The sequence below is a fragment of the Camellia sinensis genome, chromosome 5 (genome assembly GCF_055761805.1).
Source record: "Camellia sinensis isolate YWXY chromosome 5, ASM5576180v1, whole genome shotgun sequence".
Lineage (NCBI taxonomy): Eukaryota > Viridiplantae > Streptophyta > Magnoliopsida > Ericales > Theaceae > Camellia > Camellia sinensis.
In genome coordinates, this window is record NC_138965.1 from 15,663,669 (window position 1) to 15,735,757 (window position 72,089).

At 37.7% G+C, this 72,089-nt stretch overlaps 3 protein-coding genes and 2 long non-coding RNA genes across 5 annotated transcripts; 4 read left to right on the top strand and 1 right to left on the bottom strand.

Moving 5' to 3' along the window:
• The first annotated feature begins 20,795 nt into the window (after positions 1–20,795).
• Positions 20,796–22,675, top strand: LOC114302804 (uncharacterized). Its single transcript, XR_014329162.1, has 2 exons — positions 20,796–21,175; positions 22,291–22,675. It is a non-coding gene; the product is annotated as an uncharacterized LOC114302804 (long non-coding RNA).
• A 3,577-nt stretch (positions 22,676–26,252) lies between these two features.
• On the top strand, positions 26,253–26,558 carry LOC114302935 (auxin-induced protein 15A). The gene has a single exon (XM_028248083.2). It carries the CDS (start codon positions 26,253–26,255, stop codon positions 26,556–26,558), a length of 306 nt encoding a protein of 101 aa, XP_028103884.2.
• A 1,827-nt stretch (positions 26,559–28,385) lies between these two features.
• Positions 28,386–33,161, bottom strand: LOC114303094 (uncharacterized). The gene is made up of 3 exons (XR_014329163.1): positions 33,012–33,161; positions 32,055–32,108; positions 28,386–29,955 (listed from the first exon to the last, which is right to left on the bottom strand). It is a non-coding gene; the product is annotated as an uncharacterized LOC114303094 (long non-coding RNA).
• A 4,538-nt stretch (positions 33,162–37,699) lies between these two features.
• On the top strand, positions 37,700–38,008 carry LOC145791241 (auxin-responsive protein SAUR21-like). The gene has a single exon (XM_082871569.1). It carries the CDS (start codon positions 37,700–37,702, stop codon positions 38,006–38,008), a length of 309 nt encoding a protein of 102 aa, XP_082727695.1.
• A 1,321-nt stretch (positions 38,009–39,329) lies between these two features.
• LOC114302862 (pentatricopeptide repeat-containing protein At2g03880, mitochondrial) lies at positions 39,330–41,490 on the top strand. The gene has a single exon (XM_028247970.2). The coding sequence runs from the start codon at positions 39,444–39,446 to the stop codon at positions 40,887–40,889; it is 1,446 nt and encodes a 481-aa protein (XP_028103771.2). The 5' UTR covers positions 39,330–39,443; the 3' UTR covers positions 40,890–41,490.
• The last annotated feature ends 30,599 nt before the right edge of the window (positions 41,491–72,089 follow it).

The window sequence follows — 72,089 nt, forward strand, 5'->3', positions numbered from 1 at the left end:
TGAATGGTGCAAGCATGCAAGCATAAGTATGCTAATTGAAACATGCCCTAATCTAACCATCATAAGCTGGTAAATAAAAGGGAGAAAGACGTGGGGTTGGAAGACATACATCACACTCACGCACACTTATTACAACATTGCCCTCGCTCGGAGGGTCCGAAAGAATAATACAGTCTGAATAAATAATTACAGTCCAGAATGAATAATTAAATATTACAAAATCCTAATTAATTAACAAATTAACTAGGAAAGTGATAAACTAGCATGTAAGCCTATGGACTGCCTCAGCTCTGTTTCGAATAGTGGAATGATGCATGAAAGCCTGACGTGGAAATCCATTGCGATGCCCCGATTCGCCTCTGTTTGCAATTGTTTTCGGAATATTGCGCAACGCTCCAGAAGGCCGCTGATTTTTGATTTACTGCAACAGAGAGCAACAAAGGGGCATGGCAAAGTACTTCACATATGTGTGCATGACTACTCTTCAAGGAGTGTAGTCCTCGATTCTCGTGCCACCAATCACGCATATCGATGCATGATAGCCGAGGAGTCGAATTGCACGACTCAATATGAGATGAATGCACATGAAAACACAACAAGGCCTAAACTCCATCATGGGTAATCTGGAGTGTCGGCGACAGGGAATTGAGACACGTTCCGTCACTCGGAGTACGAAACGTCTCTCGTTTCCCGTGCTTGGGCTAACTCCTATCCCAAACACAATGAAAATGAGATGGCATACACAATGCGACTAACATACAACCTAGCATACGCAATGCTATGAGATGGCATACACAATGCTCGATGTAACATGGCATACACAATGCACTAACACGCAACCTAGCATACGCAATACTATGAATTGAAAAGGCATACACAATGCATAATGGACTTACACCAACATGAGTGGACCTCAGCCACACTCACATCAGTGGCCATAAGATGAAAATGAGATGACCGAAATGTGTGCACACATGCATGCAAATCGAGGACCGAACCTAAGGCATTAAATGCCACTCTACCAAAACATGGCAAGGATGAAGCATGGCATTCAAACATGTAATTTTTAGCACTGAAACATAATTCTAAATGGTCCCGAAACATGGAAATATGGCGCCCGATGCATGGAATAACCCCCAAAATTCAAAACTAGTCCAATGCATTGAACCACAAGTATACAAAGCAAGCATTATTTGATCATGAAGTCTAAAGACAGAGCCAAGGCAGTCCCAAAACATGCACATTTCCAGTTTAAAGCATGGCCAAAAGATGCTAACATGATGGACTAAAATAGCATGCAACATTGGCTAGTAAGTATGGGTTGTATTACAACTATATGATGCGCATGAGATCTCATCAAACCAGCCAAAAACAGTGAACAAAACATGCCAAAATATGCCTAAATAATCATCGAAATGCAGCCAACGCATGCAAAAATAAGGGGCTTCTTTGGAGGGCCATGCAAGGGGTTGTTAAGCATATACAAGATAGACATGAAGCATAGCAAAACCACCTCTGGAAATGGACTATGACAGCCCTAAAACTCACCAAATTGGCCCTGAAATGGGTCTAGGAAACATGCAAAGAAAGGCCCCTTTGAAAGGCCTTGGATGGGATTGCTCTACACATGCATTGTAGACATAAAACATGGCCAAAAGGGCCTTGGACAGAGCCAAGGCAGACCCTAAAACTCACAGAATAAGGCCTGAAACATGACTTCGAAGCATGAAAAATAGGGTCCCTTTGGAAGGCCCAAAAGACCACCAAACAAGACAAGGAAAGAGGGGGTCACCCCCCTCTAATTTTGGCCCTCAAAAATTAGAGGCCAAACCATGGTCAATGCAAGTGCTCTGATGCATGACCCTAATCATGAAGGAATGAAGCATGCATAGGGGAGGATGACCCCAAATAGAAAAATTCCCTTAATAAAACTTTAAGAGGGGCTCAAAATAAGAACTTTTTCAGCTTATGACAACTCTCGAAAATGTTCACAAGTAGGGCTAAAATATGATGCAAAAATAGCCCTAAAAGAGAGATAGAGGGTAAGGGGAAGTAGATGACCTTAAATAGCAAAGTGTCCTTAAAAAAAGTTGAAGAGGGGCTCAAAATAAGAACTTTTTCAGTTTATGTCGAAGCCCAGAAATACTTTCAAGTAGGGCTAATCAATGGAGCAAAAAAATGCAAGTTTGAGGGAAATAGGCACTTACCCTTGAAGAGCAGCAAAGCTGGAGCTTTTGGACCAAGTTGGTGGACCTTCAACCCTTGAAAATCAGTCCCAAATTGATGTAATGGATGATGGAGGTGTGGTGCTAAGGGTTGTAGTGCAAATGGGCCAAGAAAATTAGGGTTTTGGAGCTTGGAATAGTGAAAATGGAGGATGGAGGGTGTATGCCTTAAGCAAAAATGTTCAACCCCTAGCAATGGAAGAGGAGAGAGAGGTGTAGAGAGAGAGGCTCTAAAACCTTGCTCAAGAAGTCCCTCAAAAATGAGAGATATAACTCATATATAGCCCAAAATTAGAGTTGGCTCGAAAATATCTGATTATAGGACAGCTGGAGGTTGTGGAAGACAACTAGAGGGAAAATATCTATCAATTCTAAGCTTTCTGGGCATAAGTGGTCGGCCGACCACTTTTTATGGTCGGCCAGCCACCTTTCTTGGTCAGCCGACCACTTTTTTAGGAGAGGGTGGTCGGCCAGCTACCTTTTCGGGTCGGCCAGCTAGTTTAGGAAAATTCTACTTTCTAGGTCCAACTTTAAATGGACATAAATCCTTCATATGAACTCCTTTTTAGGTCATTCTTTTTTCCAAATTGAAGCCCCGGAAGTTATCTTTCCAATGGAGCCAGCCTTGCATTAAAATTCCTCCTATGAAAAAAGTTATGCCTATTTTGGTGAAGCCGCGCAGATTCGGTCCAACCGGATTCATGCCGAACTTCTCCCAAACTAGTTTTCTTCTCTTCTTTCCTCTTTTATTCAAATCCAAACCCCTAAACAAAGTGTTTTGAAATATTTTTCAAAGATTTCATCTCTCTTTCATTCATTTCTACTTTGTCCTTGCTCGGTTTACCGAAAAGCGCAACATTTGACAAAATGCGAGCCTCGAAACATCGTAAAAACTTTATTTCAAAAACGTTTTGAAAGAGAGGGTTTGAGGTCTAAAATATTTTGATCAAGATTGTTTTGGTCCAAAAAGGGGTATGAAGTTGAGATTTGACTCTCTCCTTGCCGAAGAAACTGAACCTTTCCCCTGCACACCTTTCTCCACCATGTAAACCATCAGTGGCGTCCAAGTCTTAAGGGTGGTCAAAAATGGGGTGTCTACACCTCCATCTTTCTTTTGATTTGTTAAAAACATTCTACTTGTTGAAGCTCCTTTATTTGTCCTTGTTTTCTGTTTAGTGTCACACCTTTTCCGGTTAGGGCAATTAGCTATCATGTGCCCCTGTTGTCTGTAGGAGAAGCATGCCCCAGTATTCCAACAACACTTACTATCCTGATGAAACTCATTACATCGAGTGCACTGTACCCAATCATTCTGCTTGTCAATACTACCACCCATAATTCGACTTCTCTAACTCCCAACCGAAAAAGTTTTCTGTCTCTTAGCATTGTCCTTTGAATTGCTATTAGTTTGGAAGTTGAATGAACTAGGTCTTTTCTTATAATTCTCTTATTTCTCCTCTTGGTCTTCAATGAGGCCACTTTCAATCAATAACACCTTATTCAACACGACTCCAAAAGTAAGCAACTCGAAAGGCACCACCTATTGCTTAATTTTCGTCCTTAGCCCACTGTAGACACCACATTTTGATTGTCCCTCTACGTTACACGGACTCTTTAAAAATTTGGAGGTACCCGTGTCGACACAACACGACACGGGGTCACGGGTACAAGTGTAGGATATAGCTAGGATACAGCTCTTTACAAATGGATATGGTTATATTTTTCCCTAAATACAGAAGAAACGAAAGAGGAGAGAGAAATGAGAGAACATGTCTTCCTGGTCGATCTGGTCTTCTTCGATCTAGTCTCCTATGTCTTCTTTGATCTCGTCTCTCGTCTTCTTCTCTATTGATCTCATCTCCTCTCTCTCAATTGATCTATCTTCTCTTCTTCTTCTTCCTCCTCTTCTCTTTTCTCTCTCTCTCTCTCTCTCTCTCTCTCTCTCTCTTAACATATAATAAATAAAATAAACCACCTAATTGTTTAAAAGAAATCTAATTAAATTAGTGCTTTGCATAGGCTACTGTCCTCACGTGACCTAGTTCTTTTATATTCTGGTAAGTGGCCCACAGTTACAATTATTGTTAGTAATATTGAAAGTTTTTCCATTGGGCTCACCACTTATACTGAAGTTGGAATATGCATGTAAAGTGCCCTAACATGTTGTGTATAACATAGTAGGCCCACTATGTACCATTGTGGGCTGCAGATGTTAGCTTGGTGTGGGCCATCCTTATGGGTTGTTTGTTATCTTAAGAGATCTATAAAATAAAACATCTAATTTTTATTTTTATTTATTCTAACATAATTTGTTATTCCTTATTTGTTATAATTTTTTTATTTATAATATATATGTCAATTAAAAATAAAAATAAATTATGTAGATAAATTAAAAATATTATCAATAAAAATAATACATAGGATAAGAAAATAATAAATATATTTAAAAAATAACGATTTAACTCATCTTTATATAATAAATATATTTTTAAAATAACTATTTAACATATCCCCATACCCATATCCACATTTGGATCCATACCCATGTATTATGAATTTTTAGTTTTGAAGTGTCCAGTCGCAAGATACGCACCCGCACCCGATACCCACACCCAAGTCTATGTAATGTAGCCAGCCCTATGACTTGGGCTCTTTCTTCAGAACACCTAATGATGAAAATTGGAATGTATTATTTTATGAATTTCTTAGCAAAAAAATCGGATTTAAGTTTTAATCTCAACCTTCATCCGTTTTGGCTAAATTATTTTAGACCCGTTCGAAAACTTATTTTGTCCACCTATCCATTTTTCAGATATTTCTTCATACCAAATTTCATACACAGGAATCTCCAGAACCAAAAGGATCTTGGCTCTTCAAAAAATAAAGAGATAAAGCAAGGGTCAAGTTATCTCTTTTTATCCTCCATTATACATTGTCTTTCACCTCCATTATACATTGTCTTCCACCATTGTCTTCCACCTTCTCCGCTAAGAGTTCCTACTTCACTAAGAGTTCCTTCTTCAATTACCTATATAAGAAGACCATTAGAGCTATGAAAGGGTGTGAAATTTTTGGATTATAGAGAGGTCTAAGCTTTGATCAAAGAAAGAGTTTGTTTTGTCAAAATTAAGAGAAAATACAAAGTGAGATATAAACCTCCACTTTCCTACCTTTTTCACTGATATCCATTGATATATACAACCCAAAACTTTACCAAAGCTAAAACGTGCTGAGATTTCAAAAACATACTCCATAACCTGAGGATGTAAATCAGAAAGTTTGGTAATAAAAAAATTCATCTTTTTCTCCAAAGGTGAATTTTTGCAAATCTTCTCATTTATTTTCTTTATATTTCTCCTATTTTAAATATGTGATATAGCTTGTAGGAATGGATAGCCGAGCCACCTAATATTTATTTTCTTGCATTTTCTTTACTATTTTAAATATGTGATTTAGTTTGTTATCTTTCTCTACTTTTCCTTTGAAGCTATAAAGGCTTCCTCATTAAAAAATGTTAAAAAAACTATTTTCTCAACCAATTTTGAACATGAAAATAGATTTCACATTCATATTCCATGAGTAAAAAGATGAGTCTTTAATTACTTTTAATGAGTTATTTGTGTTTCCCCCATTTCTTTCCTATTTTCTTCCCCCCCCACCTCCCTTTCTTCCCTATTTTTCTTAGAAGTCCCATAGAGTTTTCATAAGCTTTGCAAGACTTTCCCTTTGAAATGGTGGCAATCTACTCTTTCCAATTCATAGCATGGATTTAGGTATTAATTTACTCTTATTCATAAATAAATGAATGTAGGTTTTCATCTATTTCTTTGGTTTGATGTTTCCTAGCTTCAGTTCCCATACTTGTTAGATTTTCCATGTGACACCCCGAATAATACCTATTATGAAAATTATACTATGATCTATTTTTGAAATACTTGAAGTTAAATTAGTTATCATATACTATCAAATAGTTATATTGATACTTGAAAACTTATATTTACTTTTATGATTGTATGTGCTAAAATGTAATTTAATTTAATTAGGAGTCATTGTGTTTTACCAAATAATGTAATTATAACATGTTTTGGGCCATAGTGGAAATATGGGGGAATTGGTGCAAATTGTTTCAAGAAAGCTCGTGGCTTGCATGGTGTGCCATGTGGTTTCGCCACATGGTTGCACAGTGTTGAATAGTGCAGCATAGTGCCACATAGTAAGGGTATTCTCACCTATAAATAGGTGAGTTGTATAGTAATGAAATCATAAGAATAATAAACAGAGGGTATCTGAGAGAGTGAACCGAAGTCAGAAGTGAAAGTAAAGGATCAAGTTTGATGTGAGTTATATTATATTTTGAGTTACCACAAACTACTTTATGTAAAATCTGTTTTGCCAATCATATTAGTTTTTAAAAGTATATTATTTGTTACATGAACCCTATTTGCTTAAAATAGGAAACCCATGGATATAATTGTTTATTAAATGTGCTTGTACAATGATTTTGAAAGTGCCACCATGGAGGTCCCATGCCTTGGGGGACTTAAATAAGTATTGGCTCTTTGTATTGTCACTTTATGTGACCCTTTGTTTTATCATGGATCCATTGACTCTCTAATTTCTGGTGTAGGGCAAAGTGCTGTGCGGAACTAAGTGTTACAATACTGTAGGAGCCACCTCTAGAATTCGTATGATCCACCTCTTGAGTCCATACAACTATTCTGTTCTGTTCTGTTCTGTACCGTAGTTATGATTATTTGCTTATATGATTTCCGTATTATGCTTCTGTTATTTAAAATTATTTATGTATTTTTGTTATCGAACAAATCTTTATTTAGCCTAAATAATTATCCATGGTGATTTTTATACCCTTATGCTCTCAGTATAATATTTCTCACTTTGCCATGTATTTATAGTTGTTAACCATTTTCAAGTGACATGTTAGGACCAGTGCGTGGGGTAAACACAAGCACTCTGTAGTCATAGTTTAGCTCTGGCAATGTAAATGAATAGAAGTTCAAATGTATTTGTTTTTGTTATAATTAAATTAAGATTTGGGTACCCTTTTATTTTACTCCGCTGTACTATTAATTTATTATGACTTCAGTTATTGTCTTGTTGCGACGCCGAACCTCCGGGTATCGGGTTTGGGTCGTGACATTTCATTTGATAGCTTTTTGTATATATGATATAGCATCTCTTAGAAAGGTTTTGTTTGCTTTGTTTTGGTTTTGCTACATGAAAAACAGGAATTCCTAGATGAGCAAAACAAAGTAGTTCCCGAGCAATAGATAAGGCAATTTTTGACAGATGATTGAAGTTTCCTATTAATTTGTTTTTTTGTACATTTTCATGATTTATTGGATTCAGTTTGTGTTGTAATAATTTCCAACTACATTTCTTTTATTTTTTTTCCTTTTATTCGGTGCTGTAATAATTCCCCATCCCTGTTTTTTTCTATCCCTTTCATTTACTCGCTTTCCATATTTGTAAATAGTATCATAATTTTCAACTACATTTCTTTTATTTTTTTTTCTTTTTATTCGATGATGTGATAATTCCCCGTTCCTATTTTTTCTATCCCTTTCATTTACTGGCTTTCCATATCTGTAAATAGCATCATATTTTCTTTTTCATCATATCCATACTTTGCATTCATATTCCATGCATTCAAATTCGGCTCATTTGTATCTAAGGGTTTAATCAATTTCTATGTGATTTTATGCACTACCCCATGACTTGAGATGATTCACATGTCATGTATTAGTAGCCAAATTTTTAGTTGCATTTTTGTGTATGTATTGCAGTATAATCTTGAATCTAGGATCACGCATATTTTGCTAATTTTGTTTTGCAGCTTTCCACGGGACATCAATAAATACTATGCGAGTGTTTATACTTTAGCATCCCGCGTGTATGTGTTTGTTTTACTATGTCTAAGCATTCTACCATGCGGCTTCTTGCTTAAGTGATATATCTCTATGAATAGCAGTGGATGGAGCTTGTGTCGTTCAATTTGGAATAATATTGATTTTCATGTTTGTAAGCTTAATTTCTTTTGAGTTGTGCATTATTCAAAACTCTTTCAAAAATACATGAAATCAAACTTTCCAAAGGAATGACATAGTCTATACTTGTTTGCTTCACATAATAAATTTTAGCATTATTAATAATCGAAATATGAATATATAAAGTCAATAAAACTCATATCATGGTTTAGTAGAGGCCGATCTTTTGATTGAGTGAGTGGGGGTGCTCAATTAATGACATTCCCCCTTCATATCTAAGGTTCTGAACTGAGACATTTTTGGTTATAACGAACAGTGGCCTTGACACGAGTCATGGGTTTCCTAATTTTCCCAAAAGATTAAGCAATGACTTTGAATCTAGTGATACAGTCCATTTTTGGCAAAAGTTTTGCAATAAAATAGATTTTCTATAAACGTTGTCGGATCTGGACTCTCATTTATGTTTCATATTGCACTCGTGAGACTAGATCAAATAAATCAAGGGTCTGAACTGTTTAGCACGCTCGGGAACCCCCGGACATGCGACACCCACCTTTAAATTTTTGTGCTCTACTATCCTCACCCGCTACAAATTGCTGATGTAAATTTAGACAACTTTGTAAACTCAGCTTCATATTCTGCAACCGTCTTATTCTTTTGCTCCAACTTCAAGAATTCCCTCTGTTTCCATAGACGAACACTTCTAGGGAAGTATTTCTCATTAAATGCACTCTTAAACCTTTCCCATGTATATGGATTGGCATCATGCTCATGTATGTGTTTCTCTATTTTCCACCAATCATTAGCCATCCCTTGTAGCATAAACGCAGTGTGGGTCACCTTTTAATCATCAATACACTCAAAAACGAGAAACAACTTTTCCATTTCTGTCAACCATTTTTCAGCCTCCAAAGGATCTATGGCTCCCTCAAATGCCAATGTCATCTTCTTAAACTCAGTAATGTTACAACGTGGCCTCAGTTGTGCCCCAATATCCAGCTGCATCCATTGTTGCTCCATAAGTCTAGTCAAGTTATTCCCTATGGCAATTTGTTGTTGCACCACCCCGGGCAAAGTCTAAAGCACTTGAATCATCCCATCTGGATTGGGAACTGCAACTTGTCCTTGTTGTCCTAACTCTTGCCCTTGATTTTCGCAAGCCATTTGAGAACCACTGGCATTATTGGTCACATTCTCTTATCGGTTGTTATTTCCAGTTCGTCAATTCGTTTAATCCTGGCGAGTATTCCTAGCTATATTTGCCAATGACTCCTCATATTCCATTGCAACCTATATGCATCAATAATAAGACAACATCTTATTCTATTCCCAAATCTCCAAAATACAAAGAAGGTTAACAAATATCTAAATTAAGTGTTTATGGTCTACAATCTACCCCATCTCACCACTATTCTATATTAGCCTTTAAAATTACAACCTGGCTCTGATATCACTTGTAACACCCCACTACTTGTTGCCCCAAGTAACCTGTGGGTCTATTAACATGACCCAAAAGCTTAAGTCCAAGTTACTTAATAACAAGGTATTGGTGCTTTATATTCCCACGATCACCCATGCAAATTTCTAATGTGGGACAAGGGTGTACAGTGGCCTTTGGGTACATGTCACACTCCAAACCCAGGCATGACGGGCCGTGGCCCATAGGTCCTTAGCCCAAGGAACATGTAAGCCTAAACACTAATTCATAATCACATCGAATAAATGTAACAATAGTTCAGTAATAAATAAATCAAAACTCAATCTAATGACATGTCACAAGTATAAATAGTAAAACCAATCATAACCAACTTCCAAAAATATATACTAAATGAAACACAAACCGCCCACAAAATAAAATAATTCTAACTAAAACACAACCACAATGTATGCACAAAACCGACATAACAAGCTAAAACAAAATAAATGAATGTCCTAGAGGTCCATAAGATAGAGTCCCTACTAACCATGAGTCAACTCTAAGTCCTTGTCTCACCTGAAAATGTTTAACAATTAAGTCAGCTGATAGCTCAGCAAGTAGAAGCATGGATAGTAAAATACAGTTATGAAAATAGGGTTCCATTCCAAAATATGATGTATATAACAGAAATTAGATTGACATACAGTTTTGATAAAGACAATCTATTTCAAAAACAAGATTCCATAATTTAGATAAAAATATCAATGTCTCTCAAGAACACGACAAATTAGATTCTCCACTTAAAATAGGTAACAACATGATCATCATTATAATCTGGGCACCAAAAATAACAAGTGACATGCCACAAAGTTCTCAAGGCAATAAACATGTTGGATCCAATATCGAACCAATAGTCATCCTCGGGGTAGCAACCCAAGCCTTTTCCCTAAGACGATCCGATTGGAGGTCACCTAGCCTAGCCCAAGTCTTTTCCTTACAATCTTTGAGCACTAGAGTTATCACAACCCAACCTGGATTTGTTCTCTAGTGGCCAAAGTCACCACACACAATGGAATAAATTCTCTAGACTTTTATATATAGATGGTGCCAATAATCAATACAATTTAGTTTCACAAAACATGATAGTTCACCATTATAAACATAAGACCATAACAAATAGGTTACAGTATGCTAAGTTTACACATGTTTCAGAAATAATTTAATTCCATTGATAATATAATAATTTTATCAAAACAATTTAGTCCTGAAACAACAATTTAATTTTCCAACAGTTCAGGGTAGGGGAACATTTACAAAAATATGTAGCACGCAACTACTCACCTAAAAACAGAATAATATAATCCTCAAATAGAGTATGAAAGTCTAACTAGTGCCCTGAACAAAGTATGAAAACTACATGTTACTACTAATTCAAAACTACTAAAAGGAATAATAAACTAAGTAACCCCAAACTAAAGCGCACTAAAACAGCTCAACCCAACTCACTATTACTCTTAAATAATACCTGAGTTCATGTTCTTTAAGGTCTCAAATTACCAAAAGCATGGATTCATATCGAAACTTAGTGACTTTGAGATAAAATAGAATTTTAAACAAGTTTTCCCAATATATTCGCTAACTTTGAAAATTAAAAACCCACTCCACGTTGTTCAAAAATTCCAAAACCCTCCAGATATCAACTAATATATCCTAAGTTTCAATCCCAATTGGTTTTACTTGATTTGCTTATCAAAATAATTATTTACAATTAGTTATATCCAAACAGGTCGCTTTCTGTAGCACTTTAAAGAACTTGACGGTTCACTTAATATACACAAGCAATCAATGCAAGACAAAAATGTAAGAAGCTAGACTCGTAACCGGCTCTAATGACACTAATTTGAAAATTTTCAAATTTATACCCACAAAGAATGACACTTTTGAAGTTACTATTTTGTACCAGTTTTCTGGACAGATTTGAACGCATCAATTTATATGAATTTCGGCTCTCAAAAATTATGAAATAAATCTGGTATAAGATTCAATGTGTAATAAAGCTACAATAAAAATTCAGTTCAAAATTCATCTATTTGATATGATTCCTTGATTTTTAAAGTACATAATTTTATGCAGAATTTTAGAAATATAATTACACCCATTATTTCTCATTACTAACCACTAACTTGGCACCCAAACAACACACCCATTTCTCCTATTCCTTCCCAACAACAAGCAGATTGCACACACGAACCATCACAATATATAAATTTAATAAAATAGGACAATATCTTAGAGTTGTTGAACCACCAATTTGCTGAAAATTTCTCTCTCTCTCTCTCTCTCTCTCTGTGGCAACACTTTTCTTCTGTTATCCTCACAACGCTACGCCTCTCACCACTTAGGGACCAATTTCGATTGCTATAGTATAATACAAAACCCTAAATAATACATTCTCCTAATCGATTTATATTTTACGTTTATCTCTTTATTATTATTGTGGAATTTCATAATGAATTGATTTAGAGGAAATTCTATTTCCACACACCTAAATAGCTTAGGGCATACACTTAATGAAATGTTAATTTAATGATAATTATATCCTAAATAAAAATTACTGTAATAGACGTCCAACAACCCTTATAATATTATGTAGAAAAATTCTTTGTACGCATCTTTTAAGAACAAAAAAATCTTAATATACACCTTTTGAGTTAACAAATAAATAAACCCTACTTTTTTCATTGTTTGCTTTACTCTCTAAGTTTATACTCCATTGATTATATTGTTTTGTCATTAGAATCCACCACAATTCTTGATTTTTGTGATGGAAGAGTTGCAAATCAATGGAAATTCAAATTCAAATAACAATATGCCTGATTACAACAAAAGCAGTTATGAAAATGTAAGTTTTTTTGTGTAAAAAAAAATTTCATGATTTTAATTCGGTAAATCAGTGCTGAAACATGTTACTTTTTTTGAATATTAACTGCCGAAATTATTAATTCTATTCGAAATCAAGTTCCGAATTTGAATTCGGAACTCAACTTTCAAATTTAAGAATTCATTTCGGAAACCAAGTTCTGAATTTTTTTTACATGTTTCGGAAGTTAAAAATTGAATAATATTTTTAATTCTAATAACCAGTACCAACTAAGAAAAATTTCTATTTAAAAAAAAAAGAGTTTATGAAAATAAGAGATAGATAGAGTTGTACGTCTTCGATGGAGTTTGATACAAAATGATACTGTTTCAAGATCTATATTGATACAAGTTGATACCAATTAATGACTTTTTCGATGTTGACTAGATTGTTGATTCAAGGAATCAGTTTGATGATGTAATTAGAAATCAAAGGAGGTAGTTTGTTATATAATCTGAAGATTTATTGAGCGATTTGCTGAGGGATTTCTTGTGAAAGATGTTGTTGTGTTTTCAAGGTGAGTGGAATAAAACATGGGTCTACACCATTGATTCTTTGTGGAACAAATGATTTAAGTTGTGTGTGTACAAGGATGTTAGTTTAGGGTATAATTGGAACATGTGAGGTGTAGACTGAGAACAAAAACATAAAACCAATTTCATAAGGGTGTGCACTGAGAAATTATGTACACAGAGATAAAAGAGTGTGTGGAAATAGAATTTCCCTTGATCTATAGTTTAGAATTAATTAAAACACCCTCCAATAATATTTAATTTACACTTTAATGATCACCATCAAAATATTTGAGACTTGTAAAATATTTGAGTGTTTTTTTTAATCAGAAGAGTGATCTTAGCAACTAATTGATCTCCAAGACTTGTACAGAAAAAGATTGTTAGAATAGAATATATAGAGAGCAAATTCTATATGTCTAGCATTCTCAAATGGAGTGTGTGGTGAAGAGACTATTGCATTGTGGTCCCTTGAAGGCCAAATGACATAAGGTACCACATGGATATGCCTCCCCAACAAAAATACTATGTGATGTTTGTGAATATGCAGCATATTAGGCCGGCTTAAAACGATCTGTCTATGGGTCCGGTTGATGATCAAAACATATATTGACCACAGATTAGATCAAATACGCGTTATGCAAGTCCTATATGGATGCTATAAGATTTTGTTGAGAATTGTGGTAAAGTGAACACAAATGCAACCAGTGTTGAATGTGTCATTGCAACAGCAGACATGGGATTGCATAGTTGAGCTGCTCATGTGCAATGTTCCTTGTCATAAATGAGTGTGAACCAGTGATGATGTAAGCTTAGTCTGAATTGGAAAGGATGGTAGGTTGTGTAGAAGCACTATGCCAAGCCTGAAATATGTTGTTGTCTATAGTGATAACATCTTAATCCCAATTGAGCCATGACACCAAACTAGTAAGGCTTAAATTGGATAAAGGTCAATTCAAATAGTTCAAATGATTGGCTATGAAGCAAGGATACAGAGTATGTTAGTACGGAAAAATTTTAAAAATTTATATATTTATTTGTTTTGAAAATTAGGCAAAAGATGAAAAATAGTGAAGGAACCTCAAGTCTGAGTACAAAGGGATCATCCAGTGGCTGCATAGTGGCTTGGTATGTGGAAATTTGAATGTGGCAAGTGCTCCCTAAAAGACCTATTTAACAATTTTTATTGGTCACTCACTTTAAATGGTAAATTTTGTTGGAACAATATAAGTATGGAACGGATTACTTTGCTTGCTTAGTAAAAATACTAAAGTAAATTGGTTGTTGTATAGGTTGAGTAGCATAGTGAGATGCTCTTTCTAAGACAACCCAATCACTACATTCTTAGGATAGAACAGCCCAAAAGGAGAGAAGATCAATTAAGCAAAATCAGTGCACTAAATCAACACTTGATGCACTAAATCAGTGCACCTGAACATATGAATTATCACCTCCACTGTCTACGGTCAACACTAGCAAGCAGACCATATGAGTTATCAATTCATAAGACAATGTTGCGTAAAAAATAGAAGGGACAAATAGGGATGCTAGCTTGAATAGATACAAGACGAGATATTCAATGATAAGAATGAATGTCAAATGATGAATGCTTAGGATTTAGAGATATTTCAGTTTGAAGAATAAGAATGAATGTTAAATGATGAATGCTTATGATTCAAAGGTCTTTCAGTTTGAAGATGAAAAAAACAATTAGAACTTCTATGCTACCTATCATCCCTCCAAATCCTGGTCCAAGCTACAATCTTCGCATTTTCTTGCTTGTTTGTGTCGAGGGGCATTTTCACATGCAACTAACTTATCTAATCTTGATCTTGGTTTTGTCTTAACACACATGTTACTGATAAACTTCTCACAAATTATCACCAATTTCATACCAATGTTTCATAAGCCCAACCCACACTTCTCTTTAAAACTCAGGTATTAAGGAGAGGAAAACTGGAGCTTTATAAGTAGCACAGATGGGGCAACTCCAGTCGATGTGGAACACATTCCAACATACCCTCATGGATCACAACATATGGGGCAACTCCAGTCAATGTGACCAATCACAAGCCTAACCAACTCGAATACCAAATTGAAAAGCCCAATCCACACTTCTCCTTAAAACCCAAGTATTAAGGAGGGGAAAACTAGAGCTTTATAAACAACACAGATAGGGCAACTCTAGTCGATGTGGAACATTCCAACACATCCTCCTGGACCACAACATACAGTAGTCGGACAAATGACACACCAATCACAAGCCCAACCAAACTCTGATATCAAATTGAAAAGCTCAGCCCACACTTCTCCTTAAAACCTAGGTATTAAAGAGAGGGAAACTGGAGCTTTATAACCAGCACATATGGGGCAACTCCAGTCGATATGGGACACATTCCAACAATTGTCATGTGAGCCAATAACTCATACACTCCAGTGTTTTCTAGTCTAACAGAAACTTTAAATTGCAGACAGGTTTTCTATGGTTACGGCAATGCATTCAAAAGATCCAATCCACATATTATGTCGAACCAAGTAATCTTTGATATGACTTGTCAGTTGTTACTTGCCATAAATCAGCTTACAGTTCTCAAATATAACACAGGTACAACATGTAGGCCTTTGTAGTTTGGAAAAACCATGTGATTCCTTCGTGTGCTAATGTCTCTCATTAGACCCCAGTCAAATGTCCCTTCACCACTCATTCTGTATTTCATAAGATTTCCCACATAATTACGAATATATGTACTCATATCAATGAGCCTATATACCCAACACAAGCTTCACATTCTTCATTGTCAAAGTTGTCACTTGTTCTGCAAGACCTTCATTTCTTTTTTTTACTATTGAGGAAAATATTCCCAATGGAGAACGATGGCTATTCGTATGCCTCGCATTACTCATGCTAAACAAATACTTCAAAGGTCTTTATCATTTAAAACAAACCAAGCAGTAGTAGACGTTCCCAAAGGGCCATTTTGCAGTTTATGTTGGAGAGAGCAAAAGGAGGAGATTTGTCATTCTGATATCATACTTGAACTAACCTTCATTCCAAGACTTGTTAAGCCAAGCAGAAGAAGAATTTGGATTTGATCATCTAATGGGCAGTCTCACCATTCCCTGAAGAGAAGACATCTTCATTGTGCAAGCTTTTTGTATTTCTGTATATTCTAATTATGTAATTGATTACAAGAAGACTCCAGATTATATAGCCCTAATGTTGAAACCAAAAAGGAAAATACAATCATGCCTAATCACACCTATACACAATTACGCCTGTAATATATACAATCGCAATTATGCCAAATATAGAACATACACATATATTCTCACACTCCCGCTCAAACTCAAGGTGTTTTAGCAAAAAACACTAAGAGTTTACCAAGAAGAAACTGAAACCGAGCGGTAGTGTGAGTCTTGGTGAAGAAGTCCGCCGGTTGCAAAGCCGAAGAATAAAAGAAAGTGAGATAGTGCCAGACTGCAGATGCTGGCGAACAAAGTGACAATCAATCTTAATGTGTTTCGTCCGTTCATGGAAGAAAATATCATGGGCAATCTGAATAGCACTACGGTTGTCACAATAGAGAGAGGTCGGAGAAGACTGAGGGACACCCAAATCAAACAGGAGACAGTGAAGCCAAACAATCTTAACAGTGGCATGAGCCATAGCATGATACTCAGCTTTAGCAGTAGAGCAAGCAATAATAGATTGTTTCTTGCTTTTCCAAGAGATTAAGGAACCACCAAGAAACATACTGAAACCAAACATAGACTTACAATCAGTAACATCACGAGCCCAATCAGAATCAGAATCAGCACAGACTACCAAGTCCAAAAAGGACGTAGAGGACAATAGTAAGCCCTAAAAGATGGTACCCCTGAGATAGCGAAGAATGCGAGCCAAAGCAGCCCAATGAGTAGAGCGAGGAGTAGAAATGAACTGACTAACCACATGAACAGCATAAGCAAGATCAGGGTGAGTGACAGTCAGATAAACTAAACAACCCACAAGCTCGTGATATAAAGTGGGATCATCCAGAGGGAGACCATCAATAGAATTGAGCTTCACATTAAGCTCAATAGGTGTCTCAGTAACCTTAGGATCAGTAAGACCAACACGGTGAATGGCTTCATTAGCATACTTACCCTGAGACAGAAAATAGCCTTTTGGAGAAGAAACAACCTCAACACCAAGAAAATACCGCAAGGAACCCAGATCATTCATTTCGAATGTGCAGAAAATATGTTGTTTGACATTAGAGATAGCAGAAGAGTCAGAGCCAGTAATGATCATATCATCCACATATAGTAAGAAAACAACAAAACCAACCGAGGTATGGCGCAGAAACAAAGCAGAGTCGAAAGCAGAAGAATGAAATCCAAGCGCAGTAACAGTAGTCTGAAAGCGATCATACCAAGCAAAAAGAGATTTCTTTAGACCATACAGAGTACGCCGAATAGCGACAAACCTGTCCAAAGGAATAGTGAAGGCTAGGGAGAGGACGCATGTAAACCTCCTCAGTGAGATGACCATTAAGAAAAGCATTCTTAACATCCATCTGAAAGAGAGGCCAATGGCGAACAGCAGCGACAAAAATCAAAGTATGGACAGTAGTCATCTTAGCGACGGGGGCAAAGGTCTCCTCATAATCAATACCATACTCTTGTGAAAAATCCTTGGCAATTAGGCAAGCCTTGTAACGCTCAAGAGAACCATCAGAATGAGTCTTAACTTTGTAGACCCATTTGCAACCAACCAGATTCTTACCGGCAGGCAAATGAACCAACTTTCAAGTACGAGTTTTGTGCAAAGCAGACAGCTTATCCTCTATGGCTCGAACCCAATTGGGATCTGACAGGCCTCCTTGTAAGACTAAGGTTCTGAAAAAGAATGAACAGTAAATAAAAAAAAAAGTACGATGGGAAGGAAAAAAAACATGCATTAGATTAGCCCAACCTGTTTGGAGGATGACGCACTGGAGTAGGATATCGATGTGGAACAAGATCAGAGTCTTCAGAAGCAGAAAAGGCAGTAACCGAGGCAGAGACAACTGGTGGAAGGGGAGTCTGGCGACAAGAATAGACTAACAACAGAGGAGGAGGAGAAACCGAATGAGGGAAAGTAGCCAAAAAGAAAGTAGAAAGAGAAGCAAGTTGAGAGGATGGAACAAGTTCAGAAGGAACAGTGAAAATGTACTCATCAGACGGGACCTCAGAAGGAAATGGGTCAATATGAACCAAATCCACTTTTGAAACTGGAGCAGTGAGAGGGGAAAGCTAAAAGTAAGACAGACGTTCGAGAAAGGCAACATGGCGAGAGACATAAAGGTGACGAGAAACAGGGTCATAACAGTGGTAGTCTTTCTGAGTAAGACTGTAACCAAAAAGACACACAGGACAGACCAGGCACTGAGTTTGGTCCTATCTTTACGGGAAAGAATGACAAAACAAGCAGACCCAAAAACATGCAGGAGGAAATAATTAGGAGGTTGGGAATATAGAGTCTCATAAAGAAAACGTCCAGAGAGGAGAGGAGCCGGTATGTGGTTAAGTAGAAAAGCAGCAGTAAGAACGGCCTCACCCTAGAATGGGACCGAGACAGAAGTGGAAAGAAAGAGAAATCGAGCGGTCTCAAGAAGATGCCGGTGTTTACGCTCAGCACGACCATTTTGGGAAGGTGTATCAGTGCAGGAAGTTTGATGAAGGGTACCTAAATTGGCCAAATACTCACAAAATTTGATTTTAAGTATTCCCCACCGAAGTTAGACTGTAGCATTTTAATTGTAGCCCCAAACTATGCAGTGATCATAGACTAAAAGATACGATAGATCAAGTAAAGGTTAGATTTATGAGCCATAAGATAAACCCAGGTATATCGGGAACAATCATCAACAAAGGACACATAGTATGCAGAACCCTTTTTAGTGAGAATAGGAGAAGGTCTCCAGATATTAGTATGGACAAGAGAAAAAAGGGAAACAGAAATAAAGGAACTTTTATTAAAAGGTAAAACTGTTATTTTAGCAAGTTTACACCCTTGACATTCATTAATTTGACTAGGAGAAACTTTATCCAATAATCCTGACTGAGCTAAAGATCGTAAGCGGCCAACAAACAAATGACCTAAACAAGAATGCCATAAATAAAACTGACTCGATTGAGAATCTAACTGAAAAGATAAAAGTGCAACGGGAGAGGTAGATAGAGGAAGATGTAGGCTTTCCACCACATAGAGATCTCAAACTTTACGGCCGGTCCCAATCTGCTTCTTTGACACCTGATCCTGTACATAACAGATAGAAGACAAAAAGATAACATCAAAACCAGAAGTATTAAGCTAACTAATAGAAAGCAAGCTGATAAACAGTTGAGGAACGTAAAAAATAGAGGGAATAGTAACAGCATATATGGCAGAGGGTGAAACAGACCCAATACATAAGACAGGCATACCAGACCCATTAGCAGTATTAATAACAATAAGAAAAGGAGAGAGATACAATTTTGGAGTAAGGAAGGTGATGAGTCATATGATGAAAGGCACCAGAATCAAAAAGCTAGACAGAAGAAGGAATATCTGAAGAGGACTTAAACAAACCTGAATGAAGAGAGATGAGAGCAGAGGCAGATGAAGATGACTGAAAGATAGACAAGATCTGCTGAAGTTGAGCAAGTTAAGTACTTAAGAAGGCCAAATTAGGACTTCGATTTGGAGTGGATGCAGTATAAGTTGCGAGAGGCCAAAAAGAACTCTGAATAGGAGCTCGGGACTGAGACTGCTGAGAGGATAAACGTCCCTTCTTGAGACAGTTGTACTTCCAATGACCTTTTTGGTGACAGAAAGCACACTCATCGGATGCTAAGGGCCCTTTTTTTGGCTTGGCAGTGGCCTGAACTGGTGGGGTCGATAATAGTAGAGGTTGAGCAGGAGCTAGGAAGACAGATGGAAACAAAGTCTGACTGGTCGTTTTGAGACTGGTTTCCTCAAAGAGAAGCTTACGAACAATCGCATCCACAGAGGGAAGAGGAGACCAGTGAAGAATGCTACCACGAATAGCCTCATACTAAGGGGAGAGAGCCGTTAAGAACTGCACTAAACGACCCTACTCCCGAAACTCAATATAAGCGTCTAGAACCTTGAGATTTGAAGGTTCTATAAAAGCCAACTAATCCCAGAGACCTGTCACTTCAATATAGAAATCTTGAATAAACAGATCCCGCTGACGAACTCCCTAAATAGTTGTTTCCAACTCATATTCTTTGGCAAAGTTGGACTGTTGATAAACCCTTTATAAGTAATCCCACACATGTTTGGCAGTGCTATGTTTAGAAAACATCATCCCAATACGGTCATCCACAGAGTTATGGAATTAGGTCAAAACTTGGGCATTATCACAATCTTAAGTGTCACAGGAAATCAGATATTCTTCTTGTTTGGGATCCGATGGACGAGGAATAGAACCAGAAACATATCCCCATTTTTTTTGGCCGAAAAGAAAATTTCTTATAACACTAGACCAATAAGTATAGTTGTCACCTGTAAGTTTGCATTTTATAATTTGGAATTTATCTTCAGACATTGTAATGAATCAGAAATAAAAGAGAAAGGAACTGATGGGACAAAGTGATAAAACTTAATAAATTTGAGGAGCCAAACTGTAATAACCCAAAGTTGAGACAGAGGGGTCAGATACTGGTGGACTGGAACCAGACAAAAGAGCCTATATACCATAGAGAGATAACCAAAACCGAGAGCAGAGACCAGAGAGAAAGCCAAAGCAGAAGCTTCGATCAACGCAGCTAGTGAGAGAAAACCAGAAATCGAGCCAAAACAGAGGTAGAGAGAGAGAGAGAGAGAGAGAGAGAGAGAGAAATTCCTCAAACCCAGACCAGAGTCGCGACGTTAGACCAAGCACTAGAAGTCAGTCGCGACTTCGACGAATACAGAGAGGGCTGTCGCGACTCCGGAGAAGCCCAGAAAGACCTTCCTGGCGTCAGAGAAGACCAGTGAAGACTTCAAACAGCAAGCGGGAATGAAGAGAAAGAACTTCAAATGATCAAGACCAGACCTAGGGTTTCGGACGTGGCTCTGATACCATGTAAGCTTTCTGTATTTCTGTATATTCCAATTATGTAATTGATTACAAGAAGACCCTAGATTATATAGCCCTAAGGCTGAAACCAAAAAAAGAAAATACAATCACGCCTAATCACAATTACGCATTTAATATGTACAATCACAATCATGCCAAATATAGAATATACACATATATTCTCACACATTGATCTCACTTCTCGATTGCCAAATATAGAATATACACATATATTCTCACACATTGATCTCACTTCTCGATTGAGTGGATCTTGAATTCATGATAAAGGACACTTGCTAGCATGTTTTAGCAAACACACAATTTTGTAACAGAGCAGTAATCACCATTTCTTTGTACAAAATTTTCTTCCTTTTCCTTTTCTTTTTCGCGTAAACGATTCTTCCACTGAGGAGGGAGAGGAAAATGTCCTCAGAATACTATAAATAAACATTAACAGGGTTCTCTCACATTTGAAGGATAAAGCTTCATTGCATTGAAATTTCTGTTTCTATATATTCTGTAGTGTTAAATTTGGTTAACTAATGCATTCCAATTTGGAAATCTGATGTTGGTCATCATGATTCTTTTAGCAAGAAACTAAATTTATAGTCATTGCCTAACCAATGATGACTTGTATAGATTTAATGAAATTCCTTCGATGGACACTCTCTCCAAATACGCTTGTGTATTTGAGCATGCCTACATGTGTGTGTGCACGCTGCAACTGTGTTGCATATTACTCTAGATGTGCACTGGAAGATCACCAATGGGTTATAATATACTAATTGTCAATCACAGTCAGAAGGATGAGATAATCTCTCCATCCATTCCAGTTGAGAAATTATAAAATTAACACAGCATCGTAATGGCAAATCTGTTAACATTATAGTTACAATTCTTCATGAATTTCTGAGTTCTTCAAGTCAAACATGAAGAGAAGTCCATGCTTGCCAAGTTTCAACACATGGCACTCTCATTCAGTATGCAAGGTTCTTTTAATGTAGAAAAATTGCTCATGTTGTGAGGGAGTTCCACGGACACTGTACTTTGTAAATGCAGGTCCCCATTCTTGAGAAAAATGGATCAAAAAATGTTTAAAGTGTTCTTTTCCTCATTTACAGCAACTGATGATCACTTCGATGTCTAAAAAGCTATGCTGGCAGATCCGGGAAAAATGGCCCACCTGAGATACGACCATCCATTGAGAATAAAACAATCCATACATGGGGAAAAGTAGCATCTTCTTCTGGAAGTTGTGTAGTGGAACAGATTAGTGTTATTAGGACAAGAGTGCTTCCATTGATTCAGCAATTGGTCACGTTGTCTCGCTGATAAACCATATTTTAGAGATCATGATCATGTCACGGTCATTTTCAAACCAAAAGAACTTGTATATCCTAACCCTAAGCATCATCTGACATTCATTCTTATCATTTGAATGAATTTTTTTAATCGCTGAAATTTGTTTTGAAAATTATGGCAAATAAATTTCTGATTTTTGGATTTTATCCATGTTGTAAAGCAAGAAACTTTATTTATCAGAACCATGGTTTACAGGGGACTATCAATCCATGTCAAATCGCTTACAGATGATAGCAGCATAGAACAATTTCACACGTTAATTTGATTTTGTGCTTTTGTTCAATCTAGCAATCCCCAAACATTAAAGGTTGGCATATTTTCTTCCAAAGAATCCAAGAGATCTGATCCACATATTCTGTTGAACCAAGTAATCTTTGATCGATGTACCTTGTCCGTTGCTACATGCCATAAATCAGTATGCAGTCCTCTAACCTAACAGGTTCAGGTGGGAGGCAACACCATGTTATGCCTCATGACAATGTTCTCCATCAGTAGACCGACCCTTTTGCAGATTTCTCTTCACCACTTGTTCCATTTGTGGTTGTTATCCATGTGGCATTTGCTTTATAAATACCAGCCCCAACATATCAGTGTAACACTTCTTGTAATTTACAAAATCTTAGAGATCCATTTCTTGCCTTAACTTCTTCAAATATCACAATCCCAAGCACTCATGGGTCTAGGATTGTTCCTGTTACGCAGATAATCTTCCGAGCACGTTGGAACTTCAGAGCCTGCTGGTGTACCCAAAGGCCACTTTGCTGTTTACGTTGGAGAGATTCAAAAGAAACGATTTGTGGTTCCAATATCATACTTGGATCATCCTACATTTCAAATTTTGCTAAGTCAGGCTGAAGAAGAGTTTGGGTATGATCATCCAATGGGTGGTCTCACAATCCCATGCAGAGAAGAAGCCTTCATTGATCTCATGTGTGGTTTGAATGCCTCGTAAGAATGAAGGAAAAAAAGATGCTAATATGGTTTAAACATCATTGACTTGAAAAACTAACTTCTCCAATTTTGTATCAGTAGAACCTGATTGTTTCACGGAAATCCTATGTACAAACTTTATATATTTTGTAAAGGAAAATAGAAGTCAATTCTATTCAGTCGCATCCAACAGCTTACTCTTCTTCCTTCTAGATCTTTACTTCTCGTCTTTTTTTTTCTTTCTTTTTTGACTTTATATATTTATTTTTCATCAAAAAGAAATTCTCTGTTGTTCCATTAGAAGAATCGGAATGCCGTTGCCAACTAGTAATGACAATTTGATAAACCAATTTAACTATATTAAAAATACAAAACAGGTAACTGCAAGAGAGTAATGGTAACGGAACACAATTACAAAAGCCTAAAAGGAATAGACATTCATTAAGAAGAATCGGAATTTTTTTTAAATAAGAAATAAGCCTTTGCGGATTATGTATAATATTGTGCATTCATTAAGAAGAAATAAGAATTTTTTTTTTTTCAGTTTGAGAGGAGCTTTATCTATAATCAGTGCGAAGACAACCAAAATCATGCAAGATCACTCTGGAATTGTAAGGTTTATGTTTTGTTGTAATTGAGAATCCACTAAAAGGAATAGACATTTGGGAATTTCTCTTTTCCTATTTCAAAGGAAGAACCTACTTTAAACCTATCAAACTGATGTGTCATATAATGAAAGTATGAGAGAGAGTGATGGAATGTCGACTGTGAAATATAACAGAGGTGTCAAAGAATCAATTTGGATTTATGCCGGGTAAGTCAATAATGGAAGTGATCTATCTTTTGAGGAAAGTAATAGACAAGTATATAGAAAAGAAAAGAGACATTCATATGATTTTTATCGATCTTGAGAAAGTATATGATAGAGTGTCTCCGAATATAATCTGGTGGGTATTAGAGAAGAAATGAGTGACAAAAGGGTACACTGATGTGATTAAGGACATGTACGAAGGTGTGGCGACCACTATTAGATCGCCTGCTAGAGAGACGAGTGAATTTCTAATTACTGTGGAGTTACACCAGGGATCAACCTTAAGTCTTTATCTTTTTGTTTCAGTTATAGATGAGTTGATGAGAAATATTCAGGATAATGTGCTATGATGTATGCTTTTTGCAAATGATATCGTGTTAGTAGATGAGACTAGAGAATGAGTTAACACTAAACTGGAGACATGGAGAGAAACACTTGAATCTAAAAGATTTAAGATAAGTAGAACAAAGACAAAGTACTGGAGTGGAGTGTAATTTTAGTAACAGTAACAATGGAAGTAGAGGAAAAGTGAAGACTGAGAACCAAGAACTACCTAAGAGTGAACATTTTCGTTATTTAGGATTGATTATCACAACAGTAGGGGAGATTGGAGTGGATGTGGTACGTAGAATTAAGACAGGGTGACTTAAGTAAAGGGGTGCATTTGGGGTACTATGTGATAAACAAGTATTCACTAGACTAAAAGGAAAGTTCTATAGAACGACTATTAGACCAGCGATATTGTATAAGACGGAATGATGGGCAATTAAGAAACAACATGTAGATAAGATGAGTGTCGCTGAGATGAGGATGCTAAGGTGGATATGTGGTAAGATTAGAAAAGATAGAATTATGAATGAGTATATTCGTGAATGGATAGTTGCACCGATAGAAGATAAGCTGAGATAGAATAGATTGAGATTGTTTGGTCATATGCAACGGAGGCTAACAGAGGCAGTAGTAAAGAGATGTGATACAGTGATGGTAAATGGAAGTATTAGAGGAAGGGACAGACCTAGATTGACATGGGAGAATGTAGTAAATAGAGATATGAATTTCCTTAATTTGACTAACCAAATGCTCGTTAATAGAGTCAAGTGGATAAGAAGGATTCATGTAACTGACTCCATTTGATGGGACTTAAAGCTTGGTTTGGTTTGGTAACCTACTTTAAACCTATCAACCAGAGATTAATAATGACTTTTTGTCATTCCATCTAATTAGGTCACCATTGGATGACTGAACCTAAAATCTTTCTCAGTTTCACTTAGAAAATCTTCAAAGAACAGTGGCTCAAGTACGATATTGGGACCATGAACCACTTTTAATCCTCTCCAATATAAACAAAAAAAGTGGTCCTCCAACTGAAGGGGACATAATTCATGAGGAAGCACAGCTTTCTGTCTTCCAAATCATTAGTAAAATAGTTTATATTTCATCTTCTGATCTTATTAGTAAATTAGTTTAGACATGCTATCGCTGCAGTTTGTTATGTTTATGACATTGTGATCATATACTATAAGGAAAAGAGAGGACTGAGATGTTTTAAGCATGTCTAATCCAAAGCATGAGGCCATTTACTACCGTTATCTCTTGAATTTCAAAGAGGGTCATCTGTAGGCTATGTTACTCAAAGTGGTAGGGCACAATGTTTTCCAACCAACTTACAATTTGATCTATCGCTCTAAATTCATGATATCAATGAGTAGGATAGGAAGACAAAGCCATGTTATCCTTCATGTGCTAATGTCTCTCAGTAGACCCCAGTATTCTAATGTCCTTTCACCACTCATTCTATATTTCCATAAGATATCCCACATACCTTTGATCTATATATATATATATATATATATACTCATATCAGTGAACCTATACAACCAACACAAGCTTCACATTCTTCTCTGTCAAAGCTTCCACTTGTTCTACAAATCCTTCATTCCTTTTTCTTCTTGTTGAGGAAGACAGTCCCAATTGAAAGCAATGTCTATTCGTATGCCTCGTATAATTCTTGCTAAACAAATCCTCCGACGATCTTCATCATTGAAAGCAAACCAAGCAGCCTCAGCAGCAGCAGATGTTCCCAAGGGTCATTTTGCAGTTTATGTTGGAGAGAGTGAAAAGAAGCGTTTCGTAATTCCGATATCATACTTGAACCAGCCTTCATTCCAAGACTTGTTAAGCCAAGCTGAGGAAGAATTTGGATTTGATCATCCAATGGGTGGTCTCACCATTCCTTGCAGTGAAGACATCTTCATCAATCTCACTTCTCGATTGGGTGGATCATGATTCATCATAGAGGACAGCCACCACACAATTTTGTAACAAAGCAGTATTCACCAGTTTCATGTTCAAATTTTCTTTCCTTTTTCACACAAAAGATTCAGCAAGAGGAGGGAGAGAAAAGATGTCATCAGAAGATTATAAATAGTTATTAATGGCATTCTCTGACATTTAAATGCAAAGCTTCATTCCATTGAATTTTTTGTTTTTATAGATTCTGGAGTGTTTACATGTTCATTTTCTCAATTGAAAGAAAAAAATTGTTAATATAGTTTTGACACCATTGATCTGAAAAGCTAACTTCTCCAATTTTGTATCAGTAGAATCTGTTTGTTTCATGGAAATATCCTACGTTGAGATTTTGACCTTGTTTGGTTTAACTCTCAAAACACAATTTTTGAAAAAAAATTTCAAAATTTTGTTTCTAAAATCACTTTCTCTCTCCTACACATCAAAATCAATCACTTTTTCACTCTCCTCTCTTTCTCAATCACTTTTTCTCTCACACACATCTACTCAATTACAACAAAATATCAAACCATCCCAAACTTCCATACTCCAAAATTATTTCCAAATTATACAACCAAACAAATCAAAAAAAATGCTAAACTCTCTCCCCAAAATCTTTTTTGAAAATTTATCTCCCAAAACCAAACCAAACACACCCGTTTTGTAAAGGGAAATAGAAGTAAATTTTATTCATTCACATCAAACAGCTTACTCTCGTTTCTCTATACTGTTTTCTTTTTCTTTGAAAAAAAAAAAAAAAAAACTGTTGCTTTTGTGAAGGAAATGGCTGTACAACCGCTAAAGAGCATAGAAAAATCTAAAATGGCGATGAAGAATTTATTGTTTAATTGTCCTCTCTATGAGTTATTAATCAATCAAAAAAAGTTGCTTAAACAATCAGACAGTTTTAGGTCATTGATTGATGAGATTGTTCAAACCAATATGGAGACATGACAAGGCTCCAGTTCAGAAAAATATAATATATGATCAGCCTCCTTTGAATATTATTTATAATAGCATGCTGCATTCATTAGGAACAAATAAGATTTTTGTTTTTATTTTATTTTATTTTAATTTTTTTTCCCCATTTGGGAGAAGCTTTATCTAAAATCAGTCTCAAGAAAAAAAAAATTCCCCCTGGAATTATAAGGTTCATGTTTTGTTGTAATGATCTGAATATGATCTGAACCAGCAGGTAAAAAACTAATATAGTTTTGTTGAGCATTTGATCAGAAAACAGAAGAACGAGATGATATTGAGAATTCACTAAAAGGAAATAGTCATGTCAAGTGGACCTTCATTGTTTTGTTATAGTGTATTGATTTTCCTTGACTAGTCACCCCAGAAATAGAGCAACAGCGGAAAAAGAAAAAAAAAAAAAAAAAAAAATCATATTCAAAATAAATGTATTTAATGTAGCAGCAAAAGTGCTGATCATTCACGGGAATAATTTGGGAGGACCTGAAACAATTATTAAACAAAGTCCCCTGATATGGTAATTATACTGCTTTCAAATCATTTCCATTGATTTTCCCATCATTTGTTAGCAGCCACAACATCTCTCCCAATAGCAATGAGGACCACTTGAAGATAATCATTCACATTGAGGGTCTGCCATGCAAGTTGATGCGCCCTCTGGTCCCAGACATTTAACCATAGATCGATCAATCTTTCACTGGTGTTCGAACTCCAAAAAAATGTCAAGTATACTTTATTTAACTCAACGATTATTTATTTCGTGTGACAAATAAAATAAAATAAAATTGCATACTGCTTCTTTTGTGAGGAAAAAAAAAGAGAAAAAAAGAGAAAAAAATAAAGAAAGAGAAGAAATTGTGCATTTATATTTTTAACAAGTACTAATTTTAACATTTAATAATTATATATTTTAGACCATCCTAGAATAAAAGAAAGAGCTTAGGAGTAGGGCATTGATGTTTTTCAACTAACAAACAGTTAGGTCCATTCTATGGCTCTAAATTCTTGATAATGAATTGGAAGACAACCATGTGTTCCTTCAGCTGCTTGTGTCTCTCAGTAGACCCCAATATTCTAATCTAATGTCCCTTCACCACTCATTCCACATTTCAGAGGATTAACTAACCCACATCACCTTTGATTTATATATATACACACATATAAGCAGTAAGTCTACACCACAACCAACACAAATTTTCAGTCTTGACATTTCTTCAGTGCCAAAGCTTCCACTTGTGCAAAGTCCTTTCTAATCTTTTTCTTCTTGTTCATCGATAACAATGGCAATCCGTATGCCTCGTATTGTTCATGCTAAACAAATTCTTCGACGCTCTTCACCGACAACAAACCAAGCAACAATAGATGTCCCAAAGGGCTATTTAGCAGTTTATGTTGGAGAGAGGGAAAGGAAGAGATTCGTGATTCCGATATCATACTTGAACCAACCTTCGTTCCAAGACTTGTTAAGGCAAGCTGAGGAAGAATTTGGATTTGATCATCCAATGGGAGGTCTCACCATTCCTTGCCGAGAGGAAATCTTCATTGATCTCACTTCTAGATTGGGTCGATCATGATGCAGAACATTTGACAGCATATTTTAGCTAACACACAATTTTGTAACAGTAAAAACCAGTAACATGACTGGTGTTTTCTTCTTCTTTCTTTTTTTGTTTTTGTTTACTTTGTTAACTTGAGCTGTTCACCTCTTGTAGAGAGAAAAGAATGTTACCAAAATATTATAAATAACGTGACAGTGATCTCTTGTGTCCTCAGTCAATTTTGAAGGCAAACGCTTCTTTTCATTGAAATTTTTATTCCCATAGATCACAGACATGGCCAGTTTAGCCTAAAACAAGTGAAATTGTCCTTCCGTAGATCAAATCATCAAGAAATTTTCTTCGAGTTCAATCCATTTCTTTGCATCCAAATTTCAAACACATTCCAATTCTAGTGCCCCCAGTCTTTCATATCAGATGACTTGGAAGACAATCATCTAATACCTTATGAACTTTGTCTCTCCTCGGCTATGTGCCAATTTGTAATGACAATTTGATAAATACCAGTTTAACTATATTGATTGAAACAGAATGGGTAAATGCGAGAGAGTAATAGTGAGTGCACATAATTACAAAACCTTTGTCTCTGCTAAATATATTTACCAGAAATGTTCAGCCAAAAATGAATAAAGCCTTTTTGTTGCACCTAACTAATGAGGCCACCCATTGTATGACTGAGCCAAAAATCTGTCTCAGTGGCTCAAGTATGATGTTGAGACCGTGAATCACTTTGTTTCTCCCCAACATAAACAAAAAAACTCGCGCTCCAACTGAAGGTTGCATAATCCACGAGGAATCACAGGCTTAATCTGATAATGAACTTGGTTTGTCTCAAGACATGTTACTGATGGACTCAGTGTCTAAAAAAAAAATAAAAAACTCAGCATCAACCAACTTGACTATATTTAAAAAAAGAAAAGAAACAATAACTACTGACTGAATATGATACACATTCAATCTGTAACATGAACACGAACTTAGTCTTTGATGAAAATGATCTAAAATACATTTTTTTGTAATCAGTAGGCTGCATTGACATATAATTTCAAGCGGGACCTTCATTATTTTGTTATGGTATATTGATTTTCCTTGACTAATCACCCCAGAAATAAGGCAACATCAAAAACAAAAACTGTTGGGGCAATCCCACATCACCTAGGGGGACGGACCAACTTCACCTTATAAGCGTACTGGCCCCTCAACCTGTTACAACGTGTTTTTTCCTGAGGAGGAACAAAGTCGTGAGGCCGACGAGATTCTGCGCCCACCTCGCCAAAGCGGACAATATTGTGGCAGGCACACAGGCGCCAGGCACGTGCATTTGGCGCTAGAAGGAAGGCTCGTCTCTTCCCCCGCTGTTGCGGGCCCAGTTCGCTGGGGGGTTATGTTGTGGCAATCCCACATCGCCTGGGGGGACGGACCGACTTCATCTAATAAGCGTACTGACCCCTCAACCTGTTACAACACGTTTAAAACCGTAAGGTGGGAACAGCCAACTCCGTCCCTCAACCCCAAAACAGATAGTATTGCACTCTGTCGGTTGAGCTGTTCTAGCACTCACCCAAACACAACGCATTTAAAACCGTGAGGGGAGGATAGCCAGCTCCGTCCCTTAACCCCAAAGCGGATAGTATTGTGCTCTGCTGGCTGAGCTATTCCAGCACTCACCCAGACACAATGCGTTTTTCCCCGAGGAACACAATAATGTCCGCTTGGGCGAGGTGGGCGCGAAGCCGCATTGGCCTCACGGCTTTGTTCCTCCTCAAGGGAAAACGCGTTGTAATAGGTTGAGGGGCTAGTACGCTTATAAGGTGAAGTGTGTTCATGTCACACCCCAAATCCGGGTATGACCAGCCATGGCCCACAGGGACTCCGCCCAAGGCACACGTAAACCTAACCACTAATCCATAATCACATTAAGCAACTATACAAAAGTCCAGTAATAAATAACAAAACTCAATCCAGTGACATGCCACAAGTATAAACGGCAAAACCAACCGTAATCAATACCATCCAAACTTAAGGGATATAAACAGCCTACATATCAAAATAATCCTAAATGAATCTCAATAAAAATAAAAAGAAGTATGCACAAACTTGACATAACAATCTAAAACAAAATAAATGTATGTCCTAGAGGTCCATGCAATCGAGTCTCAGCTACGCCATGAGTCCACCCTAAGTCCTTCTAACACATGGAAGTGATAAAAACTAAATCAGCTGATAGCTCAGTGAGTAGCAACATGGATAGTAAATACAGTTTTGAAAACATGGCTCAATTCCAAAATAAGATATCTATCACAGAAACTAGATTGGCACACAGTTTGGTAAATACAATCTGTTTCAAAAAGAAAGTTCCACAGTTCAACACTTAAAATACTCATATCTCGCAAGAACATGATAAATGACATTTTTCACTTAAACAGATTATAACATGAACACCAATAATTTTCTGGGTACCAATAAAAAACAAATAATATGCCACACTATTCTCAAGGCTATAAGCCCTGTTGGATCCAATACCGAACTAAAAGTCATCCTCAGGGTGGAAACCTGGGCCTTTTCTCTTAGACGATCCGATTGAAAGTCACCTAGCTTTTTTAAGGTCTTTTCCTTACAATCGTTGAGCACTAGAGTCATCACGGCCCAACCCGGATCTGTTCCCTAGTGGCCAGAGTCACCACACACAGTGGAATAATTTCACTGGACTAAATACACATATGGTCCCAATAATCAATACACATCAGTTTCGCAAAACATGGTAGTTCATTATTATAAACATGAGACCAAAACAAATAGTTTATAGTATGCCAAGTTCACACATGTTTCAGAAATAATTTGATTCAATTGATAATATAATAATTTATCAAAACAATTTAGTCATGAAACAACAATTTAATTTTCCAACAATTCAGGGTAGGGAAACATTTATAAAAATATGTACCATGAAACTACTCACCTGAAACCAAAATAATATAATCCTCGAATAGAGTATAAAAGTCCAACTAGTGCCCTGAACCAAGTATGAAAACTACACGTCACTACTAATTTAAAAATACTAAAGAATAAGAACTAAGTAACCCCAAACTAAAGCACACTAACACGGCTCAACCCAACTCACCGTTACTCTTAAATATTACCTAAGTTCATGTTCTTCAAGGTCTAAAATCACCCAGGACATGGGTTCCGATTAAAACTTAACTAAAAATAACTTTAAGATAAAACAGAGTTTTAAACAAGTTTTCCCAATCTATTCGCTAACTTTGAAAATTACAAAACCCATTCCACGCTATTCCAAAAATTCCAAAAACCTCCAGATATCAACTAATATATCCTAAGTTTCAAACCCAATTGGTTTCACTTGATTTGTTTATCAAAATAATTATCTACAATTTATTATATCCAAACAAGTTGTTTTCTGCAGCACTTTAAAGAAATTGCCGGTTCTCTTAATATACACGAGCAATCAATGCAAGGCCAAAAATGTAAGAAACCAGACTAGTAACCGGTTCTAATGACGCTGATTTGATAATTTTTGGATTTATACCCAAAGAGAACAACACTTCGAATTTACTGTTTAAAACCAGTTTTTTGGACAGATTTGAACGCATCAGTTTATATGGATTTTGACTCCCAAAAATTATGAAAAAAATCAGATATACAATTCAATATGTAATTAATCTACTGTAAAAATTTCAGTTCAAAATTCATTCGTTTGATAAGGTTTCTTGATTTTTAAAGTTTGCTGGCAGATTAATATTCTTAAGAGCAACATTATGAATTCAATTAAAATTTCTAGAATACTATCCCCATCAGCCAATCCATTCCTTTTTCTTCCACCAACTCACAACACCCACGAGCACCATAACTACGTAAACAACATATTATAATAGAACAATAATAGATTGATTAATACCTTAGAGAGTTGAGACACAAGGGTGCTGGAAATCTCTCTCCCTCTCTCTTCTCTCTCCCTCTCTCTCTCACTTTTTCTCCTTCCCGTGGCTGCTACTACATGTTGAAAGTGTTGTGCAAAACAACTATAATAAGGGTTAGGGTTTTTGTTAGGAAAACTAGGGTTGCTCTTTATATATATCCAAACAAAACTCTAAATAATTATCTTTTGTTTTATATATATCTAACTAAAAGGCTCTAATTTATTATCTCTTTATATTATTTTAAATTTCTATCTCTATTAAAAGACAAATATTATTAGATCAAAATATGCTTACTAATTTGGCACTTAAATTTATTTATTTTTTTATTTTTTTAAATAATAAATCTTGCTTCTAAATTAAAGACTTTCATCATAGATTTATTTTAGGTTTAAAAATTAATTAAAAGACCTTCCAAATATTTAATTTGCACTTAGGATTCACCATCAAAATATTTGAGATTGTAATTTTATTATTATTTAATTATTTACTTGATTTGTATATTTAGGTTCTCACAGTTCATCACTCTAGGCGATGTGGGATTGCCCAACATAACCCCCCAACGGACTGGGCCCGCAACAGCGGGGGAAGAGACGAACCCTCCTTCTAGCGCCAAATGCACGTGCCTAGCGCCTGCAGGCCTGCCACAATATTGTCCGCTTTCGCGAGGTGGGCGTGGAGCCCCGTCGGCCTCACTACTTTGTTCCTCCTTAGGGAAGAACACGTTCTAATAGGTTGAGGGTATAATGTGAAGTTGGTCCGTCCCCCAGGCGATATGGGATTGCCCCAACATAACCTCCCAGCAGACTGGGCCCGCAACAGTGAGGAAAGAGACGAGCCCTCCTTCTAGCGTGAAATGCACGTGCTTGGCGCTTGCGTGCCTGCCACAATATTGTCTACTTTGGCGAGGTGGGCGTGGAGCCCGTCGGCTTAACAACTTTGTTCCTCCTTGGGGGAAAACGCGTTGTGTCTAGGTGAGTGCTGGAACAGCTTAGCCGACAGAGCGCAATACTGTCTTCTTTGGAGTTGAGGGACGGAGCTAGCCATCCCCTCATCGCGATTTTAAATACGTTGTAACCAGTTGAGGGGCCAGTATGCTTATAAGGTGAAGTCAATCCGTCCCCCCAAGCAATATAGGATTGCCTCAACATAACCCCCAGCGAACTGGTCCCGCAACATCTAGGGAAGAGACGAGCCCTTATTCTAGCGCCAAATGCACGTGTTTGGCGCCTACGTGCCTGCCACAATATTGTCTGCTTTGGCGAGGTGGACGCGGAGCCCCGTCGGCCTCACCGCTTTGTTCCTCTTCGGGGTGTTGTGTCTGGATGAGTGCTGGAACAGCTCAGCCGGCAGAGCGCAATACTGTCTGCTTTGGGGTTGAGAAACAGAGCTGGCTGTCCCCCCCCCCACCCCACGGTTTTAAACATGTTATAACAGGTTGAGGGGCCAGTATGTTTATAAGGTGAAGTTAGTCCGTCCCCTAGGCGATGTGGGATTACCCCAACAAAGACAAACAATCATATTCAAAGTAAATGTAACAGCAAAAGTACTGATCATTGCTTGGGTATAATTGGGAGACCTGAAACAACAATCAAATCAAACAAAGATCTTTCATACCGCTTTCAAATCATTGCCTGCGGTTTGGCCATCATGTGTTAGCAACCACGATATTTCTACCAATAGCAATGAGGACCACTAGAAGATAATCATTCACATGGACTTCACGAGGGCATTTCGTGCAAGTTGATGCATCCTGTGGTCCCCATACATTTAACCATAGTTCTATCTTTTACTAGTTTTTCGAACTCCAAAAATCTCAGTTTATTTAATTTTTGTTAATTTTTTTTAAAAAAAATACTGCGTACTGTTTTGCATTCATATTTTTAACAAGTACAAATTTTAAAATTTATTGATTATATACATCCTAGAAAAGGGGGGAAAAAAAAGAAAAAAAAAAAAGAGCTTAGTTGTCTGAAGCATATCTTGGAAGTGGTAGGGCATTGATGTTTTTGAACTAGAGAATAGTTTTGTGATGGCCCAGGTGTTATCCGTCTTGTTCCTTTTTATTTAACTCCGATTTTGCCTCATTAGTGTGTCAAGTTCCACTTAGAGTCTTGTTAATCTTTTGGGTTGTGGCGATTCGGGAACTCTCATTGAAATTTCCATCCTTGTTCGTTTCGGTGTTAACGTTTTCCTTGCTTTGGAGGGTGCATGGCCGAGTTCAGAGTACTCGGGGGTTTGGACCAGAAATTCTGGGCTGCTGGGCCAGGGCCGCATGTGCGGGGCCCTAGGCCGCACGTGCAGGGGGTGAAGCCGCACGTGCGGGAATGGGTGAATTTCAATGTGTTGCACACTGCTTTAATTGCAGGTGCGGAGGGGAAGTGCGGGGAAATCCGCACATGCGGGGATCAGTGCCGTACGTGCGAGAAAAAGGCTCCGCATGTGTGGGACACATGCCACACGTGCGAGATGGGGTCAGTCCGAAAACTCTGTTTTTTCTCTTCATTTGGGCTGTTTGTAAACCATTTTGTTGTATCACTCTCTCTCTCTCTAAAAACACAACTCTCTCCCCTCTCTTTACATTTCTACCTCAAAAGCAAGATCAAAACACTTGATCCTCTTCCATCCACTTGGAATCTAACTATAGTTTCTACATCAAAGCTATAGAACTCCTCAAGAGCTCTCTTGTATGTGGTGGAGATTTGGTTCTTGGCACCATCAATCCTAGGGTTTCAACTCTTCTTCGTCATCAAAACCTTGAGGTAGGGATATTCTTGAGTTATATATATATATATATGTTTTGCAAGATTAAATGTTGATTTTATGTTCCTCTTGAGTTTATTTTGCAGAGTTTGGTTGTGTCTCAAGAGAGTAGAGATTTTTCAAATAGAAGGTTTGAGACTTCAAATGTTTTTAAGTTGATTTTTGAGAAGTTCACTTCTACTAATTTGGGAAAGATATTTTATGGGAGTTCACTAAGAAAATGGGGAGATGTTTTGGTTTCTAATATAAAACCCTAGAAATTTGGGAATTTTGGGAAAATGTGAACATGTCTAAGGGTTTCATTATGGTTTTGTGTCAAGAGAATGATTGAGAGTGAATTTTCACCATATGTTTAGCAAAATAGCAATTTACTTGATATATGAGAGATGAGATGTTATTTCAACATTATTGCTAAACGCTTGAAAAACGCATTGTTGTGAAGTGGCAAATTGTTGTGCACCATGGCTAGTGAGAATTATGAACATTGGAAACTAATATTTGAAAACATCACATGTAGTCTTGAATATACCACATTGTGGAGAATTATGCATGATGAGAAATTGTAGTTATGTGTTGATGACATGTGGTTATCTTGTAAAAAGAACATCGAATGGAGGAATTGAGAAAATGTGATTATTGATGTTATTGTAGAAATATTTGAAATGGAGAAATGCTATGAGGTATGGAGAATCATTGTATTGCATATTCATTCAATTTATTATTATGCATTGTAAATTTAGATTGAAGATATTTATTTCATGAAAGAAAAAGATATTGTAATAAGAACTATGGAAATGTGCTATGGGGTAAATACGTTGGTAAGTCTAGTTAGGAGGTGTAGATGAATTTGATAAGTTGGCCAGAGTGTCCATGGTGAAAGACCAAAAACCCGCGCAGATAGGTGTCGAGCCTTCCGGTTAATACCGGTAAAAATGATAATTTGGTAGTACTTGTAGAGTCCATTTGCAGACACCAGCCTAGGGATTACCAGTGTCGTATTTACCGCCCCTATTGATTAAAAAAAGAATTGGAAGCTTTGAAATTGTTGAGATTGCGAAAATATTAGTGAAAACATGGTGATTTTTAAGTTGTGTATCGAAATAAAGTTTTTTTTCCTCATAATGGCATTACATGGCATCACCTTTGTATATAATGTTGAGGAGGTTTGCATAACTGTATATACTCTGTTAGAATTCTCTACTGGGCTTTATACTCACCCCTATGGGATTTTGGTGCAGGTAAAGATGTAGTGATCCCGCCGAGCTGAAGGTGTGGATATGCTTTTATGAAGAGTAGATTACTCTTTTGTTTTGTGGTAAAATTTCTTTCTTTTTGTAAAGCCAAGGGCTAACCTGTATGGGTCCGAGAGACCATTTTGTGTAACCGGGCTTATGCCTTGGAAGATGTAAACCCTTAAGGGCATTTTAATTGCTTGAGACTAGATGTTTCACATGCTATAGATTCATGTGTTTTTAGTGCCATTGAATGTATATCTGCATGTGAACTTTTGTATAAGCACGTTCATTTAAAAATGTATAGATGGAAGAACTATTGTCTTTATTATTTGGTGATTGTTGATTAATATAGTCAGATTATGTGAATTATTTTGGGGCGTTACAAGTTTGGTCCATTTTATGGCTCTAAATTCTTGATGATGAATTGAAGACAAAACCATGCATTCCTTCAGCTGCTAATGTCTCTCTGTAGACCCCAATATTCTAATGCCCCTTCACCACTCATTCTACATTTCAAAGGATAACCCACATCACCTTTGATCTATATATACACATGTAAGAAGTTAATCTACACCATAGCCAACACAAGTCTCAAGTCTTGACATTCTTCATTGTCAAAGCTTCTACTTCCACAAAATCCACTCTATTATTTTCCTTGTTCATTCAGAAAAATGGCTATTCGTATGCCTTGCATTATTCATGCTAAACAAATCCTCCAACGGTCTTCATCATCAAAATCAAACCAAGAAGCTTTATCAGCAACAGTAGATGTCCCAAATGGTTACCTATCAGTTTATGTTAGAGAGAGCGAAAGGAAGCGATTTGTGATTCCGATATCATACTTGAACGAACCTTCATTCCAAGACTTGTTAAGCCAAGCTGAGGAAGAATTTGGATTTGATCATCCCATGGGTTATCTCACCATTCCCTGCAGAGAGGCCATCTTTATTGATCTCACTTCTCGATTGGGTCGATCATAACTGGCTGCATATTTGTAACTAGATAACACAATTTTGTAAAGCTCCACTAATCACCATTTATAAATACAAATTTTATTTATTTTCCTTTTTTCAGGTCTTGGAGAAGCGAAATAAAATATCATCAAATTACTGTAAATAGAAAATATGGCGTTTTCTCCACATCTTTGATCAAATTTGAAGGCAAAAGTTTCATTTTTTTGTAATTCTTGTTTCTATAGATTCTGATGTGATACTGAATAAATACTTAAACTAAAACATTCACAAAAACTTAAAGAACACTTAATTTAACGTGATTCAACAGTGTGCCTACATCTACACCTACGGTGAGCAGAGGAGGAATTTCACTCGTAGGTGCTGAGCACTTAAATAGATAGTAGTGCAATCACTAGTTAAGAGAGAATTATGCATAATTAAACATATAATTCCACATAATCAAAATAATTAAAATTAGTATCTCATAATTTTTTCTCCTTTCTTTTTGCCATCAGCTACCATGTTCAATTAAGGGTGTGCAAAAAACTTGGTTGTATTGAGTTAACTCGATTGGGTTAGCTCAATGAGTTGGCTCATATTCTACAAGGCTTGCAAGTTGACAAATTGTACTTCTAGAATCTTGCTAGATATATTCTACTGATATTCTGTAGGTGCAGCTTGCAAGCAAGCAAGTTGGCAAGTTGAAGTTATGGAAAAGTATCCCTTTGTCCTCCAATTTTGGAGTATAAATAGGGGTGCTAGTAGAGTGAAAAAATTAGAGCAAATGAAAGCAAATGAAGAGAAAGTGAGTGAGTATTCAAGGATGAGAGAGTGATTTGAGTTTGAGAGTGTTGCCTCCTCCTCCTCCTCCATTTGTAATCTTATTTTCTTTTGTAATTTTCTTCCTCAAGTTTAGTGTAAATTCGCTTCCGTGGACGTAGGCGCATTGCCAAAACACATAAAACTTTTGTATTTCTTGTTTGGTTACTTGTTTTGTGTTTGTTTCTGGGCCTGGGCACAACAAACTTATCAACCCGTGTCATCATGTACAGTTTGAAAAGGTGAGTAGAGTACCATGCGAAATTAGGAGTGTGCAAAATACCTGTCAATCTACACCTAGACATGTGGCTTGAGAGAGAGTATAACAAGCAGGTTAGATGATAAAAATGTAACATTAGTTGACATGTGACTTAATGTTTAATAAGTCTATGAACACAAAAATCAAATACAGAATTAAACACATAAAATAAATGAATGAATAAGATTTTAAAGAAACGAGTTATCCTAATAAATCTTGCAAAATCTTACTATCTATATACTTTTTGAGTCTAATTTTGTATTTTGTTTGTGTCCCTAATATATTGTTGCTTAAAATTTGGCATGACTAGAGTTACCCCTGGCCAAGAGCTACTTAAAAACTGATCTGAGACCAAACCATCAAACTTTGTTGCTTCCACCATTTATGTCCATCCAAGACCATTTTGATATCACAAACAACTTCGATTCTCCCTCTAATTTCTTACACCAATGTTCTCAAACCAGCAATCTTAGAGCCCTGAAGAAACTTCATGCAAATCTACTCAGAAAAGGCACTCTTTTTCTCTCTCTTGGCCTCCACACCAAACTCATCTTCACATACACTACATGCCTTCAAATTCAAAGAAACCCACTTCAAACTCTCAAAAAATTCTTCACCTTCCTCAACCCAACAAACCCATTACCCTTCAATGCACTGATCTCAGATTTTCGTAGAAAAAGATGTTTTTTTCTCGCTCTCCAAACATTTTCCTTCATGCACACTAATGGGGTTCCTGTAGACACATACGCTTTGTGTAGTTCTTTGACAGCTTCATCCGATATGAAAAATGTTGAATTTGGTAAGCAATTGCATACCCATGTGATGAAATTGGGTTGGTCATCGAGTGTGTTTGTGGGGAGTGCTCTGATTGATCTGTATGCGAAATTGTTGCTTATTAAAAATGCGGTCCAACTGTTCGATGAAATGCCTGTTAGAAACACAGTGTGTGCGAATGCTCTTTTGTCAGGCTATGCCGAGGCCAAATTGTGGGCTGAGGGACTTGAGCTTGTTCAGAACATGCCCGGATTAAACTTGAACTTTGATAATTTCACATTATCAGCTACTTTGCGTGTGTGTGGTGGACTATTTGCTGTTGAACTAGGTGAACAAATTCACGCCAAAATGATACGTACTGTGCCTAAAGTGGGAGATGATGTGTTTCTGCAGAGTTCATTGATTGAAATGTATGGAAAGTGTGGACTAGTACAGAAAGCTAGGAAGGTCTTTAGAATGGTGGGTTTTAGACTAGAGGGAGAGAGGAAGAGGGATGTTGTTTTGTGGACTTCCATGCTTGGTGTATATGGAAGAAATGGCTGTTTTAAAGAAGTGATTGGATTGTATAAAGAGATGTTGAGGGAGGGGGTCACACCGGATGGGGTGGCATTCATGACAATCATCTCAGCTTGTGGTCACACCGGCCAAGTGAATCTTGGGATTGAATATTTTGAATCCATGGTTTGTGATTTTGGATTGGATCCAAGACCAGAGCACTATAGTTGCTTGATTGATTTGCTTTGTCGAGCTGGTGAGTTGGACAAGGCGTGGAAGTTGATGAATGAGATGTCAAATAAGGCAAACGGAAGTTGCACAGTTTCCATGTGGGGGGCTTTGCTTAGCGCCTGCAATGAATGTGGGAACGTTGATTTGGCTAAATTGGCCACACAAAGGGCTCTTGAATTGGATCCTCGGAATGTAGGGATTTATGTCTTGCAATCAAATATGTACGCAAAGTATGGTATGTGGAATGAGATCAAGCAGTTGAGGGAGCAGATGAAGGAGAGAGGGCTGGAGAAAGATGTTGGTTGTAGTTGGATAGAGGTCACAAGTTGAATTGGAGGGCAAGTCTATGTGTGTGTCATGTTGCAAAAAGTTGCAGAATTTACAAAGCAGCGGGAGATCCAATTTTACAACTAGATGTTCTTCAGTTTGGATGGAATAAAACTCATTCACATTGGGGATTTTCAAAATTAAGTCTTGGTATTGGGTGTTTTCAAAACCTTGTTCTTTTTTGGAAAGCTTGAAACAAGCCCCTTAGCTTGTCCCACATTGAAAAGTGGGGAAAGTTGGAGCGAGCTACATGGAATACTCTCTTGAATAGAGAAATATGGAGAAAGATGTTAGATTGTATGCACGTGTACAGTAAGAACCGTGAATTGCACAAGCACGCACGCACGTTGTGTGGATAATGGTTTATCTCGAATAAAGAAATGTCGAGAAAGATGTTGCGGTGCCTACACGTAGGGTGTGTTTGTTTAAACCGACTGGATAAGAGGAGATTGTAATCTATTGAATTGTTAGTTTCGGGATAAATTGTCCCCAGACTATAGTCATGGGATTAGATGTCTGGATTTGACTATTTTTAGTGAATCTAATGTTTGGTTAGATGGACTGGATAAGGATAAATGTTCAAAAGACTATTTTACGCTTATAATTTATAATTTTTATTTAATATATAATTTTAAATTTGTAATCTATAATTTATAATTTAACAACACTAAAAAAATTTAATTTATAAGGCCATAATTTTTAATTTATTATTTTCAATTAAATTAAATTTATAATTTATAATTTATATTTTTTATTTAATATATAATTTTAAATTAACGACAATAAAAAATAATTTTATTTAAATATAAATTAAATTTTCAACAACACTAACCAAAATTAATTTATAAGGCCATAATTTATAATTTATTATTTTTAAATAAATTTAATTTATAATTTATATTTTTTATTTAATATATAATTTTAAATTAACAACACTAAAAAAATAATTTATAAATATTTAAAAGACTATTTTACCATTTTCTAATTGTTTGCTAAGTATAACATGGGAGTAAAATGGATATTTCAGAGCCTAATCCCATAGGATACCAATCCCATGGAAACAATCCCACCCCTCTCCATGAGATAGGATAGTTCCACAAATATGATACTAATAATCCGGGAGAACTATTAGTCTGGAATAAAAAAAATGAAACAAACAATGGACTATTAGTCTGATGGAATTAATAGTTCAATCTCACACCCTAATCCTTCAAAAAAAAAACATACCCGTATACAAAGAACCATGCATTCGCACTTGCACGAGTGATGAGGATAGTGGTGCACCCTGGTTCAGAAGGGTTGTTACACCCAGTCGGAGGGGTGCATTCAGGCCCATAAATAGGCAAGGGGTCCTGACCATTTTGTTCATCCCGTAATTCATGTTTATTGCCTTTTTTGGTACAATAGTTAAATCCAACTTTGTTGTATACTGATAGCAAACTTGATGCATCTCGGTACACATTTTTCCAGGGAAAAAAGTTTTTCAGCAAGGCGACTTGAAGCGATTTTCAACCAAATTTGAAGACCAGTTTTGCATAATCGAATTGGGGATTAAGAAGCTCTCATTTCAATGTATTGAAATAATTTTTATCTTTATTTTTAACAATAAAAAATAAAACATTTTTTAAAAGAATTGCCTACTTATTTTCTTTTCATTTTCTCAACCTATTCAAACAAAAACAAGGAATTTACTCTCAATACATTTCCTTTTTCCTTTCTTTTCCCTTTAATTTTTGGTTGTATTCACAATACGCAAAAAAGAAAATTGAACAAATATTTTTCTGAATTATTTTAACAATAGAACAATTTTAGAAATTTGAATTATATCCAACTTGAGACCTTTGAGGGAGTATCCAAGTGTCAAGCGTTGACCACCAAGTCAATCCTCTTGAGGTTATAACTAAGTATAACTAATAGGACTTTTCTCATGTGTGCCTTGCATATGGTATGCAAGGCAGTTACACCCTTCCATTTTGCATTTACACATTTATATGTATTGGGTTATATCAAAATATTTGGAAACTTACACATTGGTGACCTGCTAAGCAGGTCAGTTTCCAGGTAAATTAATAAAATAATATATTATATGACTAAAGGTGTAAATGGTCTCAAGAAAGGCGTAAGGAATTTCAGAAAAGGCGTAACTGATTACTGAAAAGTATAAATCATTTACACCTTTTATGAACACTTACTCCTTTTGTGTAAGAATTTTTGGCATAAGATTTATACCTTTTGTGGAAGCCCAACTTAAAGCTTTTCGGAAGTCAAAAATTCTTACACAAAAGGAGTAACTTTTCAAAATATATATAAGCACTTCCACGAAAAGGTATAAGGTTAAGAAAAAGGTGTAAATTTGATGAATTTTTTTTTCCACGAAAGGTATAAGTGACTTCCGAAATAGGTTTAAATTGGCCTTTCACAAAAGGTGTAAGTTCGAAGAAAAAGTATAAATCTCATGCCAACAATTCTTACACAAAAGCAGTAACTTTTGAAAAATGGTGTAAATATTTTCACGAAAAGTATGACGGAGTAACATTTCAAAGCGTTGATAACGAGAAAAGGAGTAACAAAGGGTTCATTTAAAAATGTTCGTAAACACAGAAGGAGTAACATATGTTCATCTGAAAGTAGTAAACACAGAAGGAGTAACATTTCGAAGTGTTCATAAACCCAATTGAGACAACCACTGAACAAATCAAAGGGTCGTGACCACCGCTGACCACCCAAGCGTCGGTGGGCTCCAGTGCTCACAGCCTTCTGAGATCGGCACCTCCACTGGCACCGCCGCCGCAAATCAAAGGTTTTTTGAAAGATTGGCTATCGATCTTGGTCTCTCTGTGTCGATGTCGGTCTCTCTCTGTCGATCCCTGTTTATCTCGGTCTGTCTCCAGCGATCTTGGTATGTCGGTGTCCATGTGGGTCTCTTCTCTGTCGATCTCTGTCGATCTCGGTCCCTCTGTCGATCAGTGTCCATCTAGGTCTCTATGTCTGTGGATCTCAGTCTATCTCTCTCTCTCTCTCTCTCTCTCTCTCTCTCTCTCTCTCTCTCTCTATGTCTCTGTCCGTTGCTCTATACTAAAAACGGTATCTATATCTGTCGATAACAGTCTGTCGATCAGTTATACCTTTTGTGGAAAAATAAAGTCATCAAATTTACACCTTTTCCCTAAGCTTCTACCTTTTTGTGGAAGTGCTTATATTTTTTTGAAAAGTTACTCCTTTTGTGTAAGAATTTTGGCATAAGATTATACCTTTTCTTCGAACTTACACCGTTTGTGGAAGGCCAACTTAAACCCATTTCGGAAGTCACTTATACCTTTTGTGAAAAGATAAATTCATCAAATTTACACCTTTTGCTTAAGCTTACACCTTTCGTCGAAGTGCTTATATTTTTTTCGAAAAGTTACTGCTTTTGTGTAAGAATTTTTGGCATAAGATTTATACCTTTTCTTCGAACTTACACCGTTTGTGGAAGGCCAACTTAAACCTTTTTCGGAAGTCACTTATACCTTTTGTGAAAAGATAAATTCATCAAATTTACACCTTTTGCTTAAGCTTATACCTTCGTGGAAGTGCTTATATATTTTTCGAAAAGTTACTCCTTTTGTGTAAGAATTTTTGGCATAAGATTTATACCTTTTCTTCGAACTTACACCTTTTGTGGATGCCCAACTTAAAGCTTTTTCGCAAGTCAGTTATACCTTTTGTGAAAAAATAAATTCATCAAATTTACACCTTTTGCTTCGGCTTATACCTTTTCGTGAAACTGCTTATATTGTTCTTGAAAAGTTACTCCTTTTGTGAAATAATTTTTCTCATAAGATTTATACTTTTTCTTGAAACTTACACCTTCTGTGAAAGAGTATATAAGCACAAAAGTATAAATGTCATGCCAAAAATTCTTACACAAAAGGAATAACTTTTCAAAAATGGTGTAAGTATTTTCAGTAAAAAGTGTAAGCTTAATCAAAAGGTGCAAAATTAATGATTTTTTTTTTTCACAAAAGGTATAAGTGACTTCCGAAATAGGTTTAAGTTGGGCTTTCACAAAAGGTGTCAGTTCGAAGAAAAAGTCCAAAGTATAAATCTTATGCCAACAATTCTTACACAAAAGCAGTAACTTTTCCAAAATGGTGTAAATATTTTAATGAAGGAGTAACATTTGAAAGCGTTGATAACCAGAAAAGGAGTAACAAAGGGTTCATTTCAAAATGTTCGTAAACACAGAAGGAGTAACATATGTTCATCTCAGAGTAGTAAACACAGAAGGAGTAACATTTCGAATTGTTCATAAACCAATTGAGAGAACCACTGAACAAATCAAAGGGTTCGTGACCCCCGCTGACCACCCAAAGCGCGGTGGGCTCCGGTACTCACAGCCTTCTGAGATCGGCAACTCCACTTGCACCGACGCCGCAAATCAAAGAATTTTTGAAAGATTGGCTATCGATCTTGGACTCTCTGTGTCGATGTCGGTCTCCCTCTGTCGATCCCTGTTTATCTCGGTCTGTCTCCAGCGATCTTGGTCTGTCGGTGTCCATGTGGGTGTCTTCTCTGTCGATCTCTGTCGATCTCGGTCCCTCTGTCGATCAGTGTCCATCTAGGTCTCTATGTCTGTTGATCTCAGTCTATCTCTCTCTCTCTCTCTCTCTGTCCGTTGCTCTATATTAAAAACGGTTCTCGTTTACATTGACATACTTGGTTGGATTTGGACTCGGAGTCGCTATTGGAAGCCTTCCCAGACTCGTCTTGTATGAAACGGAGTTCTACTGGGAGAAAGGCCAAGCCCTCCGAAACGCCCTTCTCTCTCACATTGCCATTATCTGAACAAGACAAATACAGTGTGATTGGATTTTAGGAACTTGCAAAAAAAACGGAACTTGGACGTTTTGCGAAGTTACTTACATCTCTTTGTGGCATAGATGTATACGTTTTCTCCGAACTTACACCTTTTGTGAAAGTCCAACTTAAAGCTTTTTTGGAAGTCAGTTATACCATTTGTGAAAAAATAAATTCATCCAATTTACACCTTTTGCTTAAGCTTATACCTTTTCGTGGAAGTGCTTATATTTTTTTAGAAAAGTTACTCCTTTTGTGTAAGAATTTTTGGCATAAGATTTATACCTTTTCTTCGAACTTACACCGTTTGTGGAAGGCCAACTTAAACCCATTTCGGAAGTCACTTATACCTTTTGTGAAAAGATAAATTCATCAAATTTACACCTTTTGCTTAAGCTTACACCTTTCGTCGAAGTGCTTATATTTTTTTCGAAAAGTTACTGCTTTTGTGTAAGAATTTTTGGCATAAGATTTATACCTTTTCTTCGAACTTACACCGTTTGTGGAAGGCCAACTTAAACCTTTTTCGGAAGTCACTTATACCTTTTGTGAAAAGATAAATTCATCAAATTTACACCTTTTGCTTAAGCTTATACCTTCGTGGAAGTGCTTATATATTTTTCGAAAAGTTACTCCTTTTGTGTAAGAATTTTTGGCATAAGATTTATACCTTTTCTTCGAACTTACACCTTTTGTGGATGCCCAACTTAAAGCTTTTTCGCAAGTCAGTTATACCTTTTGTGAAAAAATAAATTCATCAAATTTACACCTTTTGCTTCGGCTTATACCTTTTCGTGAAACTGCTTATATTGTTCTTGAAAAGTTACTCCTTTTGTGAAATAATTTTTCTCATAAGATTTATACTTTTTCTTGAAACTTACACCTTCTGTGAAAGAGTATATAAGCACAAAAGTATAAATGTCATGCCAAAAATTCTTACACAAAAGGAATAACTTTTCAAAAATGGTGTAAGTATTTTCAGTAAAAAGTGTAAGCTTAATCAAAAGGTGCAAAATTAATGATTTTTTTTTTTCACAAAAGGTATAAGTGACTTCCGAAATAGGTTTAAGTTGGGCTTTCACAAAAGGTGTCAGTTCGAAGAAAAAGTCCAAAGTATAAATCTTATGCCAACAATTCTTACACAAAAGCAGTAACTTTTCCAAAATGGTGTAAATATTTTAATGAAGGAGTAACATTTGAAAGCGTTGATAACCAGAAAAGGAGTAACAAAGGGTTCATTTCAAAATGTTCGTAAACACAGAAGGAGTAACATATGTTCATCTCAGAGTAGTAAACACAGAAGGAGTAACATTTCGAATTGTTCATAAACCAATTGAGAGAACCACTGAACAAATCAAAGGGTTCGTGACCCCCGCTGACCACCCAAAGCGCGGTGGGCTCCGGTGCTCACAGCCTTCTGAGATCGGCAACTCCACTTGCACCGACGCCGCAAATCAAAGAATTTTTGAAAGATTGGCTATCGATCTTGGACTCTCTGTGTCGATGTCGGTCTCCCTCTGTCGATCCCTGTTTATCTCGGTCTGTCTCCAGCGATCTTGGTCTGTCGGTGTCCATGTGGGTGTCTTCTCTGTCGATCTCTGTCGATCTCGGTCCCTCTGTCGATCAGTGTCCATCTAGGTCTCTATGTCTGTTGATCTCAGTCTATCTCTCTCTCTCTCTCTCTCTGTCCGTTGCTCTATATTAAAAACGGTTCTCGTTTACATTGACATACTTGGTTGGATTTGGACTCGGAGTCGCTATTGGAAGCCTTCCCAGACTCGTCTTGTATGAAACGGAGTTCTACTGGGAGAAAGGCCAAGCCCTCCGAAACGCCCTTCTCTCTCACATTGCCATTATCTGAACAAGACAAATACAGTGTGATTGGATTTTAGGAACTTGCAAAAAAAACGGAACTTGGACGTTTTGCGAAGTTACTTACATCTCTTTGTGGCATAGATGTATACGTTTTCTCCGAACTTACACCTTTTGTGAAAGTCCAACTTAAAGCTTTTTTGGAAGTCAGTTATACCATTTGTGAAAAAATAAATTCATCCAATTTACACCTTTTGCTTAAGCTTATACCTTTTCGTGGAAGTGCTTATATTTTTTTGGAAAAGTTACTCCTTTTGTGTAAGAATTTTTGGCATAAGATTTATACCTTTTCTTCGAACTTACACCGTTTGTGGAAGGCCAACTTAAACCCATTTCGGAAGTCACTTATACCTTTTGTGAAAAGATAAATTCATCAAATTTACACCTTTTGCTTAAGCTTACACCTTTCGTCGAAGTGCTTATATTTTTTTCGAAAAGTTACTGCTTTTGTGTAAAAATTTTTGGCATAAGATTTATACCTTTTCTTCGAACTTACACCGTTTGTGGAAGGCCAACTTAAACCCATTTCGGAAGTCACTTATACCTTTTGTGAAAAGATAAATTCATCAAATTTACACCTTTTGCGTAAGCTTACACCTTTCGTGGAAGTGCTTATATTTTTTTCGAAAAGTTACTCTTTTTGTGTAAGAATTTTTGGCATAAGATTTATACCTTTTTTCGAACTTACACCGTTTGTGGAAGGCCAACTTAAACCTTTTTCGGAAGTCAATTATACCTTTTTCTGAAAAGATAAATTCATCAAATTTACACCTTTTGCTTAGGCTTATACCTTTTTGTGGAAGTGCTTATATTTTTTTGAAAAGTTACTCCTTTTGTGTAACAATTTTTGGCATAAGATTTATACCTTTTTTCGAACTTACACCGTTTGTGGAAGGCCAACTTAAACATTTTTCGGAAGTCAATTATACCTTTTTGTGAAAAGATAAATTCATCAAATTTACACCTTTTGCTTAGGCTTATACCTTTTCGTGGAAGTGCTTATATTTTTTTGAAAAGTTACTCCTTTTGTGTAACAATTTTTGGCATAACTTTTATACCTTTTGTTCGAACTTACACCGTTTGTGGAAGGGCAACTTAAACCTTTGTCGGAAGTCATTATACCTTTTGTGAAAAGATAAATTCATCAAATTTACACATTTTGACCCTCTCGTGGAAGTGCTTATATTTTTTTTGAAAAGTTACTCCTTTTGTGAAATAATTTTTGTCATAAGATTTATACTTTATCTTCAAACTTACACATCTTGTGAAAGAGTATATAACCACAATAGTATAAACTTGATGGCACAAATTCTTACACAAAAGGAGTAACTTTTAAAAAAAAATATAAGCACTACCACGAAAAGGAATAAGGTTAAGAAAAAGGTGTAAATTTGATGAATTTTTTTTTCCACAAAAGGTATAAGTGACTTCCGAAATAGGTTTAAGTTGGCCTTTCACAAAAGGTGTAAGTTCGAAGAAAAAGTATAAATGTCATGCCAACAATTCTAACACAAAAGCAGTAACTTTTCAAAAATGGTGTAAACATTTTCACGAAAAGTATGAAGGAGTAACATTTCAAAGCGTTGATAACCAGAAAAGGAGTAACAAAGGGTTCATTTCAAAATCTTCGTAAACACAGAAGGAGTAACATATGTTCATCTCAGAGTAGTAAACACAGAAGGAGTAACATTTCGAAGTGTTCATAAACCCAATTGAGACAACCACTGAACAAATCAAAGGGTCGTGACCACCGCTGACCACCCAAGCGTCGGTGGGCTCCGGTGCTCACAGCCTTCTGAGATCGGCACCTCCACTGGCACCGCCGCCGCAAATCAAAGGTTTTTTGAAAGATTGGCTATCGATCTTGGTCTCTCTGTGTCGATGTCGATCCCTGTTTATCTCGGTCTGTCTCCAGCGATCTTGGTCTGTCGGTGTCCATGTGGGTCTCTTCTCTGTCGATCTCTGTCGATCTCGGTCCCTCTGTCGATCAGTGTCCATGTAGGTCTCTATGTCTGTCGATCTCAGTCTATCTCTCTCTCTCTCTCTCTCTCTCTCTCTCTCTCTCTCTGTCCGTTGCGCTATATTAAAAACGGTTCTCTTTTACATTGACATACTTGGTTGGATTTGGGGTCGGAGTCGCTATTCCAAGCCCTCACAGACTCGTCTTCTCTGAAACGGAGTTCTACTGGGACAAAGGCCAAGCCCTCCGAAACGCCCTTGTCTCTCACATTGCCATTATCTGAACAAGACAAATACAGTGTGATTGGATTTTAGGAACTTACAAAAAAAACGGAACTTGGACGTTTTGCGAAGTTACTTACATCTCTTTGTGGCATAGATCTATACGTTTTCTCCGAACTTACACCTTTTGTGAAAGTCCAACTTAAAGGTTTTTTGGAAGTCAGTTATACCATTTCTGAAAAAATAAATTCATCAAATTTACACCTTTTGCTTAAGCTTATACCTTTTCGTGGAAGTGCTTATATTTTTTTGGAAAAGTTACTCCTTTTGTGTAAGAATTTTTGGCATAAGATTTATATCTTTTCTTCGAACTTACACCGTTTGTGAAAGGCCAACTTAAACCCTTTTCGGAAGTCACTTATACCTTTTGTGAGAAGATAAATTCATCAAATATACACCTTTTGGTTAAGCTTACACCTTTCGTGGAAGTGCTTATATATTTTTCGAAAAGTTACTCCTTCTGTGTAAGAATTTTTGGCATAAGATTTATACCTTTTCTTCGAACTTACACCTTTTGTGGAAGCCCAACTTAAAGGTTTTTCGGAATTCAGTTATACCGTTTGTGGAAAAATAAAATCATGAAATTTACACCTTTTGCCGAAGCTTATACCTTTTCGTGGAAGTGCTTATAATTTTTTTGGAAAAGTTACTCCTTTTGTGTAAGAATTTTTGGCATAGGATTTATACCTTTTTTCGAAGTTACACCGTTTGTGGAAGGCCAACTTAAACCTTTTTCGCAAGTCACTTATACCTTTTCGTGGAAGTGCATATATTTATTTTAAAAAGTTACTCCTTTTCTGTAAAAATATTTGGCATAACTTTTATAGCTTTTCTTCGAACTTACACCTTTGTGGATGCCCAACTTAAAGCTTTTTCGCAAGTCAGTTATACCTTTTGTGAAAAAATAAATTCATCAAATTTACACCTTTTGCATCGGCTTATACCTTTTCATGAAACTGCTTATATTTTTCTTGAAAAGTTACGCCTTTATGAAATAATTTTTCTCATAAGATTTATACTTTTTCTTCAAACTTACACCTTCTGTGAAAGAGTATATAAGCCCAAAAGTATAAATGTTATGCCAAAAATTCTTACACAAAAGGAGTAACTTTTCAAAAATTGTGTAAGTATTGCAGGAAAAAGTGTAAGCATAAGCAAAAGGTGCAAAATTAATGAATTTTTTTTTTCACAAAAGGTATAAGTGACTTCGAAATAGGTTTAAGTTCGGCTTTCAGAAAAACTGTCAGTTCGAAGAAAAAGTATAAATCTTATGCCAACAATTCTTACACAAAAGGAGTAACTTTTCCAAAATGGTGTAAATATATTAACGAAGGAGTTACTTTTCAAAGTGTTGATAACCAGAAAAGGAGTAACAAAGGGTTCATTTCAAAATCTTCGTAAACACAGAAGGAGTAACATATGTTCATCTCAAAGTAGTAAACACAAAAGGAGTAACATTTCGAAGTGTTCATAAACCCAATTGAGACAACCACTGAACAAATCAAAGGGTTCGTGACCCCCGCTGACCACCCAAGCGTCGGTGGGCTCCGGTCCTCACAGCCTTCTGAGATCGGCAACTCCACTTGCACCGCCGCCGCAAAGCAAAGATTTTTTGAAAGATTGCCTATCGATCTTGGACTCTCTGTGTCGATGTCGGTCTGTCTCTGTCGATCCCTGTTTATCTCGGTCTGTCTCCAGCGTGGGTCTCTTCTCTGTCGATCTCTGTCGATTTCGGTCCCTCTGTCGATAAGTGTCCATCTAGGTCTCTATGTCTGTTGACCTCAGTCTATCAACGGTTCTCTTTTACATTGACATACTTGGTTGGATTTGGACTCGGAGTCGCTATTGGAATCCTTCCCAGACTCGTCTTGTATGAAACGGAGTTCTACTGGGAGAAAGGCCAAGCCCTCCGAAATGCCCTTCTCTCTCACATTGCCATTATCTGAACAAGACAAATACAGTGTGATTCGATTTTAGGAACTTACAGGTTTTCGGGGGAAAAAACCGAACTTAGACGTTTTGCGAAGTTACTGACATTTCTTTGTGGCATAAGATTTATACTTTTTCTTCGAACTTACACCGTTTGTGAAACCCCAACTTAAACCTTTTGTGTAACAATTTTTTTCATAAGATTTATACTTTTGCTCCGAAGTTACACCTTTTGTGGAAAAAAAAATTCATCAAATTTACACATTTTCCTTAAGCTTTCACCTTTTCGTGGAAGTGCTTACACCATTTTTCAAAAGTTACTCAGTTGGTGTAATAACTTTTGGCATAACATTTATACTTTGTCTTCGAACTTACACCTTATGGGAAAGCCCAACTTAGAGCTTCGTCGGAAGTCACTTATACCATTTGTGAAAAAAAAAATTCATAAAATTTAGACATTTTGCTTAAGCTTACACCTTTTTGGGAACATATTTACACCATTTTTGAAAAGGTACTCCTTTTGTGTAAGAATGTTTGGCATAACACTTATACTTTTTCTTCCAACTTACACCTTTTGTGAAAGACCAAGTTAAAGCATCTTCGGAAGTCACTTATACTTTTTCTTCCAACTTACACCTTTTGTGAAAGACCAAGTTAAAGCATCTTCGGAAGTCACTTATACCTTTTGTGAAAAACAAAATTAATGAAATTTACACCTTTTGCGTAAGCTTACACCTTTTTGGGAAGATAGTTACACCATTTTTGAAAATGTACTCCTTTTGTGTAAGAATTTTTGTCATAACATTTACTCTGTGCTTATACAATCTTTCACAGAAGGTGTAAGTTGGAAGAAAAAGTATAAATGTTATGCCAAAAATTCTTACACAAAAGGAGTACGTTTTCAAAAATGGTGTAAGTATTTTCTCGAAAAGGTGTAAGCTTAAGAAAAAGGTGTAAATTTGATGATTTTTTTTTTTCCCAAAAGGTGTAAGTGACTTCCGAATAAAGCTTTAAGTTGGGGTTTCACAAAAGGTGTAAGTTGGAAGTTAAAGTATAAATGTTATGAAAAAAATTCTTACACAAAAGGAGTAACTTTTCAAAAATGGTGTAAGCCCTGCCACGAAAAGGTGTAAGCACAAGCTAAATGTGTAAATTTTTTGTTTTTTTTATCACAAATGCTATAAGTGACTTCTGACGAAGCTTTAAGTTGCCGCTCACAAACTTAAAGGAGTAACTTTTCAAAAATGGTGTAAGTATTTTCACGAAAAGTATGAAGGAGTAACATTTCAAAGTGTTCAAAACCACAAATGGAGTAACAAAGCGTTCATTTCAAAATATTCGTAAACACAGAAGGAGTAAAATTTCTGTTTATATTTACAAAAATTTAAAAAACTCAAATAAAAACTTGTTTGGCAAAATTTTTGATTTATAAATCAGTGGTCTCAGTTTATAAATTTGGCCAAAAAATAAAAACACAAAAAATGTGTTTCCATTTTGAGCTTTCAGTTTTGTTTTTTTTTTACCACCCAACACTAACCACCACCCGCCACCATTTTCCACCACCGTCTTCCGCCTCCGCCACCACCACCCACCCCCACCCCCACCCCCACCACCACCACTACTGCCCACCACCCACCACCCACCTGCCATTAGGGGTGCAACTCAGGCGGGTTCGGTCGGGTTGGGGGTCTGCCCAAGCTCGACCCAAATTGTATTTGACAGTGCCCAAGCCCGCCCAAGCCCGACCATGAACCCGAGCATTGTTGCCCAAGCCCGGCCCAAGCTTTTTATTTTGAACTCGGGTTAGCCCGAATTGCCCGAATTGCCCAAGTCCAGAAACCTGTAGGTAGATCTAAGGGTAGATATAAAAGATGTTAATCTAATGGTAGAAGACTAACCAAAAAAAAATAAAAAATAAAAATTAAGACTAACTCTTTTACTTAATAGAAGACTAACCTAAAAAAAAATAAAAAATAAAAATTAAGACTAACTCTTTTACTTAATTTATATATATATTATATAATTTATTAAATTATATATATATTATATATTATATATTATATAAATTCAATTCGGGTTCGGGTTGCTCGGGTTAGCCATTGGTTCTGCCCAAGCCTGGCCCGAATTGCAATTCGGGCATCAAAAATTTGCCCAAGCCCGTCCAGATTACAAGATATAGTTGGCCAAGCCCTAAAAAAACTCGGGCTGGGCTCGGGTTGCTCGGGTTGAGCCCGCCCGAGTTGCACCCCTACCTGCCATCCAACCGCCACCACCCACCACTTGCCATTACCATCCACCGCTCGCCACCACCACGTACTTGCCACCACCCACCTGCCACCACCACCTGTCACCACTAGCCACCCACCACCACCTGCCACTCACCTGCCACCACCACCGCCCACCACCCACCACCACCATCACCTATCACCCACCTGCCACCACCACCCGCCACCCGCCACCACCACCACCCAGTCGTTACCACCTATCACCCGCCACCGTCACCCACCACCACCACCACCACCACCACCACCATCCGTCACCTACCCGCCACCACCCACCACCACCCGCCATCCGCCACCCACATGCCACCACCACCCGCCGCCACCACCACCCGCCACCGTCACCCACCCACCCACCATCACCACCCGCCACCACTCGCTATCCGCCACCCACCTGCCACCACCACCCGCCACCATCACCACCACCACCTATTCGTTACTACCCACCACCCGCCGCTGTCACCCACCCACCCACCCACCCACCCACCCACCATCACCACTCGCCACCACCTAGCACCTACCACCACCCGCCATCCGCCACCCACCTGCCACCACCACCCACTTGCTACCACCCACCACCCGTCACCGTTACCCATCCACTCACCACCACCACCCGTCACCTACCCGCTACCACCACCCGCCACCCGCCACCACCACCACCACCACCACCACCCACTCGCTACCACCTGCCACCATCACCCACCCACCACCACCACCACCACCACCCACCACTCACCGTCACCACTTTCCACCACCGTCTTCCGCTGCCACTTGCCACCACTCGCCATTTCTCACTCTTTTTTATATTTTAAATTTTTTTAAAACATTTTGTCAATTACGAAACGTGTTTGTAGTTTATGTTTTTCAAAAAATAAACAATAACTAGTTTATAAATTTTTTGTAAATATAAACTGAAAACGTAAACGTTACCAAACACACCAAGAAATTATTTGACAAAAGGTATAACCTTTTCAAATATGGTGTATGTTTGTCCGTAGAAGGTGTAAATGACCATAGAAAAGATGTAAGTTTTGTTTTTCACTAAAGGTGTAACTTGAAATAATAAGTGTAAATTTTACGAAAAAGGTTTTTCCACAAAATGTGTCATTTTTCAAGAAGTTGTAAATATTTCCGAGAGGAGGTGTAAATTTTTAGGAAAGGTGTAAACTTTAGGAATAGTTGTAAACTTTGTGATTTTTTACAAAAGGTACAAGTTCCCAAATAAGAGCAACCATCGAAGCTGAATGTTTCGTTTTTACAAAAGATATAAGTTCCCAAAGAAGACCAATCCGAATTAAAGCTGAATGTTTCGTTTTTGGAAAAGATCCAAGGTGTAACTTTTACTAGAAAATTAATGTAATGTAAAGATAAAGTTCCAAGGTGTAACTTTTATGAAGAAAATTAATTTATAAATGATGTCAGTTTTCATTAAAAGGTGTAGGTTGTCAGAACAAGTATAAAACTTAAAAAATTGCCGAAGTGTTCAGAAGAGGTGTAAGTTCCGTCGGCCCGTCCGTCTCTCTTCCATCTCGGACCTCTCTCTTTGTTTGTCTTTCTGTCTGCCCGTCTCTCCGTTGTTCCATTTCCCCGTAGCTGTAGGGTTTTACAGAGAACAATATTTGAGTGCTGAGCTTAAGTTCTTGGGAAGGCTAGCCATGGAAGTGGATGCGTAAATACTTTTTTTGAGTTGATTTTTGTCGGTGGAGCACAACCGCAAGGGTTAATCGAGCACCACCGTCGGTTCGTCTGATCCGGTTGGTATTTCCTTTATTTCGTGCTGGTACATTATCTGTCTCCTTGTTTGTCTTCTATCATTCGCATATACCTTCACACCCAACCCGAAATCGACCCAATAGGAACTGTTCTGTACTCCATTTTGGTATTTTGTGCTATTCGAATAGGAACTCTTCCCTCTGCTAACCGAAATGAACCCAATAGGAACTGTTCTGTACTCGATTTTTTGTATTTTCTCCCTTCCGAATAGGAAGTCTTCCCTCTGCTATCAGTGCTGCAAGTTGAACATAGGTATGATAGTAGTTAGCAACAAGAATAAAAGGTGTTCTGCATTTACATGGCGAACTTGTTATGTTGGGTTATATATAACGAAAGAAGACTTTAAAAGAAATTTGTGTAATGTTGGCACGGGAAAAACAAATTTTTTTTTTCTTTTCGAGTAGCCAAAAAAGCAAAAATAAGAAACTCGATAAACAAACAATGACTAATCTTGTTTCCGCAACAGGTAGCACACTCGGTTGAATTGTGCTTTAAATTTTGCTGTACTCGGTGATTTTATATTGCCGGAACTTATGTTTAGAAACAATCTGTGGTACACGGACTCTTCAAAATAGATCAAATACCCGTGTCGGACACCTGAGAGTCGGACAAGGGTATGGGATATGTGTCGGATACTTTTCAACGGACACTTCTTATATAATTGTATAAAACACAATTATTATATGTGCAAATTATTGTGAAATTACTATAAATGTGATTTTGACACCGTGAGTTACATATAGTACCATTTTATGGCACATATTAGATTAAAAATATGATATTTTTTCCCCACACCGTGTACCATTGAATGTAGGGTTAAGATATAATGAGTCGGACCTGTACATGCATACCGCACCTGGGACCCGTACCCGAGTCCGTGTAACACAGTAAACAACTCTTTCTTTCAGTGCTGAAGTTCATGCATAGTTGACGGTATTCAACTTAAAACATAGGAAAGCCAATTGAAAGAGTTGAAATGAGGATGACGATTTCCAAATTTTGTAGAGAGCTATTCGTTCCCACACCCAATTCTGAATCAAGAGTTGAAGCATTCACTTTCATGGCTAGCCTTTCCAACAACTTAAGTGGCCGGAGACGATGGCTGAAAACCAATACCTTCTCCCCACCTGAGTCGGAGAACCCTAACAGATTAAGGAAGAAGTTTGCCTTCAGTCCTTGTCTAATATCCAACTTTTCTAAGATGTGGTCCATCCGGGCATCGTCAATGCCCTCTGTTTCTGTGGTTGACGTGTCTGTAGGTGAAATCTTTAGGAGGGATCTCAACTGTGCGTGCACATACAGTGTGCTCCCATCGCAAGTGATGTTCAACTGCTTAACGAAGTTGTTCAGTTCTTCAACTTCACGAACTGTCGTAAGGGTGAGGTGAAGAAATTCAGAGAAGTCAACAAGCCCAGGCAATTCACGAAGAAAATCTAATTTGTAGAAATGGACAACCTTGCCTGTCATTGCACGCAACTTTTGAATGACGGTTACCTTTCTGTTGAAGTTATCATCTTGCATATATATACAGCAGTTACATTTGAAGAGGAAGGTAGCTGTCATTCATGAGTTGCGGGCTGTTTGAACTTCATTGAGCGTAGAAGTGAAATGCGTACTCTCATTTGTCTTTTTTATGACCTTCGTGCAGAATGAGAATGGATGGGTACGTTAGTAATATTTTTTGGCAGGCAGTGGCAGTCTTGCTTGTTTCATTGTCGCATACAATTGATGAAACTTGTTTGTCAACCACAGAAAAGTATTCTTCTCTGATCTGCCCACTGTCTGAGCACCCGAAGGTAATGGAGCACGGGCCAGGATGCAGCCACCTCGATTCTCTGCACCCAAGTTGCTCAGTAGGAAATTGAAGCCCTCAACTTGATGGCTGGCCTTGCCAACAACTTAAGCGGCCGGAGAGTGCGTGCACACTGTATGTGCACGCACAGTTTAGATCCCTCCTAAAGAGTTCACCTACAGACACGTCAACCACGGAAACAGAGGGCATTGACGATGCCCGGATGGACCACATCTTAGAAAAGTTGGATATTAGACAAGGACTGAAGGCAAACTTCTTCCTTAATCTGTTAGGGTTCTCCGACTCAGGTGGGGAGAAGGTATTGGTTTTCAGCCATCGTCTCCGGCCACTTAAGTTGTTGGATAGGCCAGCCATCAAGTTGAGGGCTTCAATTTCCTACTGAGCAACTTGGTTGCAGAGAATCGAGGTGGCTGCATCGTGCCCACTGTCTGACCACCCAAAGGTAATGGAGCACGGGCCACGATGCAGCCACCTCGATTCTCTGTAACCAAGTTGCTCAGTAGGAAATTGAAGCCCTCAACTTGATGGCTGGCCTTGCCAACAACTTAAGTGGCCGGAGACGATGGCTAAAAACCAATACCTTCTCCCCATCTGAGTCGGAGAACCCTAACAGATTAAGGAAGAAGTTTGCCTTCAGTCCTTGTCTAATATCCAACTTTTCTAAGATGTGGTCCATCCGGGCATCGTCAATGCCCTCTGTTTCCGTGGTTGACGTGTCTGTAGGTGAACTCTTTAGGAGGGATCTAAACTGTGCGTGCACATACAGTGTGCACGCACTCTCCGGCCGCTTAAGTTGTTGGCAAGGCCAGCCATCAAGTTGAGGGCTTCAATTTCCTACTGAGCAACTTGGTTGCAGAGAATCGAGGTGGCTGCATCCTGGCCCGTGCTCCATTACCTTCGGGTGCTCAGACAGTGGGCAGATCAGAGAAGAATACTTTTCTGTGGTTGACAAACAAGTTTCATCAATTGTATGCGACAATGAAACAAACAAGACTGCCACTGCCTGCCAAAAAATATTACTAACGTACCCATCCATTCTCTTTCTGCACGAAGGTCATAAAAACAGACAAATGAGAGTACGCATTTCATTTCTACGCTCAATGAAGTTCAACCAGCCCGCAACTCATGAATGACAGCTACCTTCCTCTTCAAATGTAACTGCTGTATATATATGCAAGATGATAACTTCAACAGAAAGGTAACCGTCATTCAAAAGTTGCGTGCAATGACAGGCAAGGTTGTCCATTTCTACAAATTAGATTTTCTTCGTGAATTGCCTGGGCTTGTTGACTTCTCTGAATTTCTTCACCTCACCCTTACGACAGTTCGTGAAGTTGAAGAACTGAACAACTTCGTTAAGCAGTTGAACATCACCTACGATGGGAGCACACTGTATGTGCACGCACAGTTGAGATCCCTCCTAAAGATTTCACCTACAGACACGTCAACCACAGAAAAGTATTCTTCTCTGATCTGCCCACTGTCTGACCACCCAAAGGTAATGGAGCACGGGCCACGATGCAGCCACCTTGATTCTCTGCAACCAAGTTGCTCAGTAGGAAATTGAAGCCCTCAACTTGATGGATGGGGTTTCATCTGGTTTTTGTGCCTAGGATGAGCACCAATTTCTGTCACAGAAGAATCGTGTCCTGATTGTTTAACCCCGTCATGAAATAGTTCAGTTGCTTCTTTGTCATTTGTAGGCGGGCCTTCATAAAAGTATGTGCGTGTAGTCCTTCAGCCCTAAATGAAAAACACAATGTAGTCCTTCCTCTTGAATATTTGTGAAATTATGCATTTATCGCTTCTACACATAATTGTTTTAATTGTAAGCTGTGTGAACGAAATGAAAAATTTCCATGTGTGCCCTTTCTTTTGTCTGTTTCAAAATCTGTATGTGTTGGGAAATTCTGCGTGTTGTTGTCTGTGTTTACGCAAAATTTTAAGGTTAACAGCCACATGTTGCAGCCGTTTGTTTGTGTTCCTGTAAATATTGATTGCAATACTTTGCAGGAGTTGTCGTCATTGCATCTGATGGATATTGGTCACCTCGCACCAACAATGTTAGTTTTCTCCTTAAAGACTTGCTACCAGTTGGTTTGGTACATATGTTTGTAAACAAACGAAATCCATCACCAAGGAATACGCTGATTTTTTTCCGGATCAATTCTTACAGCAGCCCTTGTACTTTTGTGTTTGTGTTATTTGTTTTGCAGTAGGAAATTTTGAATGGCCTCGCTTTGCACCATCAATTTTGAACTTTTGTTTCAATTACGTCCATTTGATTTCAACTCTTCACTGTTTTGTATCAGAAAATATGCATATACGTGGCAACTGTATTTTTTGTTGTAGTCAACTTATAACTTTACTGAACTTACATAATCTGAATCAATTGACATTACAATCTTTGTTTTAAAAATGACAAACGGCATTAGCAATTTGACCGAAAATGTCCACGAAATTTGAAATGGACTGTCACAATTTAGGTAGTTTAAAGTGCATCGATCGAAATTAGACGACGGACAAAATGTGTACACCACCCCTGTAATTTTCCCTTCAATCTAATTTGTATGATTTGCTCTTTCATAAGGGGAAGGAAAAGATTGAAGACAATTGCCGAACAACATATCCAAATGTCTGACACTATCGCTGGCTCTTGTCGAAAGCGGCCAGTTGCACCATTCATTTGTTACAGGTACTAGTTCTTTATTTTGACAATCTGGAATTACATATTTCGTACTGAAATTACGCGCCTCGTCGAAGTTCAGTTTGTGATGTTTCAAATTGGTTTTGTTCCGCATGTCTGAAAAAGTTTAACTTGGTGTCGATTCAGTCCCGGATGTACGAAAGCTGTCTTATGCCGATTTCAGGGCCAGCGTGACATAAAAACTTGCATATATATATATATATATATGTATTCATATTTCACATTTAGTGATGATAAGCTTGACGATGCTTGCATGCAGCCAGCAACAATTCAAGGAAATGCAAGGGCCAGACAACACTCGACGAAAAATGGTGAGTGTTGAAATCTGTATTCTCTATAATACAGTATGATGGAAACACATCGCTGGGTTGCTATCCACACGTTGTATTGAATGGTCGTAGTGGGCTTGTGATTGTTTCGCGTTTGTAGGATTGTAGCATGTAATAATGTCACCTTCCTATTGTTTTTGTAAATTTCAATTCGTTGTAAAAGTCCAGCTACGTTTCGTCGCTGACTTTTTGCTGCAACTGTTATTTGTATTTGCAATCTTAATTAATTAGCAACAATGCACGCGGATTGCGTTTGGCATAAAGTTGTAGTTACAGTAATTTCGGACTCATAGTTGTTACTTGTCTTGTACGTCTGTCATTTTCTTGGTTAAAGACTAGAAAGGAGATTGGGGAAAGGTGGAAGGCACTCCCCTCTGATGAGAAAAAGAGGTTTGTCGAAATGGCTAAGGCGAGCGCTGAGGAACACGCCAAAGTAGTACCATGTGCACCGAAGTCTGAAAAGGTCATTACGTACTTCATGTTTTCGTAAATGCATTTGCCTAGGTCCTGCTTTGCTGACATTGTTGGTTGTATTTTTTTATTAATTTAAGGGTAAAAAATGTGCAGGGTAAAAGGCAACTCCGCATATCATTGAAGTCAATTGTTGAGCTAGTTAACCGGTTCAACGAAGCACAAAAGCAGGCAGTCATTGACATTGGGTTTGCTGGCCTCCTGGGGATGAAGTGTACACGTATAGATCACGACTTGTGCGCATGGTTGGTACAGAACTTCGATCCTGACAGTAGTTCATTGAATGTCCATGGTTGTCAAGTGAGGCTCACGTGTAAGGCAGTTAATGTTTTATTGGGAATACGGTGTGAAGGCGATGACGTGCAGTTGGCTGGGTCATTGGAAGCATATCTCAATATCTACGATGAGGTTGGAGTTGTTAACGGAGTCATTCCTTTGAACAAGTTGAGACTTTATCTGACCGAGACTGCTGGTGCGGAGGACGAGTTTCGGCGGAAATTTGCGCTGTACGTGTTGGGGGCCATGTTGTGTCCTACCACAATGACCGGGTTGAAGCCATCGTTCATTCATGCCGTGAAGGACGTGAATCGTATGCGAGCTTGTAATTGGGCAAAGTTGACACTGCAATTCCTTCACAACGGTGTTCGCAAGTATAAAGGTCATCGCGGTGCAACTGGATGTGTTTTCCTGCTAATGGTATGCCAATACCTTGAATTTTTTTTTTCCATTCCCCCCTTCATGTGTTTCATGCATTGTTCTGTCATGGTTCAACAAATTGGCCTTGATTGGGACATACAATGGTACCTGCTTTGTGAGTACGACAAACAGCACTCTTCCTGACCAAGTATGGTACTTGCAGAAATAAATTTTGTGTGACTACCGTCATGAATTTAAGAACAAAGAGTACAGGGCAAAAAGTATGCTGAACCTCAATGGAGGAACCAATTAAAATACGTTGCGAAGAGGGGAACATGTACATAAAAAATTTTTCTTGGTTTCATCAATAAAGTCCTTGGTGTGCTGTACAATTTTTTCCCCAAAAAACATTGCATGATATGTGCCTATAAAGTTGACAGCATCCTCAACAAAATCGGTATGCTATGTACGTTCCACTGCAAAATTGAGAATAATGAATGTCATTGTTACTGAATATAGTTCATTTCTGTGGGAAGAACAACTTAATTATGGTATGCCCCTTAATGTCCACAGCTGTTGTACCTTGATTGTGTTTGTCTGAGCTCGACTACGACGCGGTCCACACCTCGGCTTCATTATTGGGGTGATACCCAAATACGGGAGACGCTGCGACGTATCAGAAGGAAGCAAAATTTCCCAACAATTGCGGTAAGCACTCCTACCACTGTGCACATTTCACACCATCGACCCACTTGTCTTCAACATACAATGTCAGACTTCATTTATGCGTTTCTATGATTAGGTGGAGTTTGATTACAGTAACGCCGATGATGCTGACATGGATGCATGCCATGTCGAGAACCAACAAACAGGACAGTACAATGAAGTCCGTATGAGCAATTTGGAGTCCGACATTCGTGAAGTGAAGGAAATGATGAAGCAAGTTCTCCACAACCAAACAGATTTAATGGAGATGTTGCGACATTTCGAAGGCACGCAAGTTGTTCGCAATGACAAGGTAATCCATCCAAGCATTACGCAATTTTCACACAGTTGAGCCACATCATTTGAAGATGGTTTGTAAGACTAAGTTCACGAATGTGTATGTATAATTAGGTGGAAGGCAATGATGTGTGTATCATTAACCTCTCCTCCAATGTTGCTCAACTGAAGGACATGCTGAAGCAACTGCTTCAACGTTTCAGTTTGGGCTGCAACGAACCGTTCACTGAACAAACCAATTTACGTGAACTGAAGCAAATGCTACACCACCTCATCGAAGGTATATTCTCTACACCGCAACCGGCAGGCGTGGCCAAACAGGGTGTGGACCCTGCTGTTGGAGTCGAGGCGCATGAGGATGGCGTGGTCAAACCATCGGACGAAGTTAACCCAATGGAGTGTAATATTTCAGATGTACAAGGGGTGGATCACCAACAACATATTTTGAAGGGAACCTTGGCAAGGGACAAAAGTCATTTGCATGATGGGCACAAGCTGAACATCGAAGAAGGTGGCGACAACAACAAGAAGGGAGGCCTTCAGTCAGGGGAAACATATGAAACTGAAGATAAATACAGTCCTGACCTTCAGTCAGTGGGCGTGAAGAACGTGGCGTGCGATGTGCATACTTCTCCTACTAAGCTTGGCAAACCATTGGGAGCAACTGGAATCGTTAGAAGAAGTGCAAAGGGAAGACGAAAAGGAAAAGGAAAAGGAAAAATGTGCGGAAGTGGAGTTCAAGCCACTGAGGTCGGGGATATGCAATTGTGCATCGATAGCAAAACAAATAGTGGAGTTCACGACAGCAGTTCACCTGTGGATGTTGATGGTGTGGACAACGTGAACAAGGTACAAATACTGCCTTTAATGCCCCACAAGTTGTGAATACCCAATTCATGCCCACATCAATAATGTGAATCAGTAATTTTACAATCATCTGTGTTGTATTGTACTAGTTGTCAAAGAATTGCATGTTTGCAGTTATGACTGCTGCCATATGTTAGTACACATTTCTAACAAACTCCGCACCAAACATCACAAGTTGGGAAAACTCTGGGGCTCACAGTTTTTACATCATTTCACGTTTTTTTTATGACTACAGACCTTGTAATATAAGCTTCAATACTTTTATGAAATGTGTACTGTTAGTTGGCTGTTTATTTTTGTAGGACTCGTTGACGATGTTGGACAGCGAAGGGTTGTTATCGGCGGAGGAACTAAAACTTCTTCACTATGTATTTGACGATAGCAAAAATGAAATGTATTGTTTCATTTACTACTTGCAAATTTTCAATGACAGTCCACTGTGAAATAACTATCGTTCTAAGGATCATTTATTGCTTGTAGGGACATTGTTGTTTCTATGAATCTTCATGGACGGGCATGTGAAGTTGGCACCCGGCGTGACATGCGCACGCTCAAACCAGGGTCGTGGCTATCCGACACTGTAAGTGTTGGCTGCACAAATATGAATCTGCGTTTTGCAGTACCCCTAACTCAGAAACCTTTCTAATCAACTTGCCTTGTGTCTTGCATACAATGTTCCAGCCAATCAACTTGGTGGTGGTGCAATTGACTAATCGACAGAGGGATTTACACAATGACGGGAGGCACACTGATTGGTTCTTTCCCGTATATCTGTCGGTAAGTAAGTGTTTAAAGCTACGTTGTGTATTGTGTATGACATATTTTGACAAATGTTTCCGTCAATGACCTTTACGCATTACACATGCAGACTATGATTCTAAATAAAGATATGCAACCTCTGGACCATGAACATATCGTCACATCATTTTTCGGACATGACAGATACACTGGTGCGATTGATGCATGCCAGAGGGTAATATCAATGTTCATCCCGTTATATTAAAACGAAAATATGAAAGCCATTACATGTTTGCATGGCCTCTAAACAAGGTCTGCCGTTGTGTTTTCGTGTAGATTTACGTGCCTTTCAATTACAGAGGAGTGCATTGGTTGTGCGTTAAAATTGATATGGTGGACCGTGTAGCCTACCTATTCGACTCAGTCCCATCCAACCGACCGAACAAAAGGAAGCTAAATGCAGCTAAAATTTTGGTATGTCCTTCTGGTGCATTTCTGAACACTACAAAAAACTTGAACATCCTTTACGTAAACCAACTTCAACCTTGTGGAACAGGTTGAAACTATGCACGACTTGCTGCAACTACACTTTGGAAATGATTATGTTACAGACGTGCGTACCTTCCACCGCTGCATGTTAGACGAGAGGCCAGTACAACAACTGGATGAGTAATCCACAATCCCTCCCTCACATTAATGTCTAAGCTGCATGACTGACTTAATGAACCTATTACGTATTGACGACAACTTTAATGTGAAATTATTTTTGTAGCACGTTTGACTGTGGGATGTTCGTCATCAAATTCATGCAGCAACCTGATTTAAGCCCCGGTCCACACAAGGTACATTCTACCGCTTAATTTCCATTTGTCAATCAAATCCTTCCTCGTACGTCCTCCAATTTTAACTGATTTGTCTTACGATTTTTGTGGACAAAGTTCGCTCCCTCTGTGCGTCATAAGTTGTTGGTTGACATCGTTATGGATGTCAATAATGCAAAGATCGCAGAGTACCGGGACTGCCTTCATATGAGCAATGCCACAAGCTAGGCCAGTGATGGGAATGGGCTGCCAGTACGCCACTAATTTGGGTGGCAATAGGACTTTAACTAATTTTTTATTCTTTGATTTCAATATGGATGTTAATTATGGGTCCCCAGTATTGTTTTTGCTGGACGATGTAAATATGGACCAACTGTAAACATGGATCAAACATGTCGATGTAAACATGGATCAAACATGTCGACGTGGCTGCTGACTTAGTACTGTTTTGTTTACGCATGTTTCTTGTTCGGATGAATGCGACTGTAACTGTATATAATTTACGGCTGCTTTTGTTACCGAAGTTAATTTATAATTTAATTACAAAAAAGGCAAAATTAATTTTCAAAAATGAAAGAAACCACATTATGAATGAAAACTCAATACTCTTCGTAGGTAAGTTATATATCAGCCCATTAGCACATATGACTCCAGCCAAAAAAAAACTTTCATGGCTTACAGGGAAGGATAAAAAAAAAATAAATCAAATCTACATATCTGCTGCATCATCAGCAGCGTCTTCTGAAGAGTTGTCCGTACTGTCTGACTGACTGTCCTCATCCATTGTCTTATCAGACTTCGCTTCGTCCGCCGCCAATTTGTCATCGGTCAGCCAATCAACGTTCTGCTTGATAGCGCCGACTTGCCGCTCCAAACTTGACAACCGTGTGTCCACTTCATTCAGCCTTTCGTAGATAGCTTGCAACTGCTGGAATACAGGAGCAACATGAGCTTCAACAATAGCTTCAACCTTGTTCGAATCGGACATTTTGTAGGAATATGTGTATGGTTTATTTTACTGACTACTTTTTTAAAGGAATGTACAGATTCATAATATTACACAACACTATGCTGTAAGTATTTGTAATATATGGTACATGACTTGTATGTTTGCAGAAGACCTCATGCATTGTGACATACATCGTATTAATTTCTCAAACTGGCCGAATTCATCTTGCAAAAATTCGTTCCTTCTTGCATGCACCAAGTCATCCGTTCAGTACCCCTGATCGTCCATTATTTGGCATTTCCAACACACATGCATTGTACCTTCCATCAGTACTAGCCCACTGTCATTGATTTCCACACCCACAGTTCATCATACAGTCACATTCGTCATTTGTATTTGTGCCCCAAGCCAATTACATGTCTACTCATCCATAAAGGTTAGCAAAATTGCTCTTATCAGATACATATGCCGTTCCAATTGCACCGAACCTTTAAATGCAATACCCGCAGTCATTAAGTTGCTTTTACGCAGTTTGGGTAGTTGTTGCCACCAAACAACAATAAGTGTGTTCACGTCTTTAAACCTACCACCAACGTATTAATGACTATGGGTTGAAGGTAATTTAACATTTACAACCAACCACAAAAAGGTTGCAACCAGTGTTGTTTCCTTTGCATTTGGGTTTGTTTTTGCGTCCATATATTCTTCGTGAACCTGCGAAAACAAAGTTGGACTCAATCAAGAAGCTTCACACCTATGGATGCACACCACGGTAAACGTGGTCGTGGACAATCACTTGCAACGGCTGGCAGCTCCCGACCGAAGTCACCAGAATTGGATTATGCAGGTGGGTATATTGATTCCTTCGGTGATCGACGTTTCTTTGAAACAGGGTTCCCACTGTGGAGTTTTGAACCTCTACGGGATTACAACTGCACCCCAATACAAGATGCTTGCCTGGGGAAGTATTTTGGAATTCCAGTTTCACTGTTTGCCAAACGAGTTCAGTGTGAACACCACTGTCGATGTGCTTTCCTGAAGGTCACAAAAGCCCGATCGGTTGAAATGCAGCGGCAATTCCCTCATGTCAGCGACTCCCAACTTAGGCATCGTTTGCAAAGTGAGGTTGATCAAATGACTCGTCGACTCATTAGGAACTCACAGATAGAGGACGCAAAGGCAGAGTCGAAGATACATGGATCGAACCCGGCATCTGCGATAAAGGCTATAATGGAGGATCCTGCACTGGTGTCGGACCCTGACCTTTCAGATTACTCAGACTCCGAAGTTGTTGATTTGAGCGAGGATTAGCAGACCTGGACATGTGTATGACATAGTAAGCGTAGTCTTGTGAGATGGCATCGTCGCGCGAAAATAAACGACTTAGAAACTAACAGACCGTCATACTCTGCTAACCATTGCAACGGTGCATGCATTAACGTCTTCATCAAAATGATTTGTTGAAGGTATTTTTTTGGCTCACCGTCCTCGACTAAAATCTGTCTTATGATTTTTGTTGGTACGATGACAAGGTAATATTTTTGTAATGTCAATGACCGATATCAGAAACTATCATTAACCTACGTTTTGTTGATTACTTCATGTTTGTGAATCGTTCAATATGGACAACAAGGTTTAAGTGTCGGAATCATTGCCTGGAATCACAAGCTGTAATTGCAAACAAAAATTGTGCACAACCAGCCAACGGTCTCATACACTGTTACCATCAATATGGGCACAAAATGTTTTGTTTTTTCAAAGACGACGGTTGTGTGGAAGCATACCCCATGGGGTCAACCTGTGCATTACCAATTTTTCTCCCATTGTGCATTGTTATGAACTAATCAGCTCCCCTTCAAACAAAAAAATATACAATAGACCATGCAGAAACAGAGTATTGATATTCATTAATGAAGAAGTCAGCACGATGGTGAAGAAATGTACCACGCATCCTACATCTGCTTTCAACTTGCTAACAGATAATAGTTGAGGCCACAGATAAGTGACAAACAGATACTAGTTGACAGATAACAGATTTGCCAAATCTGTTAATTACAAACAAACCTGCAACACATAACAGAAGTTGTTCATTACAACCAAAATTGATGCACCCAGATAAGAGAACCTGCAACAGAAAACAGGCCACAGATAAGTGACAATGCACCGAAAAAATTCAGTCATCCACAAAGCATCCACAAAATTCATCCACAGAGCATCCACAAAAATGAATCCACATACCATCCACAAAATTCGTCCACAGATCTGCCAAATAGCATCCACAAAGCTCTTACAATGACACCAATGTTTCCCAAAATTCATTACAGACTAACATTATAAGTCACATCATAATAACTTATAAAATTCATTCCGTACATTCATTCCATAATAAAATTCATTCCACAAAGCTATTAAGTTACATAAGTTACATCATAATAAAATTCATTCGATAAACATTACTTACATAATGAAGTACAATACAACAAAAACTGGTACAAACTTCCATTCAATTTCCCAAAATACAAACAAGTACGAAAGTTACATGATCAAGTACAAAATGATAGAAGGGCTGTGCTACATCCCCCGAATTTGGGGGCCCCTAATCCCCCGAAAAATCAGAACAAGGCAAAAAAAAAAAACATGCCCAAAACGACGTTGCTTTGGGCATTAGGGGGATTAGGGGGGGCATTTTTAGGGGGACAAATCATTTCTCAATGATAGAAAATAGCAAAATGATTTGTCCCCCTAAAAATGCCCCCCCCCTAATCCCCCTAATGCCCCAAACGACGTGGTTTTGGGCAATTTTTTTTTTTTTTTTTTTTTTTTTTTACCGCTTTTTTTTTTTTTTTGCCTTGGTTTGAAATTTAGGGGGATTAGGGGGCCAAAAATTAGGGGCATGTAGCAAGGCCCTCGAAAAAATAATGAAATACACCATCGCTTTGATTATATTTTCTATCCTTTCAAGCCTTCGACCATGGTCATTTCCCAAGTCATGAAGCCTCGTCCTTACATCGTTGAAGTGTTCTACTGTTAAAGCATCACCAGCTCTAGTGTTGGAAGGGATTGTGGACATAACGCCTTCATCATCTTCAGCCACGAAGTTGAAGTAATTGCAATGGGGAGTGGGAGTGGTACTCTACAATGCATGACAATCAGTTAGTTGAATACGACAAATATTACTGTGACTACTAAAGGATTAAAATTTCCAATACATACTTACATATTTTGATGGGCAAACAAAGCACAAACGCCCTTCATTTCCATTCTTATTGTTCTGACAATACGTATGGCAGCGGTTCTTCCACAATTGCACAGCCTCGTTTGTAATCTTATGTTGCTAATGTTGGAAGAAGAAGCCATTTTTAAAATCCGCATACATGAGAAATTTGTAGTGGTCTGCTATGCTTCTGTTTGATGGGGTTAATAGCAGGTCTAGGTTAATTTGAGGGACAGAGTGTGTCTTTACTGAAAACATCTATTTGTTCAAACTGCCATGTTTAATAGCATTTGCACAGAGGTTACACAGACTAAACTGTTAATAGCATTTGAACAAACATCGCAGCTCAATGTACACACGTAGCATTTTGAAACTGAACAAATACAGCAGTTTCAAACATAGCATTTGTGATTAATTACAGACATGTTACACACATAGCATTTTCAATCTGAACAAACATGGCAGTTTTACAAACATATCAGGTCAATGTCAAGTAAATTATCAATCACACATGTTAAACAACTATTATCAACAAATCATGCTGAAGTGAAATGATTAGGGGCAGATTGTTGGAGACTGTGATTCAGTAGTTATCAAACTGAAATAGTTATCAACAAATGACACATGTGATTTTCAACAAAGCACACTGAAATACTTATCAACAAATCAGTAATAGTTATGAACATTTAAGTTCAGTTTGATAATAGTTACCAATGTTGATAATAGTTAATTCAAGTCACGCAGCTAACACATTAGTTGATAGCAGTTCATTACAACAATTCTTGCGTGATTGACAACAAATTCAGCAAAATCACATTATCAATCACACATTGAAAATTACACAACTATATGCATTCGTTCAACTAATTATCAATCTGCATAATCATACTATGTTCTGCAAAGATGTGATCCTTTCATTTTATGTTGGATCAGTTTCTGCGTATTCATACTACGTTCTGCAAAATTTATACTTTAACTCTAAAAGGTAAATGCATAAATGTTCGTCACAATATGTGCCGCATTTTTCAAGCATACCATTTATCTATCTGCATAACAGTAATTTTCAAATATATTTTGTGAATCACAACCCTAACTTTTTTATTTCAGCGTTTGGAGGACGAACCTGGTTCATCTATGGCCTGAAAGCCCACGTTATCGTCAACAAATTCCTTCTCTACAGCCGATGGTGGTCGCGGTCGAGCTATGGTTCGCGAAGCAGAGAAAATGAGGGCTACAGCGGTGGGTTGGGTTTACGAGTGGGTGGCCGTCGGGAGTGGTCGCCGGTGAGGCTGGGTTCGGTGGAGGAGGAGTGATTCGGTGGAGGAGGAGTGAGTGTGACAGTGAGGGGGAGTGAGAATGAGATTGAGGTGTATACTCTGTATAACCTGTATAGCAGAGCCGGAAAACGGAAATTTATGTTTGGTTTGCATTTGGGAGACGAGTTTTAAAGAAAAAAATTTCTAAAAAATTGTTTGGTTTTAGTTTTTGTGAAAAAAATTTCAAAATCACTTTCTCTCACTTACATATCAATCAATCACTTTTTCTCTCTCCTCTCTCCTTTCCAATCACTTTTTCTCTCACACACATCTACTCAAATTCTCCCAAAATATCAAATCATTCCAAACTCCCAAAAAAACAACTCTCCCAAAATACACAACCATTGTTAACATAAATTTCAGAACATAAACCTTACACTTTTGATCATTTACCATGTGTATTATCAAGAAATCAAGACAAAATGACATACCTGAATCCATTGATGAACGGTTAAACGGAAGCGTGATTATCAATGAACTCTTTGTTATTGATTATGTTATTACCTTCTAATCCTTTCCCATTTGGTGCCTTATGTTTTTCCTTGAGAGGATTTAGAAAATAAAATGGCAGTGTTCTTCTTTTTTCACCTTTTTCACTTGGGAAGGAATACGGACCATAACCTTTTAAAGGTTGTAATTGGTTTTCAAAACTGAAAGGTTGTGGAAGTTAAAAATGAATGAAAACCAACTTTAACCATTATTGGTTTTAATTTCTATTTATTGGTTTTCAAAACTGAAAGGTTGTGGAAGTTCAAAAGGAATGAAAACCAATTTTAACCAATATGTTTTAATTTCTATTTCTGCCTGTCATAGAAATAGAAATTATACAACTAGCTAGTATCTACACATTAGGTCCATAACACATATACCCTTAAGCCTATTAACTAAATTGAATCACTTAAATTGTAGGCTTCTTATAAATGATAACACCACATTTAATTATGTGGTCCCATTGAGACATTATCTAACAATCTCCCACTGGACCACATATGTATCCTGAAAAATGTGCTTAACTTTACTGAGCTCAGAAATTTGTTATCATAACTTGAGGGTATCCAAACAATCTTGTCCATTAACTATATTAATATAGGATCAAAGCGGTCTTCATTACATCAATCGTAACTCGACCCACCAATGGTCACGTATACTAATACAGCTAAATGACATAGATCAATCATGGATGCGTAGCATGGAAATTACATGTGATGTGATCCATACATGGCTATTTCCAACTGGTCCTACTTAACTTTATTGAGATCAATACTTCACAATACGTAACAGAGCGTAATAAACAGAATATTTCATTTCTGCAGAAATTAATCCAATTACATAGCTAAAACTCGAGGCTGACATAAAGCAGTAATATAAATACAAACTCCCACTAAACCAGAATGTTCTCAAATAGAA

Bases quoted from the DNA above. Each gene is read 5' to 3' on its own strand.
- LOC145791241 (XM_082871569.1), top strand. From the start codon at position 37,700: ATGGCTATTCGTATGCCTTGCATTATTCATGCTAAACAAATCCTCCAA.
- LOC114302862 (XM_028247970.2), top strand. From the start codon at position 39,444: ATGTCCATCCAAGACCATTTTGATATCACAAACAACTTCGATTCTCCC.
- LOC114302935 (XM_028248083.2), top strand. From the start codon at position 26,253: ATGTCTATTCGTATGCCTCGTATAATTCTTGCTAAACAAATCCTCCGA.